General features: G+C 49.5%; 2 protein-coding genes across 2 annotated transcripts; one reads left to right on the top strand and one right to left on the bottom strand.

The window, feature by feature from the left end:
* Positions 1-263: 263 nt before the first annotated feature.
* LAMC2 (laminin subunit gamma 2) lies at positions 264-20226 on the top strand. The gene is made up of 23 exons (XM_031050123.2): positions 264-403; positions 4635-4823; positions 7766-7895; positions 8786-8884; positions 9102-9238; positions 9617-9739; positions 9869-10058; positions 10410-10522; positions 10794-11012; positions 11888-12067; positions 12582-12815; positions 13049-13185; positions 13504-13657; positions 13779-13984; positions 14255-14334; positions 14782-14919; positions 15674-15818; positions 16049-16198; positions 16702-16816; positions 16901-17100; positions 17662-17820; positions 17908-18007; positions 18214-20226. Exons 1-23 carry the CDS (start codon positions 283-285, stop codon positions 18462-18464), a joined length of 3570 nt encoding a protein of 1189 aa, XP_030905983.2. The 5' UTR covers positions 264-282; the 3' UTR covers positions 18465-20226.
* A 2649-nt stretch (positions 20227-22875) lies between these two features.
* On the bottom strand, positions 22876-49784 carry NMNAT2 (nicotinamide nucleotide adenylyltransferase 2). The gene is made up of 11 exons (XM_005150177.3): positions 49640-49784; positions 30511-30599; positions 29737-29804; positions 28936-29014; positions 27027-27156; positions 26323-26403; positions 26163-26207; positions 25446-25522; positions 24282-24383; positions 23976-24043; positions 22876-23875 (listed from the first exon to the last, which is right to left on the bottom strand). Exons 1-11 carry the CDS (start codon positions 49722-49724, stop codon positions 23773-23775), a joined length of 927 nt encoding a protein of 308 aa, XP_005150234.1. The 5' UTR covers positions 49725-49784; the 3' UTR covers positions 22876-23772.
* Between the last annotated feature and the right edge of the window lie 1331 nt (positions 49785-51115).

Raw genomic sequence — 51115 nt, 5'->3', positions numbered from 1 at the left:
TAGAGCTGGGGAGCGGGACGGGGGCTGCGGTTTAGCTTTCCCTCGGAGCTAACCGCCCCATGGAAGGTGCGGGCAGGAGGTCTCGTCTGATGCGCCTCTCTCCGGCGCGGGCAGCCGCAGGCGGGTGCGTGTGAGGGCTCCTGCCCGGGTCCCGCCTGGGCTGGGTTCTCGAGGGGCCGGGTGAGTCAGCCCCCGGCACACGCGCTCTTCCCGTTGGGAGTGACTCAGGTGGAGCAGCCGATAAAAACCACGCGGGAAGAAGGCAGCCGGCGCGAGCCCTGCATGGCTGCTGCCGCGGGCGGCCCGTGCTCCCCAGCACAAGGCATGGCTGGGTACTGGCTCCTGCCCCTCTGCTGCCTCTTGGCGTCCGGCCTGCCCGCAGCGCTGGGCACGCACAGGGAAGGTGAGGCTCCGGGAGGGTCTGCGGTTCCTGCTCTCACGCTGACGTGCGGTCCCGCCAGCGGCTTTGCTCGCATCCCTGCCCCAGGGCAGTAACGGGGAACCGTCTGGGTGCTGCAGCACCCGGCGAGGCTGCTGTCCCCTCCCGCCTTTACGGTTAAAATTGGACCTTATAGTAGGTGCTTTTCCGCAAATTCGCTCCAGGGTTAAATATCCCGTGAGCATTTAGACTTTAGTTTTTCACTAACATCCCCTTTAAAGAACTTATTTATGTGCAATTACTTTATCACTTTCTGTATAAAGCCTGCTACTTGGGTGGGATTCAGGTGTGAGCATGAGCATCGCCCAGGGAGCGGGTGGCTGATCTGCTCACTGCTGCTGTAGCTGAAACGTTCTCTAAGCCTGAGGAAGAGCTGATGGCATCCAGGATCCTGCTTCCTGTTGCAGTATGTGGGGTGTGTGTATTTTGTGTGGGTTCGTGGGGCTCGCAAGCTGCCCACTGTGGGAGGTGTGAGTTTCCCATGGAACACAGACCGATGGCAAGCTTTAAAAATGCAGTTTCCTCTTGCATGTGCGGTTGTAGTGGAGAGTGCAGTGCAGGGATGTTTAAGCATGTTCAGCCCATGGGAGATGGGTACATTTGGTCAAAATTGGTTTCAAGTGGATTTTGTAAATGCTGAGGTACTACAAATCTTTGTTTGTTTGCAACACTTGTGTTCTGAAACACACTCACTGGAGTGAAGTTAGTCTTTTATCAGTTCTAAGTGCAATGCAATATGATAGGGGGAAAAGTGCTGAACAAATGGGGGGTTTGTTTGTTTGGTTTTTTTTGGGTTTTTTTGTGGCTTTTTTTGTTTGTTTTGGGTTTTTTTGTTGTTGTTTTGGTTTGTTTTTTTTTGCGGTGGGGCTGGGTGTTCTCTGTTCTGTTTCGGTGGTTTGTAATTGGTTGCTTTGGTTTTGGAATGGTTTTTTTGGGTGTGTGTGGTTTTTTTAAAGACCTGATTGACTTTACATGCTGCTCAGATAATTATTACAGGAGCCTTAATTGTATGCAAGTTTTAAAATACTGATGTTGCAGTTGCTCCTTCCTGGCAGTGTGTAGGTTGCTGCTTTTCCGTGGACTCTTGAACCTCTTTCTACACATATATAAAAGGGGCAGCCAGTAACTGGCCATGTGTTTATGCTGCAGCAGACTGAGTTTGTTTGGGGGTGCAAATTAGTCTCCCGTGGTGGTTTGTGGTGCTGGATGTGTGCTTGTAATTAGCACACATAATCCTGTTTTGCTTGCAAATCCTTGAGTCAGAATTGGGTTCATGTATGATCTGGTCGAGTGGCAGAGGTCAGGGTGCTTGTACTCTGACCTGCGCAGAGCCTTGCCCAAGCAAGTGTGTGTTTGCCTTAGTGGTGTGCCTGCACATGATGCCTGAAGGGGTATCCAGGGCTCAGGGAAGAGTTGGGGCATGGAGGTCAGATGTGCCGATGAGGTGTCTGACTTGGTGTGTTGGAAAGGAGACACCAAATGGCAGCTTTTGGCTCCTGGTGCGTGGTTTGTCCCTGCTGATGCTGACGAAGCCCCAGGAGCTCCAGGCTTCACTGAGAAAGCTGGGGAGTTGGGTGATGGGGAAACCCAGGACTTAGAGTAACAGATGGGACAGCCTGATGGGTCACTGACCCAAAAGCACAGAGCAGGGAATGGCTTGTGTTTTCAGGGAGGCTTTGTTGTGTGCAAAGCTCTGTTGTTCTCTAATGAAAGGAGTAGTCTTTGCAGACCAGCTCCTATGCACATGGCTCTGGGTTCTGTTCCTTGCAGACCCAGGGCCAACCTCATTTTCTGGTCTTGTGAATTTAAGAAGACAATTTCAGAGGTGCAGAGCTGCCTGTCTCCTTCTCCAAGTCTTTCTGATGTGGGAATTTGTCTCAACACAGCAAACAAGCATTTTTCACGCTTCATTTAGCTGGGCAGCAGCCGAGGGAGTGATGTCCTGCTGGATGCATGCCACAGATCTCCTTCATCCTAACATAGCACTAAAGATACCCAGCTGCAAAGCTTCTCTTGTGTGAAGCCTGTTCTTCACAGCTGCCTGCGAAATCTAATGGCACAGCCTCAGGGCACTTGGATACAAAAATGATCCTGTCCTCAGCTGGTCCTGCGTGTTCTGTCTCAATTCCAGTGCGCCACTCCTGGTAAAGATTAACCTGCCTGAGCTCAGGTTTCCAGAAGACCAGCAACAGGAACATATACACATATAGGTGGTGGCACTAATCTACAACAGCGTCTTAAATGGCTTCTGATTAGACCTGAATCCATGCCAGGGCTGGGGAGCTGACTGTTAACATGCTGCAGCCTTAGAGCAAGACCTGCAAAAACGTTTTTGTTCCCTGGGGGAATGGTGCTCATGCCTGTAATTTCGCAACTCAGTAAATCCTCCAGATTACGTATATTTAGGGTGATGCATGGACGGACTTTAACTCAATGATCTTTATGTGTCACTTCCAACTAGGTTTAGTGTGGAGGGATAGGGGGGTGGGACTGACCCCAAGCCGTCTGGCTGTGAAGGTGAGCACAGATGTCTTGAGAAAGTCTTGTGCTGCTCCTCTTGGTGGGGTGTTCATATTGTCTGGTCACTGGTGATGTCCCCATAGCCTGCAGATGCTTTCTCATACCCAAACAGGCAGGACTTCTGCACCCACAGGTCCCCTCCCAGCAGGCTGGGGTAGAAGAAGACCTTCTCCTGGTCTCCTGGCAGCCAGGCTGCAAGCAAAGAGCCGTGTTTGCCGGAGCTAGGAATATCTCTCCCCGTGTTTGCTGGCACATGAGGTCATCCCTGTTCTTGGCAGCAGGCTTGGCTGAGTGCCTTCCTCTGGTATGCGGGTGTTCATGGGTGTGTGCGAAGGTGCGGGCGGTGCCCAGGGTGCATGCTTGGGCGATGAGCGCAGGAGCTTGTGCCTGGTCCCTGCAATCACAGATGCAAAGGACAGGAACTTGTATCCTCAGGCTAAGCTCTGCCAGGAGTGCTGGAAGGAGGAGCCTGCATGGGTGTCAAGTACAATGTGCTGCTTGCATCCATGCTGCAGGTTTCTGCTTGCTTTTGGATCTCCTCCACCTCCCTGTGCTGTCAGAGGTGACCTGAGCTGGGGCAGTTTGGATCATCTCATCAGCAAGCTCTGTATCGCTGCAGAAACTGCTTTTTCCCTCGGGGTGTTTTTCTCCTGCTTGTCTTTACCAACTGTTCTTTCAACTGTGCCTGCTCTCCTCAGTAGCACTGAGGAACTCATCTGAGATAAAGGTTCTTGGACTTAAACACTCTAGTACTGGCTGCTGAGGGTTTGGCAAATAGGTGAGAGATGGCTTCAGGAGAACACCTGGGCAAGACAATGAAGAAGGGTGCTGGAGCACTCATGTCTGGTTTCTGCCAGTACGCTCTCCAGAGGTCCTGTCTGTCCTGGCTGTGCTGGGATGAAAAAATCTCATGCCTGTTCTTCCTGGCATCTGTCACGCAGTGATGTGGGCAGCTGCAGTGTTTCTTCCTGGGCAGGGTGGGTGAGATGACCTGTGTAATCCTGCCAAAACCTTCTGTTTTAATCTGCCTGCTGGCTGGCACACTTCTGCCAAGCTCCTCTGGTCACAGACCGCTCCTTATCACTCCTGCGCTTGGCTGGGAGGACACTTGTTCTGCCAGTCTGGATGGAGAGACCTGGTGGATGTTGGCTAAGCTTTTCTTTCTGGGCTCATTCCTGGTTAGAGGCCAAATGAAGCAAAACATAACCTAAGGGATCCTTCCCTTTTCCCTAAAGTCACCAGTAAGATTACGCATGCTTTTCTCAGGGCAACCCAGGTTTGGTTTGGTTTGGGTTGGGTTTTTTTGGTTTGGTTTTATTTGCCACCTCTGATTACTCAAAGACTTTTTTTGTGTTGGGAGGCCTCCATGAAGCCATGTTGTGCTGTGGAGTGCGGCTCCTTTACTCAGGGGGGGCTGTCCATCTGAGCTGTTTCGGCAGTGAAATCGGGCATTGCTCCAAAGTGAAGGGATGCAGGGCACAATGTGGGCAGCAGTGGCACATGGGTGTCTGGTGGACGAGTGCAGAGACATTGGGACAGGTCTTGTTATTAGCAGAGCTAGAAGGGGAGGTTTGCATTGCCTGGGCTTGTTCCTTGGCCATCAGTGTGGGTTTACGGCTTCATGGCTGATACCCTCATCTCTAAGCATCATTTGAGGTGTCTTTTCTCTCCCCAGTGTGTGACTGCAACGGGATGGCCAGGCAGTGCATCTTCGACTGGGACCTCCTGAGGGAGACAGGCAATGGGTACCGCTGCCTTGGCTGCCTGGGCAACACGGAGGGTGCCCGCTGTGAGCGCTGCAAGGAGGGCTTCTTCCGCCAGCGGGAGGAGGACTGCTGCCTGCCCTGCCGCTGCCACCCGCATGGTATGTGGCTGTCTGCCGGGGAGAGGGTTGGCCCAGAGGTGAAGGGGGGCTTACAGTGCCTGCCAAGTGCCTGCTGCCGTGTGTGTCCTTAGGCCCTGTTGAGCACATGGACTGATCTGGCTTTCGGGTCCCTACACACCTGACCAGAGCATAGCAGAAGAAACAATCTGGGCTGGCTTGACTCCAGGTGGGATTATCTGGGCAGGCAACAGAGCCCAGTTCTGTGTTGCTGCACCCCAAGTCATAGGAGCACCTCCTCCTCCTGAGTGTTTCACTGCTTTGTGCTGGGGGTTTTGAACCCCCTAGCAGCTCCAGACCACATCCAGGTTTCAAGACCCACCTGCCCCCTGAAATGTTCACAGAACAGTTTGGGTTTGAAGGGATCTTCAAGGATCACCTAGTCTAAACCCCCTGCCATGAGCAGTGATACCTTTCACTAGAGCAGGTTCCTCAAAGCCCCATCCAGCCTGGCCTTGAATTTGACCAGCAGGTCAAAGGAGGTGATCCTGCCCCTCTACTCTCTGCTCTCGTGAGACCTCACTTGGAGTATTGTGTGCAGTTCTGGTGTCCTCAACATAAAAAGGACATGGAACTGTTGGAACAAGTCCAGAGGAGGGCCACGAGGATGATCAGGGACTGGAGCACCTCCCGTATGAAGACAGGCTGAGAAAGTTGGGGCTGTTAAGCCTGGGGAAGAGAAGGCTGTGCAGCCTTCCAGTATTTGACTTAAACAGCAGAGGTTTAGACTGGATATAAGGAAGAAATTCTTTACTGTTAGGGTGATGAGGCGCTGGAATGGGTTGCCCAGGGAGGTTGTGAATGCTTAATCCCTGGCAGTGTTCAAGGCCAGGTTGGATGAAGCCTTGGGTGATATGGTTTAGTGTGAGGTGTCCCTGCCCATGGCAGGGGGGTTGGAACTGGATGATCTTAAGGTCCTTTCCAACCCTAACTATTCTATGATTCTGTAATTCCAGGGATGGGGCAGCCACAGCTGTGTTCCAAGTCCCACCACCCTCATCATAAAACTTTTACTCCTTATGTCCAATCTAAACCTCCTGTCTTTCAGTTTAAAACCTTTGCCCCTTGTTCTGTTACTACAGGCCCTGGTAAAAGGTCTCTCTGTAACATTTCCCCATCTCAGGTGCAGCACTGTGAGCTGAGGAATTATCCTTTCATTTTTACAATATAATGAAAAGCCTTTGTGAAGCTCACCTTTATATATTGATCCCCTTCTGTACTTTCAAAGGCCCCAGTAACATCTCCCTGGAGCCTTCTCTTCTCCAGGCTGAACAAACTCAATGCTCTCAGCCTTTCTCCATAGCAGAGGTGCTCCAGCTCTCTGGCCATTTTGATGGCCCACTCTGTAACCACTCCAGCAGGGTCTGTAGCCCCAGAGCTGGTTGCGATATTCCAGGTGGGGTCACATGAGAGTGGAGTAGAGGGCAAGCATCACCTCGCTCAACCAGCTGGCCATGCTGCTGCTGATGCAGCCCAGCACATGGTTGGCTTTCTGAGCTGCAGATGCATATTGCTGCCTCATGTCCAACTCTTCATCCACCAGTACCCCCAAGTCCTTCCCCATAGAGCTGCTCTCCATTCATCCATCCTCAGTCTGTACTGATATTGGTGATTGCTCTGACCCAGGTGTAGGACCTTGCACTTGACCTTACTGAACTTCATGAGTTCACATGGGCCCACTCCTCCAGCCTGTCAAGGTCCTTCTGGATGGCATCTCTTCTCTCCAGCACCTCCATCAACAATATCTGCCCCATTGAGAGGAACCCTGCTCTGCTCTGCCCTGTATTTGCCTGGTGGCCATGAATCTGCTGATGCCTACCAGGATTTGCTCTATGGGGAACTGCTTTCACCTCCCAGCTGCCATCCTCAAGGACAGTGGCCAAACCCCAACACTGAATTGTCAGCTTTTGCCAGCTCTTTGAGTCATGCTGGTGTTTCCTTGGTGCCACAGTGTTTGGCAGGCTCTGCAAAGGCTTTCAGTTGCATTGTAAAAGTCAAGGGATAATTCCTGAGTTCACAGTGTTGCACCTTGGGAGTGGAGGTGGTGCAAAGTGCTATGGCACTTGGGGACTGATAGGAAGCTTCAGCCCTTCCACCTCCTCCAGCAGCTTTTTGCAGGCTGCAGGGCTACTGGATGGGATTTCTAACAGGTGTTTTCTGTGGGTCTTGTGGTGCTTAAACAGTAGATGTGATGGCTCCTTCATCCTCGTCATGTTTCGGCTTGCTCTGCAAGTAGATAGTTCGTACATCTTGCACTGTGGTGCTGTAGATTTTGAAATGCCTATTGGTCTCTGTTGATGCAGGAAGATGATTAGAAGCACCATCTGCACAAGAAAAACAGGTGGCAAGAGGACAAAGCAATAGGCCTTAAGGGGGTGGGAGGAGGGTTAATATCTCTTCTCTGCCCCTCCTGCTGGCATGCAGGGAGGGCCCAGCTGCAGGACAGAGCCCTTGGCTCTGGCATTCTCTCTCCTCGGTGCTTACATGTGTTAGATGGTTAGAAATCAAATATTCTGCGATGGTCCTTGGTCCCACAGAATCCTTGTAGAGGCACCAAAATCAAGTACTACCTATGGCTACTAGCAGAGGGGCTGGCAGAGAAGAAAAACATTCTCTCCTTGGTGTTCATACACTGGACTCAGTCTTGTCCTTCACAATGACCATTATGGCAGGAAAGAGGATCGCTGTCCTGGGCATCTGTTCAATGCCTGCTGGGATTTACCTTTTCCAAGTCTCCCGCATCAGCTGGGGAGGTTGAAGCAGCTGTAACAGCCAGACCTGGTGTCTCAGCCCTGTGCTGGCTTCTCAAGGGGATACATATTGCTGGGTTGCTGCTGCAGTGATGGTGTGATGCTTTGCTCCCCTGTCCTGCAGCAGCATTGCTGGGCAGGTGTCCATTTAAACCTCTTCCCCTCTTTCTGCAGGTGCCCTCAGCCCACAGTGCAACAGTGATGGCCAGTGCAGCTGCAAACCTGGAGTGATGGGCAAAAAATGTGACCAGTGCCAACTGGGCTTTGAGTCCCTCTCGGAGGCTGGGTGCCAGAGGAGTGGGCAGTAAGTGCTGGTGACCATCAGTTGCATAGGGGCTGCTGGAGGACCAGTTTCCAGAGCTCTTCCAGCTGCTGTAAAAATCCTGTGCTTGCTGAAAAGCAAGAGCAGAGGCAGATTGTGTGTGGCAGCACACTGAAAGCCTTAAGCTAACCTTGCTGTGAGAAAGCAGGCTCAGGCAGGGCTGGACCCCCATTCCAGCATGCAGAGCTCACTGCTGCACAATAGCACCAAAATCTGAGTTTAACCATTCTCTGAGGTGATTGCTTTGTTATCCATATAATGTCAGCCATTCAACAGACAGGCTAGGTGATGTAAAACAAAACCTGCCCATGCATCAATCTTTCTGGTATAAGTGCCACTCACAAGGACTGGCCCCATGCAAAGATGTGCATGCAAAAATCAAGCCCTTCCTTTGCAAGAAGCCCTGTTTAAACACCTGGTTTGGCTTCCTCAGTGCTTTGTCCTCTTCTTTGCTTCACCCTGCCATTGGTCCTCTGGGGAGCAAATGGTTGGGGCAAGGGGTTCTCTGCCATACTTGGTCTCCTGTCCGAGCCTCCTTGGGGTGTTGCTGCCTGTTGGAGTTCAGCAAGGGTCTATTAAACATATCCAGAGTTTATTAAGCTCAGCAGAGCTTTTCTTTGCTCTTGTAGGTGGATCTAGTGCTCTGGGGGTGTTCTGGGGTGGTAGTGTTGGGCACTGTCTCAGCCTGGCATCCTATACTGCTGCAAGTGAATTACTTAGAGAGATGGCTCTGATGATTATTTTTCCCCTTCTAGCATGGGAATGGTACCTGTGGGAGGGATGTCTCTGCTGTTATGTGTAACATCTGGGGGCACTGAGCTCCCAGGCCAAGCTTGAAATCCATGTAGAGGTTCCTGCTGTCCTTGTTGCAGGAACCTGCAGTGTGCGTGTGACCCAGCTGGCAGCACAGGGGACTGCCTCTCTGGCCACTGTGTCTGCAAGGCAAGCACTACTGGAGCACGGTGCGAGAGGTGGGTGTCAGCAGAGGTGGGTGTCATGCTGGACCACTGCATGGCATGTTCTGCATCTGCCCAGCAGTTGCACGTGCCCATCTCACCATCCCAGCCTGGTGATGACTCTGAACCATGGCAGTGGCTGTGTTGCACAGCTGTTGTTAGAGGGCTGGTTGTGTTGAGCAGGAAAAGGAAAAATAGACTTAAATGTTGCCACCTTCTTGTGCTTTCCCAGGTGCAAAAGGAACTTCTATAACTTGGATGCCAGAAACCCTGCAGGATGCTCCCCCTGCTTTTGCTATGGGCACTCAGCTGTGTGTATCAGTGCAGACAACCATAGTGTCTACAACATCACCTCCACTTTCCAGCAAGGTGAAGCCCTGAGGCTCCTGGGGATGTTTGCCATCCCTTTTATTCAACAAGCTGCACGCAGTAGCTGCCTGGTTCACAGCCCTGCTGGAGAAGCTGTGGTTTGATGGGTGGGATGGCTTGATCATAGGCAGAAGTAGGGTCTGGAAAGGGCAAGGGGGAGCCATGGGCTGCTTCATCACATCTTTCCTGCCACTTGTGAGGAAACCTCTACACCCAGCCTGGCTTATTTACAGATAGCACAGAGATACCTGTGCTGCTCCCTTGGAGGTCTAGGGGTAGGAAGGCAACGGGTTTTGATAAAAGACAGCTTTAGAAAGTTACTGGAGTCCTGGAAACACCTTCCGTACCCCTACTGACTGCTCCTTATTGGTGCTCCAGGTGCAGAAGACTGGCGAGGTGTCCACAAAAGCGGTTCCCCAGCCCAGCTCCAGTGGTCCCCACGCCATCAGGATGCCTTCATACCAGCAAGGAGATTGGAACCTACATACTTTGTGGCCCCCAGTAGGTGTGGGACCAATGAGGGGCTGAGCTGATGATGTCCCCTTTGTTTGGTCTGATCCCATGAACTGAGCCTTTAGGAGGAAGGCAAGATTTTAAGCCTTTAATTTTCTCCCTTCCTTCCCTTTGCAGCAAAATTCCTTGGGAACCAGCAGCTGAGCTATGGGCAGACGCTGTCCTTTGATTACCGCCTGGACCGAGGGGGACGCCAGCCATCTCCTTATGATGTGGTCCTGGAAGGAGATGGCCTGAGAATCACGGCCCCCTTCTTGCCCCAGGGGAAGGTTCTACCCTGTGGTGTCAGCCAAACATACACGTTCAGGTAAAGGGTGATGCTGAGGCATCTGTGGCTGTGTGAGCAAGAAAGGCTGCAGCTTGAAGGAGCTCCTGGATTCAGCTGTGGTCCCTTGGAGGTGGCAAATAGTTGCTTAGTTTGGGCTGGATGCATCTCAGGTGCTTCTCTCCTGGATGAGGAGGTTACTTTGTGAGAGGGGCAGTAGAAAAATCTGTTTTGAGGTTGGGCTGGGTATTTTGCTTGGGTCAGTCACATGGGTGAAGGTGATTCCCCAGAACCTTAAGTTCAAGAGAGATAGGTGAGGGCTGCCATATGTTCTTGATGAGACATCTCATTTTCTTAGAAACTGGTTCCATCTTTTCCCCCTCTCACTGACAGGTTGGATGAGCACCCAAGCAGCAAGTGGAGCCCAAGGCTGAATCACTTGGAATATCGCAGGCTGCTGGGAAACCTGACAGCTCTCTGGATCCGAGCCACCTTTGGGGAGTACAGTAAGTGGGGGAGAGCTTGCATGCACAAGCTCGGCTTCTTCTCACTGCTGGATATGCCAGGTCTCCAATGGAGACACCTTTGCTGAAAGGTATTAAAAAATAGTAATAACAATTTTAGAAGTTCCTTAAGATGGACAAAATTAAATTATGAGGAGACTGAGTAGGATGGCAACAGTGGGGGCAGCAAAGCCTGCGGGCGGGTGTTGTAGTGACACAGGAGATGTGTGCAGGATCTGGGTGCGAGTGACCGACCGGCTGTACCTCCCTCCAGGCACTGGCTACCTGGACAACGTCACCCTGGTGTCGGCACAGCCCATCGCTGGGGTGCCTGCTCCCTGGGTGGAGCGCTGCGAGTGCCCAGCAGGATACCAGGGGCAGTTCTGCGAGAGGTGTGCCCCTGGCTACCACAGAGATGTCCCCAGCCAGGGGCCCTTCAGCACCTGCGTGCCGTGCAATTGCCATGGGGGAGGAATTTGTGATCCTGACACAGGTAAGAGAAGCTACCTCCACACTGTGCTTGTAGGGGTATGGATCACAGGGTTGCTGCCTGAAAATTGAGCTGTAGGGAGTGTGGGTGACACTGAGTAGGGCTAGATTATTGACTTGGGGGGCTTCAGTGTAGGCAACATCCTGGACAAAATGCCCCAGGGCCTAGAAGTGCTGCGTTCAGAAATACAGTTAAGATGCATTTTGAATCAAATTGGGTTTAAATGGTGCTCACTGGAGAGAGAAAGCATCTTCTGCTGCCTGGATGGCATTCCCTTGTAGGGCGTTTGGACTAGATGACCTTTAAAGGTCCCTTCTAAACCAAACTATGCTATGAATCTGTGATTTTCTGTGGCATGAATAGATACCAGAAATATCAACATGGTTTACTATGTACCTTGTTAAAATAGCCCACAGTGTTGTCATGTAAAGCCAAAATAATGCAAATTTAAACTCAGTATTTTCCAGGCCTAAACTGGAATTTCCTAATATTTGAGCATTGAACAGGAGGCACAATGCAATACGTGCCTCCTTAGGAGCTATACAAGCTGTGAAAAAGGAGATACAGCCACCTTTGTGTGGTGATAGCCAGCCTTCCTGCCTTGGGATGGTCTCCCAGTGAGGCCATACTAGGATCCCATTGCAGGAGCACGGCATGGTCCTTCTCATGTAATGAAGCACTGATGGGCAGAGAGATGAAGTGGGTATGGGCAGGCATGGAAATCTTGATGGGTCCAGTGGAGGATGCTGGACCATGGGAGCTTGTGCTGCAGTGGCTGGCATGACCACCAGTGAAGGGTGGCCAGGAGGTGGAGTGGTGGAGGGTGTTCTGCTAGGAGTGAGAGCAAACTGCCCTGAGCTCTTTCCTTCCTCCTTCAGGTGAATGCTACTCGGGAGATGAAAACGTGGCCAATAGTGTCAGCTGTCCCTTTGGCTTCTACAGAGACCCGCGGCAGCTGCACAGCTGCAGGGCATGCCCCTGTGGCAATGGCCAAGGCTGCTCGCTGGTGCCGGGTGGTGAGGAGGTCATCTGTGACAGCTGCCCGCTTGGAGTTGCTGGTAATGACCTTCTCCAGGCCACTTCTGCTCTGCCTTTCTCCAGAGCTTCTGCCTTATGTACTGGGAGATGCAGGCATCGGTGAGCCAGGATACTCGGAGCTGGGTGGATCATCCCATCTTTTCATCCCAGCTTGCCTATGATGTTGCTGCTCCTGCTTCTGGGTATTTCAGCCCCAAGAGCTGTGTAAACACGCATTACCTGCCCTGGGAAAATGTTCTTTTCTAAACAGAAAATGTGAATGGAAAAAGGATGGATGGAGAGGGAGGGGAATAGAGAAACGGGGCAGGGGGTGTGGGGAATGGGAATAGAAAATGGCTTGCCTGAAGTCAGTGGCACTCAGCTTTTGAGAGCCTGTCGTGTTGTGCATTGGCTTTGGCAGTAAGGAGGGTGCAGAACCTGTTGTGCCAAACCTCATTGGGTTGAACCACCCCCATTTCTGTGGAGCAGACGGAGTAGGGCAGCCTCTGCTTTCCGGGCAAGAGCATGAGCTTCTCCTTGTCTCTCCTTTCCCAGGGGCCAACTGTGAATACTGTGCTGATGGCTATTTTGGAGACCCAACAGCTTCCCAGCCCTGCCAGCCCTGCCAGTGCAATGGCAACGTGGAGCCCAACGCTGTGGGGAACTGCGATCGCCAGACAGGCGAGTGCCTCAAGTGCATCTACAACACTGCTGGTTTCTACTGTGACCGCTGCAAAGACGGCTTCTTTGGGAACCCCCTGGCCCTTGATCCTGCCGACAAGTGCAGAGGTGAGACCTAGGCACAGCCTGAGCTGGGGATGAGTAAGAAAATCCACACCAGAGCATGGAGTGACTTTGTGGGAAGGGGGATGCTACAAAAGCTGAGGCTGGAGAGTGGGAACAGGAAGCAGGAACCAGAGGGCAGGGCTAAACAGTGGGAGGAAAGCATGAGGTGGATGGAAGGATGTGCTGAGACTTGAGGGTGATAGGCTTCTTTGAACCTGTGCCACTCTGACCTGCAGCCTGCACCTGTGACTCGGCTGGCGCCGAGCCTCTGAAGTGCAGGAGTGATGGGAGCTGCATCTGCAAGCCTGGCTTTGAGGGTCCCAACTGTGAAGAGAGTGAGTGCCCAGCTTGCTATGGCCAGGTGAAAGACCAGGTGAGCATCTGTGCCAGCCCCAGGGCTACTAAGTGGCAGGGAGTGCAGTGATACACTTGTCCTCAAGCATGCCCTCCTCAAGCATCTCCTGGTGCAGCTGAGAAGTAATTCTGTAGGCTGTGCCTGAACTTTGTGTTTGTACCCAATTCATCCGACAAAAAAAAGGCCTAGTCCTGCTGGCCTGCTGTGCCCCATCAAAAGAAAGCCCTTGCTTTACTCTCCACCCTCTGGCCAGACAGTGGACCTAGTTCCCACCCTGGTCTTTCAACTGTGGGTTTGGTGTCTTGCTGGCTAAGGTCTGATCTACTGTGTTGGCAGATGGACCTGTACCTGCAGCAGCTGGTGGAGCTGGAGCTGCTGTTCTCAGAGGTGCAAGCTGGTGGTGGGGCTGAGAGCCAGGAGCTGGAGGGGAGGATGCAAGTGGCAGAAGAGATGCTGCGGAACATCCTTGCGGAAGCCCTCAGCCTGCAAGGTACCACACACCTGCTGCCCTCAGATGGGGCCATCTGTGCTGTATCAGGAGGGTTTTGCTGCCTGTGCCTTTTTGCTCAGCAATGAGTTTCTATTCAGCCTTTCTTTTTCCTTCTCACCAGCTTCTGACAGGTCTCTGGAAAGCCGTCTGGTCAGGATAAAGGGACAAGGGTCCACTTCCCAGAACCGCTTGGATGAGATCAAGGCAATGGTGGAGAGGTTGAGATCCCTTGGGAGTCAGTATGAGATGCAGGTGCAGGACACTCGGCGGCTGCTGGAGAGAGCCAGGCTGGACCTGGACCGCAGTGGAGCCGCTCTGCGTCAGGTGGTAAGAACATCCTCATGCAACATGCTCCTAATCTAGCCCAGGGCTGGAAAAAAAAACATGGAGAAAGGAAGAATTTAATGTATTCCAGCTATTACCTTTGTTTTGTGAGTACTAAAGGTATTCTGATGGTCCTTTCTGTAAGGCTGGGAATTGGAGAGGTGTTGCTTTTGGGGGTCTGTGAATGTTTAATGTGCCACAGTTGCCTCTTTCACTGCTGAATCAGATGGAGGGTAGGAGAGAGCTCTCATGCCTCTCTTCCTCCCTTCTCAGACCATTCCTACTTCAAACCTTCCCGGGGGCTCGAATCAGTTTTTGATGTTAACCCAGGAGGCTCTGAGACTGGCCAACAGGTGAGTTGCTCCCATCATCAGCTGAGAGAGAGAGGAGAAGGGGGACTGAGGTCCCACTAGGCACCCAGAAGGTTCTTTTAGGGTGTTCTTGCCTATCCACCGGGCTGCAGCTGCTGCTGTCTCTGTGCCGGCCCTTTAGCAGGGGCACTGCCCTACAGATTTGTCCTCAGTAGCCTTTGAGGGTAGAGTTTGGTGTGGTTTAGAAGCATCTTTAGGGTCAAAGTTTGGTCCATGGGTGTCCAGTGGGAACAGGCAGCATCTTTCTTCCCCTTCCTGCTCCTCTACCCTTAGGATATACAGGAGGGATAAGCAAAATATGCATCCCCTTCTCAAACGTGCTGTATTTCCTAAAAGGGAAAAGCATTGCTGAATACAATGCTAAAGGAAGTTGGTGGAGAAAACTCGGGTGGGAATCCTTTCTCATGAGCACCCCCCTGTGCTTTGCAGCCATGCACAAGCCGCCAACACCATTGAGCAAGCTGTGAAGGCAGCACGGGAGGACACGCGGCAGGCGCTGGAGCTGGCGCGCACGGCTGCTGGTGGAGAGGCGGCTGCCGCCAGCTCCCTGCAAGGGCTGCGAGGGAAGTGAGTGCGGGTTGCGTTCCCCACGGGTAGCGGGGGGACATGGGAGGGAGGAGGGGGTGGCCCCTTCCCTGCCTCCCCAGCTGGGTTGCAGAAATGTGTGGTTGGAGGCAAGACAGGCAGGGACTTGGCTGGGCTTTGATTGCTGACACTGATGAGCAGCTCTGCGGAGCATCTGCTTCCCACCCCACAGATCATGATGCTCCCAGAGGCCTGCCTGAGGCTGAGGGAAGGGGTTTAATGCCCTGTGTGTGAGCAAGCTCCCGGGGATGACTTTCACACATGGTTGCAAATCTGGGCTGGGTTTAGCCTAAAGGTAGATTTAGCCCCATGTTGCCTGGGTGGCTCTTCTGGTCCAGCTGGTGTCTCTCCAGAGCCCACCATGATGCTGGGATTTTGCATACCACTGGCAGGGTGGGAGCAGCAGCCCTAAACGAAGTTAAGGAGCTGAATGGAGATATGTAGGAGGAAACATCCAGTGGTAGGAGAGGGATTACCAGAGCCGTTGTGGAGCCTGTGAGGGTTCAGCTGGTGTGAAGCTCCCTTGGCTTCTGGAGTTGGGAGCAAGCAACCAGCAGACACCCAGCTTGGCAGAGGGTCTGGAATGCAGGGGTTGTTTCCAATTTGCTTTCCCCACGTGATAAACCTGCATTTGGCCTTGTAGAGCATGAACAAGTCAAGGTAGAAGATAGCATTAATGTGGTGGGAGGTTGGCAGTTTGGCTGGTACCATGTTCTTAAACTTCCCATCCATGCAGGTATGAGGACCTGAAATCGCTGGCTGGAGGCCTGAAGATCGAGGCTGATGGGATGGCCTCTGAGGCAGATAAGGCTTATCAGGGCAGCCTGGTGCTCCTCAGCTCCCTGTCCCGCCTGACAAGGACCAACATTGGGTCCTTTGAGGTGAGGGCTTTGTGCCTGTGGGACCAGGGGATCCCCTTTTGCTCCCCCCTACACCTTCCCTCCTATGCTGCCAGTGACTCAGCTCTTTCCAGGGCTCTGTCCCCATTGGAGAGCTATTCGATATGCATCCTCCCACCCTTTTGTCCCCATAGCTGGCTGCAGTGCATCTGTCACTGCTTGCTGTGTTTCCTGGTGAGCATCTAGGCAGTCATTGCATCTCTGTGTTTCAGGGGGAGGCAACCCAGCTGAAGCAGGATGCCAGTGCTCTCCTGAGCCTGGTGGACACCTACATGGCACAGTACAGGCAGCTGCAGAGCCGCACAGGACGCTGGGAGGAAGAAATCAAGCAGCTGCTGAGAAGGGGAGAGGGCAAGAGAGCGGTAAAAGATTGGCCGGGGGGCTGCAGCTTGAGTCATCTTCAGCGTGAGCTGAAGCCTTGGTGGGATGCCTGTGCAAAACACCACTACTAGCTGGTATCCTAGCCTGTTTGCCAAAAGGGAGGTAGCTCTGCTTCCTGCTGAGGACAGTGCCCTTCCTCAGAAAGGCAGCCACTTGGGGGTGGTCTTCTGGAGCCAGTGGGAGCTCTCATTGTGTGTGCAGAGCGGCTGCTACAGGGTCTCATCTGCACATCACCTCCATATGAAGCAGGTTGAAGACCTGTTTCTGGGAGATTATAGCTAAGATAACTCAGGATGGCTGGAGCTAGTTGAAGAGCACCAGCACAAGCCTCTGCTGACAATCAACCTGTGGTAGCCATGATTCAGGGGCAACAGCAGGTGCTTGGGAACAGGCTGATGGAGTTTCTCCCACAGTGCAGCTCCTTTCAGACTGTTCCTGAACCATGTCCTTCACCTGCCTGTTGTGGCCTCTTCACCCATTACAGATGCTGACGCAGCTGCTCTCCCGAGCCAAACTCGCCAAGAGCACAGCCTTGCAAGCTGTGAGCGCTGGCAATGCCACCTTCTATGAGGTGGAACAGATCCTGAAGAGCCTCCGGGGTAACGTCTAGAAATCCTTTCTTTCCCCTTCCTTGTGGTGTCTTGCAAAGGTAGTGCAGCTTCATTTCCACACGTTTCTTTTAGAGTTCAACCTGCAAGCAGCTGATAAGAGAAGGGAAGCTGAAGATGCCATGAGGAGGCTACCAATTATCAGCAGCATGGTCACAAGTGCCAGGGAGAAGACAGACCGAGCTGAAACAATCCTGGGCAGTGCTGCTTCTGAATCCAAGGCAGCCAGAAGTGCAGCAGGGGAAGCAAAGGAGATCACTATGGGGATCCAGCAGGTGAGGACAGGCTCCTGTGCTGTTGCTAGCAGAGAAGGGTTTGGAAAGGAGAACCATGGAAGAAGGAAGAACCATGGTGGTTGGCAGCTTTATAGTGAACCTGATGTGCTGACTTGGGCTGACATTTGGCTACAGTGGGTCCTGCAGATACCAGAGTTGGCTGTAGGTGACTGAGGGTGTGTGGATGTCTGCAGGCACCTTTATTCCTTGAGGAACTCTGTGGCATCTCATTGTGGCCACTTTTCAGTGATCAAGGGGATTTTTCTACACCCTGAGTCACTGACAGACTATATTGCTCCCAGAACTGGTGGGTTCAACTCCCAGATGTATGTTGTAATTCCCCAGGGATTTGCTGATGTGTGCAGGAACAGTTGAGCCATGGCCACAGAAACAGCTCTCTGGAGCAACTAAGTGGTATGAGAACATGAAGGACACAGGAGAGCCTGTGATAATTTCGAGTCCCTGTAGAAGGAAGCTGTTTCCACCAGCTCCATGCCCTGGTGCACTCAGGCTGATTTCAGCCATGCTTTGTTCCTCTGACACTGTCCTTGCCTTCCTTAGGAGATTACACGGCTGAAGGTGGAAGCCAACAAGACAGCTGATGGTGTCCTTGCCCTGGAGAAGGCAGTGGCCACTCTGCGGCGTGAGGCCAAGGAAGTGGATGGTGAATTTGAGAGGAAGCACTTGGAAGTTGAGGCAGATGCTGCTGTGATACAGGAGGTGAGTCTCTGTCTCCCCACCTTGCCCTCTTCCCTCTTGACTTCTGGGCTAGACATAGCCTTACATGTGCTGTCTTGCCTTCTCCAGACAGCTCAGGAAGCTCAGAGGGTCCATGCCAAAGCTGGCCAGGCAGGGGTGGTCGTGCAGGAGACACTGAGTGCCCTGGAAGAGCTGCTGCATCTGATGAGTAGGTTTTGTGACACTGCAGTAAGACATGGATGGAAGAGGGTTCCCACTGGTGTCTAGGCCAGGGGTGTTGGGAGTTTCACAGCAAGCGAAATAGTATGTCTGTAAATGGGCTGGGTAGCAGAATGGAGGTGAAGTATCTAAAAAGATCTAGTCTTCAGCCTCCATCCATGGTTCCCTCTTCCTTGTTTTCCTCCTGTGCAACAGACCAGCCTGGTGCTGTGGATGAGGAGGGCCTGAAGCAGCTTGAGATGAATTTTAGCAAAGCCAAAACCAGAAGCAGCCAGCTGAAGGATGAGATGTTGGAGCTGGAGCAGACAGCCACACTGCAGAAGGCCCGGGTGCGGACACTGGAAAGCAACATTGATGAGATCCTGGCGGATATTAAGAACCTAGAGGATATCCAGAGAAATCTTCCTCCAGGCTGCTACAACACAAAAGCCATTGAATTGCCATGAGTGAGCTCTGGAAAGGCTGCAGCGTCTGCCAGGCTGAAGGCAGGAGAGCCTGGCCCAGCTGCCTTCCCCAAGCCTGGAAGGACAGACTGTGTTTGACTGTGTTGAACTGATCCTTACCCTCAAGTTCAGCATGGCAGCTGAAGTTCACATTGACACCTGGCCCTGGAGAGTCCCTGATTTTTCAAAGTGGTCCGTCCCTCAGTCATGGGAGGAAGGAGATGTCTGGATGTGTGAAGGTGCTGCTGTCTGAAGAGCAGCCCATTCCTATATTTCTTTGAGTTGCAGGTGGAGGTTTCTTGGTGTCAACCTTGGGAATTTGCACAGTTCGGAGCCTGAAGTTCATGGCTGAAATGTTCTCCATCCCCCTGTGGAGAACACTTCTGGTCTGACACACACAGAAGGAGTGCAGTCTCTGTCCTTACTTTTGACACTACCACCACCACCTCTTCATGTTCTTCATGTTGTCTTTGCTTCAGTAGCTGAGGAGGCAGGGAGTGAGCAGTGTGGAGGCAGTGGGGGGGGAGATGAGTTTTGAGTTGTGGCACTGGTGATGCTTCATGTGGCTTTCTCCTCCCAGCCTGCCCAGTCCTCACCTGGTTGGGAGTGGTGCTGGTGTGGCTTAGAGGTCAGATACCACTGATGACACTTTTGATAAAGCTGCAGGTTTACCATGGTGCTTTTCAGTGAGGTGGTTACTGTTAAACTAAGGTAGAAGCTGGAGCTGCCTTTAAGCTCACAGTGATGTGCTGTATGGAGAAAGGAGGATCCCAGACTAGTGGCTTAGCAGAGAGAACTGCTGAGGGCTCTGAAGTGGAAAGTCTTTCCTGCTCTGCCTTGCTTCCTTCAGCCAGGAGGAGGGGGTTACCCTTCTTTCTTCCGCACTTCAAATCCCAAAGCCCCCGAGGGGTGGCTTTTTTGTCAAAGCTTCTCCTGGGCAAGCACTGGTCTCTTTACCATCCCCTTCATGTTCAAGCACAACTTTTCCTTCCAAGACCAGTCAATTTGGTGCCAAGCAGCTTCCTGGTTGTCCCAGAGCCCAGGAGAAGGCTGTGTCTCCTCTGCACAAGTACCCAGAACCCTTCATCAGTTGTCACAGGAATGAGGGCAGGCACCTGCAGCCACAAGTTCTCATGTCTGAGAACCTGGTCCCATCCTGCTGGGGTGTCAGCACACTGACTTGGTCTGTTTAAAAATACTGGAAATGTCCCTGGTTTGGTGCTGCTCATTTCCCCTCCCTCCCACCTCCCATGTGGTGCTGGATGTTTTTTAGGGACTCAACTGGTTGTCCACAGGGGTTTCCCACTGTACATCTGAGCAGAGCTTGGAGGAGCTGAAGACCACAGTACTTCACCCACCTGTGGCTTTTCTGTGGTTACAGCTCTGCTCTGACACTGCTCCCAGCTTCCTATAGATGCTATTTCCAGAGCCTAGCAGATGGAATTCAACTTTGCTGAAGCACTCTGACCTTCATAGTGGTGAAAAAGGAGGTCCTGGATGGAAAAGGACACTTTTGGTGACTTACCCCTTGTTAGGTCTGATTCTGCGATAAAGCAATGCCCATGCTCTTGCTTCATAACTATATACCAAGCACTATGTTTGCTCTGAACTTTTATTTAAGTGAAATGTATTCTTGCCTCTGGCATGGCTTTCTTCACCCATTGTACAGCATAGGGACAGGTATCATGGACTTGACTTTATTTTTTCACAAGCTGAGTTTTTTGTAAGGGAGAAGGTAAATAAAGAATAAATACTTTTGGCTGGATCTTGCCTACTGGTTTATTCTCTCTAGCTCCCTGTTTCGGGTGAGTTTGGCCATCTGTTCTCCCAGCAGTGCAGCCACTGCTCTCTTTGTACTGACTTGGTCTTGAGGCTGTTTTGAAATAACACCAGTAATATCTTTGTTTTGTTTTGTTTATTACATAATTTAAACATTTTGCTGATAAAGTTTTTTTTTGTCAATGACTGTTCTTTTCATATAGCAACAGAAAAAAAAAGGCTCCAAAACTTTTGACAGAGGTGGAATCGGTGGCATGGCAACTTCAACCCCTGGCCCTCCCCCCACCCCATTCTCTTTTTTTCCCCGAAAGCTGTTTGAAGTTCATTTCTCTTTCAGCAAATTGCACTGTTTAAAAGTAGAGGTTCAAAGACAAAAACCCACGATGTTCTTCCCACCCCTCCCTTCCACCCTGGAAACCCCTGTTCTCACCTCCCTGGCTGTCACATGGATCTTCAGGGGTGGATATTTTTTTCCATGCCCACCCAAAGACATCTTCTAAACCAGTCCCAGAGCTGAATGACCTGTTACAAAGCCCCGTCCCACCCTCCCCTACTGTGAGTTTTGCTCAGCGGATACATGAGGATGCAGGTAAGACTAGTAAGACAGAATATACTCATCATCCATACCACACAGCTATGTCTCTAAGGCATGCCATCTTAACCGCAATGGGATGGGAGGCTGGCTGGCTTCCCCTGCATCCCGTCTTGTGTACCTGAGGGAGGGATGGAGGATCTGAGATGGCTCTCTGACATGTCACCTGCCTTCCTTCTCCATCCCCTTGGTTTTATTTCCCTGTGTCTTTTCCTCAGCTAAAACCCACTGTCCTTCCTCCACCTTCAAAGAAGTGTTGCTCTTCCACGAGGTTAAAATCTGTGTGTGTGTGGTTTTGGAGGCTTGGTGATAAGAAACATGGGTGATGACTGGCAAGGAGAGGAAACTGCTGTCTGAAATAACTTCTGTGTTGGGGTGGAGTGGGAGGAGAGACTGTAAAACTGAACATGTGAGAACAGGTGGAGCGGAGTCTAGCTACTGGCTTATGTATGCTGGGCTTACGTGGATGAGATGTCCTCCTGTGGGCACCTGCCCAGCCTATTAGCTAAGTGAGCTCAGTAAGGTCTTGGCAAGCAGCTCAAACTGGCTGAAGACCTCCCCAGAGAAGGGGCATCCCTGCAGTCCAAGTCCCTCACTCTTACCACCCTCTCTACTTTCGTGTCTCCAAATATCCTCACCTCACAGGATACATACTCCACCACTCGGATACCACAGCTGGCACTGAGGGGTTCAGCTGCCAAATTTACAGGTGTTCCTGAAGAAGCCTCTCGATGTGGAGGAAAATCCCTGGCAAGGAAGGAGCTCTTCCGGCCTTTGGCCAAGTCACATCACTTCAGTCTCTTGCTTTCCCTTCTTGGAAGGGCTGAGCCCTCCTTCAGAAGTTGTTAGCTACCGCTCATAAAGCCCTGCCTGCTGCAAGAAGCCTGTGTCTGTAGGCCACCTTGTTCTGTCCAAAGCTGCTTGCTGGTACAGAGATGCAAGCAGCATCCAGTAGGTCACCCCCTTCAGCACAATGTCTCATCCTTGGAGTTTCCATGAGAGTAGCTTGTAACCCTTCATAGACTTTTAAGAAGAAAAAAATGTCATTTCAGATCTTTTCATGAAACACCCTGGAGGACTCTCAGCCTTCAGGTGTCTCAGCACAGCACTCTCCTTTGTTGGGAACCAGCAGCTAGGCACAGAATTGCCCTAGGAAAGCCACAAAGCCAGCATGGGAAATGCATTGGGGGAGCGTGGTGGTGTGGGGAAGCCTGAGTCTAGTTAGCCCAATTTGTGGAGAGTGGGCAGATGTCCACTATAACAGCTATAGGCTGCAGAGCTTTACCCAAAGTGATACAAGGTTAGGTGGAGCAAAGGGGAAGGGAAAAGGTGAGGAGTAAAGCAAAGCAGTACTGTACCTTCCTCCCTGTGGCTGTGACCTTTTCCAGGGGCTGTGCAGGGTCCTTGCACCTCAGGGATGCTCAGCAGGACTCAGACAGTTGCTGCCTGCTTCAGCAGCCCTCCACTCTTCAGGACTTAAATAATTGTCTTTTGCTCCATGTTATCTGCCTCTATTTTGACACAATCACCTCCACTAGACTCCATCCCTGGCATCTGGGGTCACATCACAGGCAGGAGAGCAGGAGCCTGGCATGTCCCGAGGAATGTGCAAAGTAGCCACAGCCAGTTTGGGAGGGGGGAAGTATCATGCATTTAACAAACTCTTCAAGGAGAGGAAGAGGGCAGGAGCTGAGGGAGAAGGAGAAAGTTTACAGACAGAAATGAAGACCTGGAGGCTAGAGGATGGGGATGGACCCAGCCCCCACAAAGCTCAGCCAGGTCTGGGGTCATTACTTGTGATGCTGGTGAGGGACTATTCATTAGGGACTGTAGTGATAGGACAAGGGGTAACAGGTTGAAACTTAAACAGCAGAGGTTTAGACTGGATATAAGGAAGAAATTCTTTACTGTGAGGGTGGTGAGGTACTGGAATGGGTTGCCCAGGGAGATTGTGAATGCTCCATCCCTGGCGGTGTTCAAGGCCAGGTTGGATGAAGCCTTGGGTGATATGGTTTAGTGTGAGGTGTCCCTGCCCATGGCAGGGGGGTTGGAACTAGATGATCTTGAGGTCCTTTCCAATCCTAACTATTCTATGATTCTGTGATTCTTTCTCCCTCCTTTCTTGGCTTCATAAACGGTGGGTCCCTTTCTAGATGCTGAGGGCTGCCCGCTCTGACACTGAGTCAGAGTAGAGCATCTCCCCAACTCTGCTTGCCTAGGGGGTGACCTAGGGTGAGTTGGGGCCACTTGCAGCCAAGGAGAGGTGAGACATGACATCCCCCCTAGTAATGCTTTGGCAGCCATGCTTACCCAAGGCTCTGCTTCCTTTCAGAAATGCACTCTCCATGATTTTTTAGGGCCAGGGGGAGGATTTTGTTAGCTGGGTTGTCCTATTGCTGGCCTGAGGAAATTCACCTGCTAAAGGGCACTGAGCCAGTTGTGTTACAACTGCCTGTTGCCAACCAGTATTCATTTGGTCATCATGGTGAGAGGTCCAAGGGGCTCACATTAAAACTAGTTAAGAAAAAAAAGTCCACCTAGATTTACTGAGCTTAAGTACTCTAAGATGATGCAGAAGAGGAAGCCCCTGCTCTGAGCATGCTGGGAGGATGGACCAGTGGAACCATTTCCCAGTGACATGCTGGGAGGGGGGTGTCAGAGCTACTCTTTTTCAGGTCACCCCTTCCTCCCCTTTTGTGAGTGGGAGGGTGGTTCCCTGAAAAAACAGACCAAACCATTCTCCTTGGGGCCGTGCTGCGGTTCCCTGGACATTGCTGCACGATAGAGCGTTGGCGCAGGGGGTGAGAGGCAGACACGGGCAGGAGGCGATGGGGTGGGGAGAGAGATGGAGGCACAGACTGAGAGAGAGAGAAAGAAGAGTGACAGAAAGCTGTAGGCAGGCGGGACATGAGGGCTGTCTCCCTGCAAGACCTCTGGTGTTTAGCCAGAGGCATTGATGTAGAGCTGGCTCTTGAGGATGTAGTCAATGACGGGCTGGCAGAGGTAATCCACAACGTGCCCATCCCCGTGCTGCAGGGCCAGTCTGGAAGTGTGTGGGGAGAGAAAGGGATCAGAACCCACTTGGGTGGCTGTGGGACACCCCTTTCCCCACTTTGTTGTGGGAGCTGCCCTGCATCACCCACCTGCTTTTGGTGGAGCTGACAACCGACATGGGGTGGTTTGAGTCATCCTTCACTACCAGGATGTTGTTCTGCAGGGCAAGGAGGAAGAGAGGACAGATGGCTTGAAAGCAGGTGTCTGCACCACCAGCCCCTCCACCCCAGCGGACTTGGGGAGCCGCTGTTGTGGCCCCATTGCCCACCCCACCTAGCAGCTGGGAGCATCTGGCCTCAAGACATTTTGTGCCCTGTGGCAGAAGTGCTCCCTTGGGTAAAGAGAGGGTCTTGGTCCTCTCACAATCTTCCTTGACCACATGTGCATCCACTTACTTTGTACTTGCGGAGTATGGAGGAGTGGTTCATGATCCGGTCAGGGTCTGCTCCATCACGGGGCACCACCACAATCCCAAACTCCCCAACAATCACCTCCATCTAGGAGCAACCCAAAGTGGGGAGAGCTTTATAACCACCCCTCACAAAACCTGTTGCTGCCTACCCCCAACACCCCACTCCATGAAAACTGGGCTATGGATGGAGATAGGAAGTGAATTTGAGACTATCTCAAAGGCATGTGGCCAAAACTTGGAATTATCAAGTGATGGCAGGCATAGTGAGTGGTCTGCAGTGGAAAGGCACAGGGTTGATTCTTTTCATTATATGCTGAGGTTAGGCTTTAGGGAGGACTAGTTATGGTAAAAGGAGGATGGCAGCAGAAGTGGTTGCCCAGGGAGGATGTGACCTCTGCCTTGCTGGAAGGCTTTGTGAGCAGGACAGATGTGTTGGTTCTGTCACAGGCCTTGTAGGGTTGTTCTCCCGAGGTTGTTTGAGCCAAGTCTGGTGGTCAAGTTTGCCACCATGTAGGGATGGCTCCTGCTGCTCACACCCATCTCAGATAAGACAAATCAGGTCCTTCCGAAAGAGTGCGAAGTCAGCAAATTCAGGCAGCAGGAGTACAGGAGGTGTTGCTGGTGCAGAATGCATCCTCTGCCTGTGCTTTGACATCAAATTTTTGCATCCTTTGTGCTGGGCTTCAAGACTTGCCTCATCTCAGATTTTGCAGCCTTTCAGAGGACATAACTGCCAGCTAATTGTTTTTAAAAACCTCAGGATTGAAGACATGGTAACTGATTTCAGAAATGATTGAGAGACTCAAGGAAGGGGTCAGGTTGTGTTGACTGATTTCAGTGAAGAGCCAGGGGAGATACCATTGCCAGCAATGCTCTGACTGCTGCGAGCACTGTGTGGTTTGGTAAGCCAGCTCCTCCTCTAGGGCTGGTGCCATGAAAATCTAGTTTGTCGCGCAGACCCTGTCCCTCAGGCTGCCTGTGAGTAAGGTCAGGGTTGAGATGGAAGAGGCGGTGGGGATGCTGGGCACAGCTCCTGCCATCCCAGGAGACCTGAGCAGCTCCTGGGAGTGCTGGGTCTGGGAAGCGGGGCTGGGAAAGGGAACCTGAGGAAGAGGGCATGGAGAGGTGCTCAGCAGTGGTGACTCACATCTGCCTCGTTCCAGAGACCAGGGATACAGAAGGACTCCAGCAGGTCGCTGCCACAGAGCAGTAAGATGCGAAGCTCTGGAGAAAAGAAGCAGAAAAGCTCAAAAGTAGGAGCAAATGGGGCTGAGAGGGCACTTCTTACCCTCCTCCCCATTGCACTTCTTGGGGAAGAAACTTCTTCTGCACAGACCTCACCTACCAAAAGAAGTCCTGATAAAGATCCCATGTCCCTTCTCACATCCCTACTGGTGCCAAACATCAAATACTTCCTCCTACTTGATTTCAGCTCCAATCCTATGCTGCTGGGTTGTTGTGAGCATTGCTACATGCTGTTCAACTATGGATGGCTATGCTCCAGCCCTGGAGGTGGGGTATCCCTGGGGAAGGGAGTAATTTCTCCATGCTACAGGCACCCACAATTGCTTTGTGATCTGTTGCAGGGGCTCCAGCCACAGGGCAATGTTGAGAGCCCAGGGGACTGCTCAAAGCCCTGGCCATGGCTGTGTTTGCTTTAGCAAAGCTGATGGTGAAGCACCAGAGGTTTTACTTGCTCATCTTAGAGGACTTTCATGTCCTCCCTTTCTTTGGTAGCTAGCACCAGGGTGAGATGATCCAGCATCCTTCAGTCACCACTGGATCTGTCACGAAACTGCTCCTGGAGCTCCATAGCACTGACCCAGAGGAGTCAGAATGATGTGGAGGGGGTGTGTGTACTCACCGATCTCCTCATATCTCATCACTGTCCCCAAGTTGGCATTTTCATCTGAGGGAAGGAAGCAAAAGAGAGGTATTGGTGCTCAGCCTAGAAGATGGGGCTGGGAGAAAGGCTGGGGACTGGAGTGAAAGCAGAGATGATGCTGGACCTTTCAGTTACGTACCCACAAAAGTGAAGCGCTCCATGGGTGGGCGAACACAGCAAATCCGGCTCAGGCTTTCTCCCACCTTCCCGAGGATCTTTGCTAAAAGTGAAGAAGGCAAATGAATTAGAGGCTGTGTGACCAACTCATGCAAGTGCTTTGGCCACCCTGGTCCTGCAAGATACTCTTATGCCTAAGTGCATAAGCTGCTCTCAGTATCTCCCCATCACCTCCAAAGCAAACACAGCCTTAACTCCTGAGAGTGCTATGCTGTGCTTTGAAGGGACAAGATGGATAGCTAAAATCACTAAAAAGATCACAAGATGTTATTTTTTATGGGATTTAAGTAATGCCCCCTCTTATCCCCAGCTAATACTTCCGTGTCCCACATCACACCAGCTCTTGGGGATCCAGCCATACCACTTTTCCTGCCAGTTCATCCCTTGCATGCAGTCTGTGGATACCAGGTAGCTTTTCTCTTAGCTGATTTCACCATGTGGACATCATCCAGCTGAAGGCCAGTGAGATTTCACAGCTATTTTAAGCTATTCTCAGTTCCCCTTGCTGCACTGGATGTTAACTCCTCTATCACGTCCTCACCCAACCCTGTGCTTGGAGACTGATGAATGATCTGGCCCAAAAATAAGATGATGAATCACTGTTCCTAATGCTTGGCAGCTCTGGCTGGGAGGTGAGGGATGGATGTTCATTCCCCTCTTCCCTACCTGCAGTGGGCTTGCTGGAGACGTTGTTGTTGTTCTGGTAGATGGTCTGTGAGGACTCGTTCTGGGGCTGGCCGATCACAGGAGTGATGGAGGGTGTGTTGACATTGGAGAGGATGCAGCCAGTCACTCTCTGCAACAAAGGAGAGATATAACTGGAACTGTGTCTTCACCCCAGCTACCTCCCAAAACCTTTATGTGACTGTACTGAGCCTCTGCAACCCAAGCTGAAGTTATCTCCAGTGACACGTAACTCCAACCTCACTTTAGGATCCCCACCTCCATCCAACCTCACCAGATAGAGATAGGACTAGCAGGACCCTGTGAATAATGACTTGTGATTAAGGCTGGGTATGGTGGGATTAACTTTTTGTGTGCACCCATGAGGCTGGCAAGGCTGCAGCCATGCTGCCTGCAGCTGGCATTGCCCCAGTCACAGGGAGGTGCTGTAAGTGCTGATGAACAAATAAAAATACAGTGTCTAATGAATCTGTGGTGCAAAGCCAGCAGCTTACACATTACCCTGGGAGCAATTGTGACCTCTTTTCCTTCACAAGTCCCTGCAGGACAAGGAAGGCATCTCCAGAGGCTCCCTGGCTCTGACACCAGAGTCCCTGGATGCACTAGATATCCTGTCAGGCTGGTTAATGCTTCCTCTATGCCTCCTGTCCAGGCTGCCGGTGAGTTTGTATGATGCTGTTTTATCCATTTCCTGTCCTTGATTTGTTCACTATATCCAAGTGTTGGCAGCAGTCCTGTTCCCCCCTCCCTGCGGTCACCCAAGGGCAGTCACCTTCCTCTTTGGCTCTCAGGCCTGCCTGGGATTTGGAGGGATTTTTTCTCCTGGGTTTTGTGCTCTCCAGGGATTTTCCAGATGCTGGATTTGCCTGCTGAGTCACTCTGTCAGGTTCTTGTATTGGTTTCATCTTAGCTGCTTGTCCTGGTTCCAGCTGGGATAGAGTTAATTTTCTTCCCAGTAGCTGGGGCAGTGCTGTGTTTTGAATTTAGTCTGAGAACAATGCTGGTAACACACCGATGTTTTAGTTGTTGCTCAGTAGCACTTACCCTGATCAAGGACTTTCAGCCTCTCATGCTCTGCCAGTGATGAGGGGCACAAGAAGCCGGGAGGAAGCAGAGACAGGACACCTGACCCAAACTAGCCAAAGGGGCATTCCATACCACATAGCATGTCATGCCCAGGATATAAACCAAGGGAAGTTACCCAGAAGGCTCAGATCACTGCTCAGGTCGGGCTGGGTATCAGTCAGCAGGTGGTGAGCAATTGTACTGTGCATCACTTGGGTATTTTTTGGGGTAAGGGAGGCAGGGTTTATTCCTTCCTCTCCCTCCCTCTCTCTTTATTTCCTTTTATCTTTATTAATTTTTATGTTTTATTTCAATTGCTAAACTGTATCTCAGTCCATGGGTTTTAAACTTTCATCTGATTCTCCTCCTCATCCCACTAGGGATGGGGAAAGAGTAAGCAGGTAGCAATTAAGTACTTAATTGCTGGCCATGCTTAAACCACAACACTGGTGAGTGGGGGTGCTCCTCTACCTCTCCGTCCCTCAGGGCAGAGCAAGCACTCCACATTAATGATTTGGCTTATGCCCATCCTCACCTTCACTGCACTCCCCTTCTGGTGTACATGGGCCTGAGTTTGCTGCTGGATCCAGCTGAAGGGCTCAATTTGCTTTTGCCATCAGTGCTAAGAGCTCAAAGGGGCTCTGACAAAGTATCTCACACCTGTTGCGGGTCAGGATTTCAGGCATGTTCTTGCACGTCATCTGCCTGCTTGCCCCAGCCATATTCCAGTTGTTGATCTCCATATGCTGGTGCAAGAGCACCCCCACTCCTGCGCTTCCCCCACAGCATCACCCCGGGTGCATCCACAGCACCAGGGCTGCCTCACCTTCATCAGGTCACGGTGGTGCTCCAGCACGCTGCAAGTGGTCTGCCAGGTGTCCTGGTAGCACTCCCAAGGGTCCACCCTGTGTGGAGCACAGCAAGGCAACACGGTTGGCTGATGTCACTGCCTGACCTCCTGGCCATGCTGCCTTTTCCCCACCAGGCCAGCCAAGCAGTGCCATGAGCAGCCACCATCATTCGCCCAGCACTGCCATGGACCATGTCCTTCCTTTAGCCCTCCAGTTCTGTTCTCCCAGATAGCTCTGGGGATCTGAATATGGGCCTGGACATCTACCCACTCTCTGTACCCAACTAAACAGCTTTCATTGGCTTGGATGTAACTACATGTGTTACAACCCTGTTTTCTGAGGACAGCCCAAAGATGTTTCTGATCCCACCTCAGCCACCACATGTCACCTGGCAGTGCTGGGAAGGGGAGAGACTGTGGGCTGATGCTACAGGTATAGAAAGGGGAGGTGCCACAGCACAAGGCTGGGGTGGGGTGGGTTGGGTGACTTTGAGCCTACCCAGACACCACATATTCAAGGGGGAAGGCAGGGGGTTGCAGGATCCCCTGAAGTCAAAGGGCTCCCTTGAAGGATGGTGTAACACTTATCGGTTCTTTGATGGAATAGAAGAGGAAGACCTCCAGTTTATAGTTAAGCTTTAGCTGGGAGGGAAAGTCCATCCTGGAGCTCTAGCAGCTGGTGGCATTTCCACTTTCCATGCAGGACTTTACCACCACAGTGCCAGGAAAGGGGCAGGGGCTGTTGGCACTGCTGCAGGTGTGGGCTCTGCCACTCACCTGATCCAGTCGGAGGACTGCACAGCCAGCTGGCACATGGTCAGGCGGTGCCGGCTTGAAACCAGACCCTACGAGAGAGGGTGATGGAGGAACAGTTATGGGAAGCAAGCATCGTGCCCTGGCCAGCCCTGGCTTGCAAACCCTCCCAGGGCAGAGCATTGGGCTCAGTCAGATGAGAGCAGACTCTCCTGCTCACAAAAATTTATTCAAGTTCCTGTTTGCTGGAGGGGAGGAGTCCCTGACTTGCTTGAGCCCTGGTTATGCACTGGTCTGTGATATTTTCTCAGCACCACCACTCTCAGCCCTGCACTGCAGTGGTGCCAGAATGGGAATGGTGGTTTCTTGATGAAATTTCTACAGCTTTCAGGAGAGAAGAAAATTCTTTACTCTCCTAATTTGGATTTCCCCCCCTTGAAAGTGCTTTTAAAGGCCCCTGTTTGCATTATTGCTTTGAAATCATTCAGAAAAACAAAAGCTACAAAAAAACCCCACACCCCAAAACAACCCAACAAGATCACCACCAGCATTTTGGCAGAGAACATTTCTTTTTGCTGTCTAGTACTTTGGCTGGTTATAGGGTCTTGCTGCAGTTTCTAAAGAGTGAGTGTTTTCATCACCTCTTTCCCCTTGGAAACTTTCCCATGATTCAGAGCTATCCTGTGCAGAGGATGTCCATGAAAGGACAGGTGCATGCAGTGCTGCCCAGTGCTTGACCCTGGCTTCAAAGATACCATAGCATATAGGTAGCAGAAAGGGAGAATGGGGACAACCCACCGTCTTCCCATAGGAGTCGTGCACGGGTGAGACAATGCCACCAATGACGATGAAGCGTCCGGTCTTGTGCAGATAATCCCGGGCTCGCTCTGAAGGAGAAGGACAAGGAAAAGGGTGCAGGAGGATTCAACTGGACACATAAGTCCCATAATGCCCCATTGCTGTCTACTGGCTTTGGCCAATGCCCATGGAGCAACTTGTTCTGGCTGTACTGGGTGAGAAAGGCAACCAAGCAAAGGACTGGCTTCATTTTTACGATCCATCTCATTCAGTGTTATCCTTGGTGATGCTGAGCATGGACCTTCCTGGGGACATTAAACCTTGCATAAAGGAGGATTTGGTGGAACAAGGCAGGTCTTTAGCAAAAACTAAATCATGTTCAGACTCAAAACCACCTTCAACCACCTTGCCAGGACACCAGAGGGAGAGCTGAGAGCCTGCACCACTGACAAGAGTTGCTCTGCAGAGCCAGGCTCTTACAGCGGCTCTGGAGGAACTGAGCTCACAAGGTGAGACATGAAGCTTGTTCATTCACTTTCCTTTCCTTTCCTTTCTGTTTTTCTCTGCCCATAAACAGTGTTCATCCTCTCTCTCCTCATAACTTCTCCCTTCCTCACCTGCTACAACCTGCTGACTATCAGCCCAAAGCTTTCCTAACAGCTAGAAAGCGTCTCCTAACCTTAACCATCACTTTGACAAGGACTCCAAAGATATGAGCAAAATTAAAAAAAGCACCATGATGATAATAAACCCCACTGCCTTTGCCACCACTGGGGTACAAGGACACCCCCTTTGTTTTCTGAGCAGAAAACTTGCTGGCTCATATGTCAGTGTCTGGCTGCAACCCCTGCAGGAGTAAATCATTACAGACTGGGGGATGGATGGATTGAGAGCAGCCCTGCTGAGAAAGGGATACTGGTGAGTGACAAATTGAACACAAGCCGATAGTGTGTGCTTGCTTCCTAGAAAGCCAATCCTGTCCTGAGGGCATCACCAGCACTGTGGTCAGCAGGTTCAGTGACAAGATACTCCCCTTCTGCTTCTCCCTCCTGAGACCCCACCTGGGATACTGCGTTCAGCTCTGGGCACCCCAGTATAAGTCAGACATAGACCTGTTAGAGCAGGACCCAAAGAGGCCATGGGAATGGTCAGAGAGGTTAAGAATTTGAGAAAGGTTGAGACAGTTGGGGTTGTTCAGCCTGGAGAAGAGAAAGCTCTGGGAGACCCTCTTGTGACCTTCCAATACAGAAAGTTGGCTTCTAAGAAAAATTTAGGGGTTTTTTTTTGTTTGTTTGTTGTTGGTTGTGTTTTTTTTTTTTATCAGGACATGTAGTGACAGGACAAGGGGCAACAGTTTTAAAGTAAAATAGGGTAGATCTAGGGCAGGTACAAGGAAGAAATTTTTTTGCAATGTGGGTGGTAGGACACTGGAACAGGTTGCCCAGAGAAGTTGTGGATGGCTCATCCCTGCAAGCATTGAAGTTCAGGTTGGATGGGGCTTTGAGTAACCTGATGAAAGATGTCCCTGTCCATGGCAGGAGGGTTGGGCTAACTGATCCTTGAAGGTCACTCCTAACCCAAACCATTCTGTTAGTCTGTGATTTTAACATGTGCTGTTGGTTGACATTCTATATAAGAACTGACATCTCCCACAGGGCTTTATGCACAGGTGCTTAGCATAGATGGATACCTGCCATCCTCACCACAAGACCAACACCTCATGTGCCACTGCTTTGGAAATACTGAGGGATTCACCAAAAGGAGCACCACAACAGAACCAAGATATTTGTCTGCATCTGCTCCTTTCCACTGGAAAGTGCTGGGATGCTTCTGGTGAGCTCCCAACCTCTAGCTCCAACCCTGCTTTCTCCCTGCTCGCTCAAACTCTGGTCACGCCTTGCTTGATCCAACTCACAGAAGGTAGCTGCTGGGAATTGCTCCTGCAGTATGAAGCCTTGGTAGAGGAGTGGAAGTATTGATCTGAGAGTACATCATCCCAGTGGGAAAGGGGGAAGCCTTTCCTGCATGCACTGGGAAGTGGGGGCTCAAATGCCCTGCATATGGGCTCCTGGGGTCTACCCTGTGTGAACTTGAACAAGACAGATGGAGCTGTCTGTTTGGGGAACAGCAGCTCCACTGTGAGAGCAATTGCAGTGTCAGTCACAGCATGGTCCCTGCCACAGTTGCCAGCCAGTGTCCAAGGTCTCACTTGCTTTTGGGCACTTTTCCCGTCACTGTTTTTCCCTTCCTTCCTTGGGTAGTTCCTGAGGCAGCCACACATCCTGCTTCCCTCTCTGCCTGCAGACAGGGCTGCCCTGGGCTTTGGGCAATGACAATTCTGTCTTCCTTTTCTAGAAACCTCTTTGTCAGTGCCTCATAGGGTTGCACCCATGTTTGTCACTGCTCTTCACCACGATGCTTTTATCTCCTGACACACTTGACTCCTTTGCCTTCAGCCTTTTCTCCCTCAAATTCTTGCTGCTGTCCCCACCAACACATGCTATTTAGTGTCAGCTGTGTCATCCCTGGGCTCTCCCCAGGTCCTCTTCCTGTGGTACCCATCATCTGCGCACCTCAGCTAGTCTCTCAACAGCCACACGGCTCTGACACCACTCCCTCCTTGTGTCACACCACACCAAGAGACTTACCAGAGACCCTCCAGCCTGATGCACAGCCTTGAGCTGGCGTTTCCAAAAGACAGGATAAAAATGCTGGTGAAGAGTTGCTAAACTCCCACGGGTGCCTCTTCCCACATCCAACATCCCTCCTCTGCCCTAGAGCACATACATTTGTACCCCAATTCTCCTCTGAAGGCCCTCTCAGGGAATCAAAGAGGGCTTGACACTGATGCTGGAGATGGAAAGTCCCATCTTGTCATGTCACAGAAGCAACAACACCTGCTCCCAAGCTTTTGCAGTTGTATAACCCATTTTCTTTACTTAAACTCTCCCTTTAGGTGTACTGCAACTGCCTTGTTCCCCAGGCACATTGCACTTGCAGTATAGCTGCATTATTCCTTGGAAATAAGCATCAAAGCTAACTCCAGCCATCTGAAGAGATGTTTCCATGTCCCTGCTGTTTAATCTGGCATCAGATGTTGGGGCAGGGAACCCACACTACGATCCCATCTTTGCCAAAACAGTCAAGATCCCATTTCCCCTCTGAAAGAAACTTTCCCAAAGAGAAACAGGAAAAAAGAAGGGAAGAACAGTGCCATGAGGATACTACCAGTTGGGTTTGAACATGTGGGAGTGGTGGTGTGCCCTGGGCCAAAGCTCAGCACAACAGGCAGGTGAGAGCACATCTTGGTGGGTCCAGATGTGGGGAAAGGGACTTTTCCAAGGGTACCTCACTGTGTATGGTTTTTTCCTGCATGTTTCCTGGTCAGATAATCCTCTCTGACTGTGAATGGTGGTGTGAATGTGGTTGTGCTGTTTAGGAAGTGACCATTCTTCCAGCAATGCACCTCTTCAGCTGCCAAACCCTCACTCCTGGACATGCTCAGGGCAAAAATTCAGTTCTGAAATTAATTTAGAGCTCTCTTGAAACAGCCTGGGACAGATGAGGAGCCCTTATACACTGAGGGAGGTGAGAGGGTCTAGCCGGGCAGGGAGGTAGAGATGGTGCTGAGGAACTGCTTGGCTGAAATAATTTTATTTCCTCTGAATTTTGAAATTTCTACTGTGGAATATTTTTCAGCTATTGGGACAGTTGAAAGACAACAAAGGAACTATAATTGCTGTGGACTTTCCCCCCTTCCCAGCCATTGAGCAGCCCCAGGCCCCAGTGACAGCCTGTGGATTTGCCAGCCTCGATAAAAACTCTTCCTCAGACTCACCTGAAATCCTTTCCCTGGCTTGCTTCCCAGCTCCTGTGCCCTGGGTGTGCCAGCCCCAAGAGAGAGAAACACGGGCTTGTATCATTTGATCAGTGTAGGGAGTAAAATCCAATTGCCTGAATTAGATGTACTGAAAGTTTCCCTCCCTGCCCTCAAAATCCAGAGCTTGAAGGGATTAATTCCAGCAGTTTGGTTTGAACCATATCTTTTCATCTTTGCTGGTTGTTTATCTGCTGAGACCTGTGTGGAAGCACCTGTGTCTGTCAGTGGGTTTCAGTGGTGCAGTGAAGGGACCAAACCCAACCTTGTGCATGACTATGATTATCGGTGCTTCAAGTGGTACCTGAAGAAGCACCCTGTGGGGGAGCATACACAGAAAAATACAGTACTCTGAGGATTTGGTTTTTTCCTTTCCTTTCTTTTAATTTTTTTTTTTTTGCATGCATGAGGGGTTTTGAACCAGCACCATGAATTAAAGCACAAAACTCCACGGGTGCTGGGATTCCCTTTGCAGCCCACCATGGCAGCCCTCAGTAACCCCTTGCCCAGGAAGCCAAATGTGAAAAAAAATCCTCTTTCTTCACCATTCTGCATTTTAAAGAGAAGAATCAGGGTGTACCAGCAGCACTTCTCCCCTTCCAATTGTCTGTGCTTGCCTTTATTGATGTTACTGGCTTTTCCATCTGTGCCTTCAAGGTCAATCAATCAAGAGGGAGAGGAAAAAAAAAAGCCATTTTTTCCCTGATTCTGCTTTTTCTGGTATCTTTCACACAAATCACGTTCCAGGACCTCTTATAGATTGAAAAAAAAGGTGTAAGTTACAGAAAACATCATTGAGAGACATTTACAGCAAAAAACCTCCCAAAAAAAGTAAAGAATTGAGCTATGATGTTGGAAGAGGAATTAAAAAGAGTGAAGAATTGGTTTTGGATGAGCCTACAAGCAGAGGAGGTTCACAGGAAAGCTACCCTGAAAACCTCGAAAGCATGTGCAAGAAGAAAACTGGAATACTTGGAGCCAGCTGCCACCATGCAGGGACAAAATCCAGGCATGATGTTGGAAAAGCCAAAGTGGATCCTCCCTGATGCATGCTGTCTCACGGCAGAGCTGTGGTTTTGGGTGTGCAGAGAAGCCAATATCAATGTACCACCATTGACCTTTATATTGTAATGCAATTTAAAATGCAAATCAAAATAAAAAGGAAATTCCCTAACAGAAAAGATGCCACTGTGTTTTAGATGAACACATCATCTCGTTATCCCTGCTTTGCCCTGACTTGATTTTACTTGTCTAAAGAAGATGAAAAACACTGATCCATTTATCTCCATGCTTTGTATGGCACCTTTATCAAGTTCACTCTTTAGACAAGCTGAACTCCTTACACATAACTCCACAGTCTCAAGGGTGACTGATGATATTAATTTGCCTTGAATTTTGCTGGCAAAAGCCAATGATTTTGCTTATCAATTCCTCAAGGCCTGTATTTAAACACCCCAGCACCAAGCATGGATCTTCAGGGCATGTAATCCATGCAGGTGGCACGTCATCTCAGCTCCAGCACGCAGGAGTTCACGCCAATCTCCACCACCGCTGCCTGCCTTCATAAAACATCTTTTCCTGCAAAAAACAGCTCCTCTCTTACATATATATGCAAGTGATTGGAAACCCAAGCAAACCTGTATAATTCTTGGGACTGCAGGTTGAAAAAGTATTTGCCTGCTTCTACAGCAGGGCAAACAGGTGGACAGATCCTATGGGATGCTGAGGTGTCGCTGGCCTCGCAGTGCTCAGAGGGGTGTGCTGTTGGGAGGAGATGAACATTGATGATCAGTGTTGCCATCAAAATTGTTCATTTGTTTTTTTTAACCTGCACAATATTATTTAGAGAAACCTGTAAAAACAATGTTGCTCTCTGAAGTATATAGATAAAAGTTGGGATCCACATTTTCAAGAGCTTGATGTCTACATCAGAAATACCAAACAGAACTTAAATATGCATTGACAAAAAAACAAAAACAAAAAACAAGAACACCTGACTGTTAAATCTCTGCAAGGGAAATATTTGGACAAATGTGCAGGCTATAAAGCACTAGTATGATGCGGCAAACAGAGGTCTGAGCCAGGAATGGGAAGATCTGCCTTCTGGTCCTGCCTTGCCTACAACTTACAGAGCATCTCTTCACTTCCAAAACCGATCCATTCTCATTTGGTTTTGGGGCAGAGCACATCCATTTGCTTGCAAGATTGCATCCACTGAGTAACTGTACTGGCTTGCTTGTGGCTCTGCTGGTTTGCTTGTTCATGTAATCATAATCTAAGCCAGACCTTCACAGCCATCCACTTCAAAGCAAAATACTTTAAAAAGATTGTGTTTTCTTAAAGGACATCTCAAATCCCATGTGGAGAGGAGCTATGCTGCTAGCAGGGCTGGCACTGTGGCAGCGCTACCCTCACTCCTGGGGCAGAGAATCCGGGGAAGGCTTCAGCCAACCATGGCTTCAGCCACAAGTCTGCAACATTAGTTTGTACCATCTAGGGGCTTCCACACTGCAACCATGATGCTGTGTTTAAATCTTCGTTTACTTTTTCTACAGATTGATTCTTCTTAAACTGACTTCAGTGGCTTAATGGGGCCATAGCCAAGCCTGTCAGAATGTGTCAGCTCATCAAGCCTTGGGTCATATCCCACCCCAGGCTGCAGTTGCAATGCCTCCTGCCATGGCATGTGCTTCTCAGCACCTTGAAACGATGGGTGATCAGCAATGTGGCTCCACATGAGGCACAGGTACGAGCTGGGCAGCAAGGACAGGGAGACAGAATGGAAGTCATGGCTGGCGCAGAAAGGGCAAAGAGGGTGACTCTCCTGATGTCCTTGGGTCTCCTGCCATCCTTGGGACTTCTGCTGTCCTTTGGTCTTCCAACATGAAGAAAGCAGGGCATTGCATGGCATGAGGCTAAGCTGAGGAGCTCCACACCCAAGCATGGCAGTGATCATTCTGATGGGTTTCTGGAAATGGGACACTAGGTTTGCTGGGTCATAGCTTTGAACTGCTGTGGCTGCTCTGATAGTGTGGTGCTTCCTCCAAATCCCTAGGTCCATGTTCTCAAAAAAGGACTTTTTGTACTTTTTTTTGTGTCTTTCATGCAAAAGATGCTGCTTGTGGGGATCAGGTTTGTGGTCTCCCTGCAGACATGGTTAATGTCAAACACACTGCAGTAAGTTTGTATCTTATAATCTGTATTCCTTACACTCAACAGTCTATGCAGCATCTGACATTCCTATCCCCCCCCCCCCCCCCCCCCAAACTCCTCCTACCCCCTGGCTTGTGCAAAGATTTTTGCCTGAGAAAGAGTAGATTTTGGTCAGAAAAGCCATCAGTCTCAGGAGTCTGAGTGTACTTCTTTATTGGTTTGATGCATTTCTGACCAATTCGTTGTCACTGAGCTCAGCCTTCTGTCCCACCCCTTTCCTGGATCATTTCTTGCCTGTGATGTCCAGAGACTGCACTGTACCTCAGAAAACACCCTCTGGTATTTTCATTTTCTATGAGCACTTTATAGCCTGCAACACCAATGCAAGGATGTTGGATTAGAAGAGAAAAGGCTATTTCTTTTCCAGTGTAAGTTGTCCTTAATGCTTCAGACAGCCTGCATGGCTTTTCAACATTGTTGACATAAATGAACTACCAGTGATGGACCTAGCCAAGACATGCAGTAGCCCACTGGCAGTGTGCTTGTGTAGCAGAGACCTTTCAGCCACAGCTCCCAGCTCCATGGCTCCCAGCACAACCCCTCTGATGCAGCTGGTGGTTCACCTTAGCCTTGCTATGTTAGGGAGCGGACAGGGGTGACTCTCAGAACTTTCCCAAGCACTGGTGACACCTCCCTGCTGCTCCATCTCCCCTGCAACTGCATTTCAAATATTTTTGGCACCACCACTTTCCTGCAAGGTAACAGCAGGGAAAAACAGTCAGAGGGTATAGTCCAGGGCTGCAGAAATGGTGATGATTTTGTCCAGACTGAATGAAAAAATATCTTCCTGCTTCCCAAATAGGAAATAAGTGCTTATTTAAAAGATGTTTCCCTTTGGCATTTCTCAGTAAGTGTATCTAATCACAATGTTTCGGTGGCTCTGGCACTGCTCCATCACCTAAATTGACGTTAATGAGATCAAATATGCCCCATGTTCAATTTTTTAAGGTGTAATTTTAAATTGTGTTTGCTTTGCTTTTCTACCTGTTTCAGCTACACCACTGAGAGCTCCTTCTTCTTTTTACTTATATTTTTATTTTACAGAGGAATGCCACCAGCCAGCTCTGATTATGCCCTTCTCCCCAGGGGAGAGCCTGCAGCCTGCTCATGCTCTGCACCAGCTCTCTGAAAACACACAGAAAGTAGCAGTGAGGCAAGGAAGTTTTGCAGTCTAAATCGCTCTTTGAGAGCCAGGGCAGAAGAGGGTGTACAGCCATGAGTGATGGAGAAGGCAAAACCATTTCCCTGATGTCTCATTTTCATTTTGAGCAATTTGGCTTCCAGCATCCTTGGATGGGAGGTGGGATGTGGCCACATGTGCCAAGGGCAAGGCAAGCGCTTTCCTGCTGTCTAAAATACCTTCTCCTGCAGGGGAGCGTGACCCAGATACGCCAGCACACTTTGTTTTATTCTTGAGCTAGCAGCACTTGCAGGACCTAAACATTGCTTCCTACCCCAAGCCCAACTCGGCAAGGAGCCAGCAGTTACTCTCAGCCTAATTAAGTGGGGGGTGTGTGTATATATATATATATATATATATATATATATATATCCCAAATCATATATATATATGTATAACTCTGAATGCCAGATCAAGAACACATTAATCAGAGATGTACTCATCCTGGAGCCCAGCTCTCTCTACCCCAGGGCTACTTTTTCTGCCCCAGCCAGTGTCTTTATCCACACCTCACCTACAGCTGCACCTCAGTGTTGGGGAAAACATTGGCACTCCATTCTCTGGACTTCTTGGAGGGACAAGACAACATTTCTAATATAAGAACAGGCCCTGACCACTCTCCAGGGAAGCTTTTTCTTCTGGGAAGAATCTGGAGGAGAGGGAGAGAGTTGTTCTTCATCACAGCGTTGACCCTTCTCAAGGGAAGCCTGGGGAGATACCAGTGTGTCCCACTGACCCAAACAGTATGTCCTGCCTCAAGCTCAGTGCCTCATAGATGATGTCAGACAGATTCCCAGGAGACTTTTGGTTGGTAGAAAAATCCCATTAAGCCCCTAATACTGAATGATTTTCATCTCCGAGCTAATTGATCTGTTACGCATTTCCTCACCATCCCCCTGTCAGTCCATACCTGCACTCAGGCACTGTAGAAGTAACAAATTTGGAAGGGACTTCCATGCTAAATGGCTTCAGTTATTGCTGCACATTTCTTTTAATAGCTTTTCATAAGCTGAAAAAAGCACTGGCCACCAAATATCTCAAAACTCCTTATGGAAGCAGATGCTGTGAGAGGCCCCAGAGAACTGACATTGCAGCATCTGACCCTTCAGCCTCTCAGCCCACCCAGGCTCCCCACCAGCATCCAACTCTGAGAGCTACCTGAGTGATGACTAACAGGACTCATACTATCACCATCTGTTGACCACTCACAGTTTCATGGAAGAAAAAGTGAGATGTTTAAAAAACAAAACAAAACAAAAAAAAAAAAACCAAAACAACCCCAAACCACAAAAAAGGTTGAAGATTGAGTCACAGTGAGCTGACTTAAAAATAGCAAAGCATTCACTGGAGACCAAACAAAAAGGGGCCTGGGCAGGGGAACTGGCTGGTTGCAGGTGATCTGGGTTTCCAGATGAAGCTTATTTTACACCATTGAAGTTGAAATTTAAATTGAAAGCATCTTATTTTTCCCTTTTTTTCACAACTGGAGTTCTGCAAGCAGTGGTGCATGTGAGAAGTCACACAGGAGCCCAGGAAGAAACTCTCCAGGCCCCAGAGCTTGAAAAGAAGCATCTGAGTAAGAGTCTGGCAAAGTAATCAAAGCCAAAATACGTTTTGCCACTGGAGAATCCCATCCTGCTCTGATGCAGCAGGTGGAAGCAAGCAATATCTATCAGGTGAGCAACATGAGGACAATTACGGGCAGCTGCTTCTCAGGTTGAAGCTGCCCCCAACTCTCCCAGGTAGGGACTGACTCTACTTTTATGTCAGGCAGGTGATAAACACAGTGCTGTTACTCTCACTACTTCTAAGGAAAAGTGATATAACTTATTGCCCAGGGATTTCCATCCTGGTATCACAAGGAGAAGAGGAACATGCTCAGCCCCTCACTGGGTCTCACCTGAAGGATGGGCATCTAAGTTCTGCCAAGGTGGACCACCTTCCACCTAGTAGCTGACACCCAGATCTGCTGCCTGGGTATCTTAGAGGTGTTCAGCTGACAAGGTAAAGGGCAGCTGGTAGAAACAACTCTTAGCAGACAAAAATGGATGAAAAAGACCTAATCTGAAGAAGGATATTTCTTGAGCTCCCTGCTACAAGACAGCAGGGAAGCACCTTGCTTAGAAGCCTTCAGAGAGGGATTAAGCATCTCCAGGTAAGACGAGTGTCTGTGTGTATGGTATTGAAGTGAACCATTCTGTGGCTGGTGCGTTAGCTGATCACTCCATAAGTCAGCAAGGAGTACAGCATGCACACTGTAGCATGGTGGAGTGGAATAAGTTTTCCTCTTCCAGTGTAATGCTTTCCTTAGATTTTTAGAGAGAAATGTGCCAAAAGGTGCATTTGCCAGCACTAGGTGTAAATGTCCCTCTGAGCACTCCGGTTTATTTAACTACAAACCAGAGGAATAAGTGTCATTGCAGATAGACTGGGCAGAAAGCAGTGGCAGTGATTTCAGCTGAAATTTGTCTCTCCTATAGGGTTTTCAAGGCTAACAACTCTCCAGCTGGTGTAAAGTGATGTAAATGTGCCACCCACAGTAAAGCAACATCAAATTGCGACGCAAATCTGGCCTGGAGCTGGTATTCTGTGGCTGTATCTCAGCTTTGATAAGAATCTAAATATCAGGAGCAAAAATAAACTGTTTGGCAAGCAGAGGGGTGGGTGTTCCAAATAGTCCTGACTGCTCTGTTTGGAAATGATTTTTATTGCCCTGGGCCCATGGATAGAGTCAAACAGGACAAGGGTAGCAGCAAAAGGCCCCTGGTGAATATTTTCATTATCCTGCCTGATTTTGTATTTCCCTTTCACCAGGATGTGGGTGGCACATCTGAAGTAGGACAGGCACCTCAGTGTTCTTCCCTAGAGAGGTCCCATCTCAGCCAGCTACCAGCTGGGAAATCAGTGTCACCCAGTGCCTTTTTTTTTTAATGGAAGGAAAAAATAAAATTGAAAAAAAAAAAGCTTTCTACACTTGTTTTCCACTGTCCTAATTTCCCCGTGCAAGTGTTCTGTTTGTTTTCATTTCTAAGTCATCGTAGCACATCAAAGGCAGTGCTTTGTACACCCTGGTGCATGTCGTGCTGCTCCTTCAGGATCATAACCTTACCAGGAGTGGCAGATTTACAGTCCCTGATTCCCAATGGAATAGAGATGGGGAGCGTTTGCCCAGTGGCTCTTTGCTGGTCTTGAGTTGCCTCTACATGGGACTGATCCCTGTGCTGTGAGTTTGACTCATGGTTTGTCTTTGCTGGCAAAGCATCCAAAGACACTGATCCTGGCAGGGATCTGCACTGGCTGAACCAGGACTGTGCAGGCAGAAAACATCCCATCTACAGAAATGCAGAAAGGCCAGGGGGATGCTGGTTATTGCATGGAGTGGTGAAGGCAGCCAAGGTAGGACTTTAGCCTCGTGGTGGTCATGTTCCCATTCCTGCTGCTGTGTCTCGCCTGGCTGTGTGGCTCAGCAAAACCCTCTCCTTCATAAATCTATTCCCGAGACCCTATTTCCCCAGAAGAAGAATCAACAATGCCTTTGCACAAAGCAAAGGCACCAGAAGCAAAGCTATGCCTTTTGGCATCCCCAACCCAGCTTATGAGATTTCTCTGGGAAAACTGGATTTTCTAACTTCTCTTGCCAATAAGCCCTAGCAAAATGTGATTTCCTCAGGGATGGCTTAAGCTCAATTAGGGGCTGTTGGATTTTCAATGAAAGTAGAAACCTTTGTGGAGCTGTCGCTGAGCAAGACTTTCCTTGTCTGGCTCAGAGACGGGTTCTCCACCCATCCCGTGGGCAGTTCCTCTGCATTTGCCTCCTACTTCAGGTCCAAAACAGACTTATCCCAGCTCTCCTCCTGTGGGGCAAGCCCTATAGTGGCTCTTGAAAATACGTATTCCTAAAGATTCCAGATTTTTCTGTTCCCAAAATGTGGATTTATCAGTTTTTTGCTGGTGTGACCAAGCTACATCCAGCAGCTCAGGCTTATTGAAGGAAATCAGTTGATGAAAAGGAAGAGAGAAAAAAGAAGAAAGTGCTCCTGACCTAGGTTTATCTTCTCCAGTCATGATGGCACACTATCAACACATGCAAACAAAGCTGCTATGTGGTGGACTGCAGTTGTGGCCTGGCCCTGGTTTGTTTTCAGGGCTGTGATGGGCACTACTGACTTTTCCCTGCTTTCTTATGCCAGGTACCTTGAAAATCTATCCCTGCTTGGCTGGGCACTTCTGGCATCACATGAAAGCTTGAATCTGTGGGTTATAAAAGCCAGAGAACCATGCTCATCTCAAAATCCAGAGCAGCCTTGCTGTCCTCACCATTTTAGGCTGATTTTTCTGTCTTAGAAAAAGACAGTATTTTTTTTCTGTCAGGTCTTTCTGTAGCTGCTTTTGGCTCCCTGGTCCCATGTGGAGGTTAGGGTTAAGCTTCAGGTTACTTTTCCTGCACATTCAACACAGCTGGACTGCTTCTGCTTGACCTCCTGGCCACAGGTGGTGGGACATGGTCTTGACCTTAGCTCCAGTGCATGCCTATGTCTTCTGCCTCGGCTCAGGGACCTCATGTAGCCCCCCTGCCTTGCTGACGAAGGCATTTTGAAGGCCAGAACATGCAAGCATGAGGATGTCTATTCTGAGGCAGCTGCTGCTCAGATGCACGATCAGCCTAATCACGATCTCCCTGTGTTCCCCATCACTACAGTACCTGACACAAACCCGCAGCAGCCTAGTAGGGAAAGCTGAGATGTAAGTCCCCCTCATTGCACCAGCTGGGACAGATAGTCACTTGTCCAAGGTCACATGAGAGACATGGGTTGCCACTGCTGGTGTTTAACATTGAGGTAATTGATACCCTCAGCATGGCGCAGCTGCTATGAAAAAAGTGTCAGATAAGATGAGGCAGGAGGTGCGAGCACGTTAGTAAGTGAAAACAGTTTCTAAATGGAAGTGGGCCCCTGTTTCTTGAATGAGGTTGTAGGACTGGATTTCTCGTGGCAGGATTTGTTTATAGTCAGTGGAATTAAGAGAAGGTATGTGGCATATTTGGGGAGGTGGCATTGTCAGAGACAATGTCCCACAGACCGTAATAAATACTGCTAAATATTTAAGAACTTATAAACATTTTAAAAGAATCCCTGAGTAGTTATTGATGGAGCTTAATCTGATGCTTGGGAAAACTCCTCTCTTTGGGTCATAAACGGGAGATGAGATGCTTGAGATGTAAGAATCTGGTGATAAAGACCATGTATGTATGGGGTGCAGTGATAGGAATGTGACATTATGTAATAGCACCCAAAAGAGCCATGGGTGTTGCAGTCCTGCTGGTGCTGCTCTGCCCTCATGGCACAGCACCCAAGAAACTGCAGTTTCAGCACATTTTGGTCAAGTGCTGGGAGCAGAGGTGTGTCAATGACTCACCAGTCAAGGCACAAGGCTGGGCTGACAGGTTCCACTGTCTGCCACCACTTAGAGGCAGGAGCACTTGGCTGGGCCCTACCAGATCCTTTGCACCTGTGAAAGATTTTGGCTGTTTGCTGTGATTTCAGCAGCTTGGGAGTCAGTGGAAGCTCCTCTGTGTGTTGCAGTGCCTCTTCAGCATCAGCTTAAGCTGTTGAGAGGTGAGCATGGATGCTACAACTCCCCATGTCCAATAAATCAACCAGGGTGTTACAAGTAATGTCTGTTCTGGCTCTGCCCCAGGTCTGGTCCTTCCACTGACACTCTGCCTGTGCTGCCTGAGCTCCCTGAGCCATGCCAAAGCTATGCAGAGCACAGCTGGGACTCAATCAGGCCCTGTCTGTCTGTCATGTCCTCCCAGAATCCCATTACCCACCTCTCACTCCATCGATCACTCCAGCTAATTACACATTCAGATTTCAGGCTGGAGACAAAATGGAAACATGAGGCAGCCTTGCAAAGGCTTTGACTTCTTACTCATGTTGCAGATGGCAGAGGGAATCTCTCTCAAGCTCCTGATGACTTTTTGCTAGATGGGGGGGAAGGGAAGAATTTGCTTCTGGATATTTGCAGATATATTGGCATTCAAGCAAAAGAGGAAAGAGGGGGTAAGGGTGAGCTGTCATTCTGCTCATGCATTTCTCCCAGCAATGTTCCAGGCAGTGGTATTCTCGTTTAACTGCTCTGCAGTTCAGTCATCTCAACAAAATAAGAAAAATAAATTCTGGAAATTCAGGATATTAAAGCCACACACCATTACAAAAAGCCTCAGCTTCTGCTGCTTCCTCCCTCTTTACCTTTTCACTTACAAAACTGCATCCCTTCATCTCACAACCCTCTTTATGTGATGCAGCAGACTTCAGTGCTGCTCCTCTAGAAGGGTTGTGCTGAATAATCAGAAAGCAGCTTGGTGGGATTTTTAATTGCTCAAATTTTCTTATGAAGCCATGCAACAGAGAGTTTTACTTTTGATGGCAGAGTCCTCTTTCATTGTCTTCCATCAGATATGCTTTTTGCCCAGCTCTTGGTTGGGATACAAATTCTCTTCAACAACATCCACACAGGATATAGGGAAAAATTAATTCTAATTAGACAAAAAAGGTGGGGAAGGGGAAAACAGTGGAGATTTGCTGACTTTCAGGAGTCACCCTATATACAAGCTATATTTTTCTGTTCTTGTACAGGTCCAAGCGCTGTTTGAAATTAAGTGGGTGCGAAACGCTATGGCTAAGCAAGTTTAAAACACCTAAGGTACCAATACTGCCTATGAGAAGGCCACATCTGAATGACATTTCTGATGAGCAGAGGTATAAAGAGGGACAGAGATGTGTAAGAAAGGGTTGATTTTGAGAGGTGACCCAAGCTGTGGAAATGAATCTGTGTCAAGCTACTCTTAGAACTGGGCAGAAATAAAACTGGTTTTGAGCAAGACTTTTTCCCTGAAACCAGAAGTTTGCATGTGAAATGCTGTGTTGTAAGGAATTTCAGAACTTTAAAAAGGCAAGAAAGAATGTCTAACCTGCCAAAATGGGTAAAGTGGGCATTTACAGAGAGCCTTTTTCTTCTACAGGTTAAGAAAAATTAATAAAAAGACAACAGGAAAAATAAAATCAAACACTGCAGGGGAGGTGGGTAAAGCATCTATCCCATGCTCAGTATTGCTCTGTCAGTGGGAAATTAAAGTGAATTGATTTGAGTTTAGGTGTGTATCAGCCATGCCAGCCAAGGTAAGCAGCTGAGCTCCCCAGCACAAGCCAGCGGTGAGGTTTTCATGCAGCTTTACACGGGACTTTCTTCTGAATCTTACTTTTCTCCAATTACTGAAACTTTTTGCGTGGGATCTGCTTTTCCTTCTCTGTACTTCTTTGGGGATATATATGGAGTTTGATTCTAGACTAAAGGCCACCAATGTTCATGTCAAGTTTTAGAAACAGCCTCTGCCCTCTTTTCTCCTCCTGCCTTTCCTCCCCACCACATGAGCATCCTGTTTCCCATAGCCACATAAAGCTAGAAAATACAAGTAAAATTTGTGACTCAGAACATAAGTATATCTCAAAGCACATCTGATGCCACAAATAACTCAGAGTGTTTTCAGGGCTATGTGGGTGTTTGTCTCAACCCTTTGGTATAGATGGCGGTACAGCACCATATCTCACCTACTTTTTTATTGCATATTATATATCTTATGTTAAGTATTAGTTTATAGGTATGATATTAGTTTTATATACAAAGATATGAATCAGCCTCATCTGGTGAGTCCCAGTTACCCAGTCTTGTAACTGGCAGAGGACAGAGGGAGCCTTGTTGCTGTATATTCAGCTTGGCACAGATGCAAGGGTCAGTGGTGAGTTGCAGTTGCAGGTCTGGTGTTGTAATAAGAATACCAGCTTTCTGGAAACCCAAGGATAATGATGATACAGAGTCTTAAATTCACATGACTGGCGGAAAAAATAATTCAATGGAAACCTTTCCATCACTAGAATAGACTTCCAAATAATTAACCCATCTCAGACAAAAATCCTAATGTAAAAGGTTGGCTTTTGGCCTGAATAAAAAATGGTAAGAAACATACTGAGAAAAAATATGGTTAGCATACAGTGATATGTCTACAGTGATATGTCAGTGCAAATCTTAGACTTTAGGCTTAATTAGTACCATGTGTTAAATAGATAAATTGTATCTCTCTATGCTACACAGAAAATAAAAAATCCTCTATCAGGATCACAAAGCCCACATATTTGCCCAAAAGATAAAGACAATATTTTTGCAGAAATTCAGCTGTTTGAAATGCAACATTTACAGGATGCTGTACTGTTTTGGTTGGACTCAGAGCACAGCTAAACAAGTAACACAGATTTTGGTTGAGATTCCCATGGCTTCTCCTGATTAGTCCTTTAGACTTGGGGGGAAGTGGTCCTCAAACAAAACTGAACAGGAATTTAGAAGCTAAATTCTGTGTCCTTTACTTGTGAAAGACACATTTTTCTCTATCAGGTATTTCAAGACTTGTATTCCAGCATTTCTGTAGGACATATGCGTACAACATTTCTACATCAAGCCATTCTCTATGAAATAAAACATATTTTTCTGAAAGATACCTGAGTCTTGATTTATGACCTTCAGGTAACAGAGTATCCATCAGGTACCCAAGTACTTTGTCCTCCTACTTGATTATCTTCACTCAAAACCATATATGTAGTTTGATGTTGTGCAGTATCCAGACTGCTCCTGGCATCTCACTAGTCTTTACTCCGTTGAATTAAGGAGGCCCCTTCTATCACATATGACATATCTGTCCCTAAAGCAGATACTTAAAGGCCATGATCAAGTTGCTCTTTAACACTTTTAAGGATAGATTTAGATTGAGCCTTCCCAGATTCTCGCCACAAAGCCTGGTTTCCAAAGCTAATGTAATTCTTGTTACTGCTCTTCTAAAAAGGATTTTACTGATGCTATACATGAAAATAATACAACCTTTCTTTTTTTTGCTTGATATTTCCCTGCTTATATCTACAAGGATTGTATTCGCTGCTTTATTTACAGCATCACACAGAGTTTGTATTCAGTAAACTACGTACAATCACTCTTCAGTCCTTGACACAGTCACTGTTTGGCAGAAGACATTTGCCTGTTGTTTATGTTTGACAAGTGTTCTTCCTTGCTGGACCATATGACTTTGCATTTGACTTTGCTGTTTGAACAAGTCCTTTTTATTAAACAACCTGAATCAGGCAGCACAACTGACTCATTACCATCATTAATTGCTATTCTACACACTTTGGGGTCATTGGCAGGGATTATGTATTTTTTTCCAGGTCATTGACAAAGATACTGAACAGTACTGAGAAAAAAAAATAAAAACTCATTGCGAGTCTCCTAAAAACACCCATTGCCTATCAATATCTCACTGATCCTTATTTTCTAAAATATATCTTGATACTGGCTTTTAGTCCGCTGAATATGGGCCACATTGATATTTTTAGTATTACTTTTCTTAATCAAAATGTTATCTAGGACTAAATAATGTGAATTATAGAAATTCTTTTATCAATAGTAGCTTCTATTAGCCAGGTCCATGTAACTTCATTTAATTATTATTTTTATTTTTAAATAGTTCCTCTTGTTCCTTATTTGCAGCTTTTTAGCTTCTGGGATAGAATTTTTTGATGTTTCTGGTGTATTGGTGCTCAGGATTACATTTTCCTGGCACTTATGAAGTGGAATAATAATGTGATCATTTGCATCCAAAAAAGGATCATTTTTCTAGCCTGCTGCCCAGCTCATTATGTTCTATAAAAACAATGTCTGATGCAGAAATACCCCAAGCTGATTTAAATTATTTTTGTGCTTTGAAATCTATGTACAGCTCTTAGAAACCCCAGGGATGCTTCTCCAGCTGTAGCACGAGACCTTAAGCATCTGCTCCCCAGCCTCAAGTCTCTTATCAGATGTCAAGGGTGGTTCCTCTCTCTGCACTCCAAGAAGGGATATTAGAGTAGCTGATCTTTCTACTTCCATTTTTTCAGTGGTCTGTAGTGGACACTTCACCCTCACTGAACTCCTTCCCATGCTAGGTAAGTCACTGTTTGCATAGGGATCTCCAGGCATTTAAAGACGTATCTGAACTGTCAGTATTTATGGCGTGTCAGACTGCCTTTAACGGAGACTGCCCTTCCTCCCTCTCCCTCTCCATCCTTCCCTCATTCCCTTCCTCCCTCCCTCCCTCTTGTCTTGCCTGAATAGGCTGTAGCAGTGATTGTAGCATCCCCATCATTTGGATCATCTCACAGATGCCCAGTAATATTGTCTCACATGAGCATTTCAGATTCATTTGACCTATTATCAATCTAAAGGGTGGGCATTCCATTATTTCAATTAACTGCCTATATTTTTGTACACTTCTGCCATACCTATCTTTAGCTGCTTGGCCCAGTCCCTTCCTTCCTCACCGGTCACAGAGGATATAAAAGTGCTGCAGCGAGCACAGACTCAGACCAAACGGGGAAGTGGCAGGTTACAAATACCAACAGAAGCCCCTGCCAAGCCCGATCCCGGGGGGTTGTGGGGGCGGGAGCGTGACAAGGTGAGTGCAGGCGGGGAGAACCCGCTATCTTAAAGGAATCATAACCCGAGGCAGGATGCCAGCCCTTCTGCTGATGGCTTATCGGTGCGGTCGGAGCCGAGGCCCGGGCCGGCCTCCGCCCGCGGCGCCTTCAGCACCACCTCCCGCGGACAGCGCCCGGCTGGGGCTGCCCCCCTCGGTATTCCCCCCACCCACCGCGTGGACCTCCGGGAACGTGCCTGCACCATCCAAAATGCACCTCAAACACTGACCCCCACCCATGGTGCAGCCCCGACCCTCCCCCTCCTCCCCGCACCGCTGCCGGGGTCCCGGCGGGACTAACCGAACATCTGGATGTGGCCCTTGGTGATGGGGTTGAAGCTGCCGCAGGCTAGCAGGATAACGTGGGTCTTGGTGGTCTCCGTCATGGTGCCGGCGCGGCCCTGCCCGGCCCTGCCCGGCCCTGCCCAGCCGCTTTTTGTGTCTCGGTGAGGCTGCGGCGGCGGCGGCGGGAGGGAGGGAGGGAAAGGAGGAGGGAGAGAGGGAGGGAAGCAGGGAGCTGGGCGGCGCCGCGTCTGCGGGAGCGGGAGAGGGAGCGGGGCCGTCCCCCGCCAGGCACAGCCCCGGGCACGCACGGATCCACTGCACGGGCAGGTGGCAGGGTACCTTGTACACGCAGCCGGGCAAGCAAACTCAGATATGGTGCACACACACACACACACACAGACGCAGGCTGGCGGTGCACCTCCCGCCCAGGGGCTGAGAGGTACAGCCACACAGCTGGGTACGTATGCGCCTGTATGTATGTATACACATGTGCACACGAACACACACCCACATGCACAAGAGCACAAATATGTGCATGCACAGTTGCAGAGGCATGTGCTCACTCACACACATACATATGCATCTACATATGGGCACACATCCACAACCCTTGAATATGCACACACACACAGAGATACATGTCCCTCCTCCAAAGAGTGCTGGGGAGATGTGGCCTACCCACACCCCTCTATGCTGTACACATACAGAGGAGCTGTACCCCCTGCCCAAGTACTGGTGAGACATTGGCATCCCCACTGCTAAAGAAATGTAACACACCCCCACCTGCACACACAAGTGCACGGTATTCGAGAAGTGCACAGTGTTCTAGAGTAGCTATGCTCTGTGTGTCTCTCAGTCCTGTGCAGATGACCCTGGAGACCCCAGTGCCTGCAGTCCCAGACCAGGACCCACAAAGACCATCCAGCTCCCCCACCCCCAGTGCAGGGATCCCATGAAGAAACTAGCTCAGGGGGCCTGAGCTTCCCCTGATGTATTGATTTACTGTCTGAAGGAAGTGAACATCAAATAGGTGCTGTGGATGCACCAAAACCCAGTCTTTATGGTCAGGTAAACCAATATCAAACTCTGGTGGACTGTCTGCTTTTCTTATTTGTATGATTGCAGTGTTGCTGTTCTCCACTAAAGAATCTCTTCCGAGAAAGGGCCTGCAGAGCCCTCTCTGCTCATAGCCATGGCACACCTCACAAAGGTGTCTCTGGCCTGTTGCTTATAAAACTGCCACAAATGGGTTTTCCTTTCTCTTCCTTCATCTGTCCTCCTCCCTCTGTCCTTATGAGGTAACAGCCACAGGGCTTCTCAGCCACCATTATCTCCCCTCTGCCTTCCTGGGCTGGTGGTTTTCATCCTTGCCTGCAGCAGTGGGGTATATTTCTTGCTGTCCTGCTAAGACAAATTACTTCCAGTACTTTGCTTGTAAACATTTACCCTGCCAGCTCAGCTGAGTGCCAGGATGCTCATCGGTCCTCTTGCT

The sequence above is a fragment of the Melopsittacus undulatus genome, chromosome 6, assembly GCF_012275295.1.
Source record: "Melopsittacus undulatus isolate bMelUnd1 chromosome 6, bMelUnd1.mat.Z, whole genome shotgun sequence".
Taxonomy (NCBI): domain Eukaryota; kingdom Metazoa; phylum Chordata; class Aves; order Psittaciformes; family Psittaculidae; genus Melopsittacus; species Melopsittacus undulatus.
The sequence above is the reverse complement of the archived record's forward strand: the minus strand, read 5'-3'. Positions and strand labels throughout refer to the sequence as shown.

What these genes read in the sequence shown, in the direction of transcription:
- LAMC2 (XM_031050123.2), top strand. Translation starts at nt 283, where the DNA reads ATGGCTGCTGCCGCGGGCGGCCCGTGCTCCCCAGCACAAGGCATGGCT. An exon ending in GAGCCGCTCTGCGTCAGGTG is followed by an intron (nt 13,985 to 14,254) that starts GTAAGAACATCC and finishes CTCCCTTCTCAG; the next exon opens with ACCATTCCTACTTCAAACCT. An exon ending in GCTCTGAGACTGGCCAACAG is followed by an intron (nt 14,335 to 14,781) that starts GTGAGTTGCTCC and finishes TGTGCTTTGCAG; the next exon opens with CCATGCACAAGCCGCCAACA.
- NMNAT2 (XM_005150177.3), bottom strand. Translation starts at nt 49,724, where the DNA reads ATGACGGAGACCACCAAGACCCACGTTATCCTGCTAGCCTGCGGCAGC. An exon ending in CTCCAGCAAGCCCACTGCAG is followed by an intron (nt 26,404 to 27,026) that starts GTAGGGAAGAGG and finishes CTTCACTTTTAG; the next exon opens with CAAAGATCCTCGGGAAGGTG. An exon ending in GATGAGATATGAGGAGATCG is followed by an intron (nt 25,523 to 26,162) that starts GTGAGTACACAC and finishes TCTTTTCTCCAG; the next exon opens with AGCTTCGCATCTTACTGCTC.